Genomic DNA, 62,048 nt, shown 5'->3' on the forward strand with positions numbered 1-62,048 from the left:
GAACATTTCCATTTGTATAAATTATTATTATTCTTCATACCGATATGACGACGGTATACGGTAAAAGGGCACATAGAGCAAAATTGTGTTTTGAGAAAATCACATTTAAGTTTTTAGTTTGTATGGATGAATGTATTTTATGATTGAATTAAACATTCTGTTAATACCAAATCAAAATTCATTATATTGATCTCATGTTGATCAATAATGATACATGATTATATTTCTAATTTATTCCAATAAATAAGTTTGAAAAGTAGTTTGTATGTGCCCTATTTCCAAAGACAAATTTATTTTGTACAAATTCGGGTTTGATCAACTATAAAACACATGTTATTCAATGCTAAATGCTCTATTTATCTTAAATTTAAAGTTTTATACATATGAAAAAGTTTTCAATCATTTTATTAAAATATATAATATATATTTTCAACATTATGTTGAAAAAAATCAATAATGAAATATGCATAGATATTCCTAGCAGGTTGCATAGGTTTGAAATTCCCAATGAAGCTTTCAGAGCACAGCAAAGAACGATCTTGTTTTATCTTTATAATAGCATAATATCGGGTACCGAGCTTCGCTCTGAAGTACAAAATCATAAAAAAATATTACGGAAGAAGAAATTTTAGTAACATACATAACATTCATACAGAAATGTTCTCTATCTAATCACAGTAAATTGAGATTAATTCCCAGAGGATTAATTTCCCTCACAAAGGCCCAGTTGCACAAAAGCCGGTTAAATTTTAATCCTGATTAACTTCACGTGAAGCAAATCAGAGAAGACCATTTCAAAAAGATGGATCTACTGAAATTGATCAGGATTGAAAATAACACGGCTTTTTTGCAGTATCTGATTGAATTATTACAAAATTTCAACAGCTGAGTCATAATTTTGATACAGTCCCACACTCATGAACTCGCTCACTCACTTCCATCACCAACAGACGACGAAATAATTATTATCTGCTGTTTTTCCAAGGATGAATAATTATCCTTTTAATGACATTCAGCGAGTTTTCCCAGGGATGAGACATAGTGCAATCGAATCTTTATATTATAAACCTACTATGTTCTGAATTTCGTGAGAATCGTTAGAGCCGTTCTCGAGATCCGATGAAAATGAATACAAACATATAAACATCTAAACATTTAAACATCTAAACATATAAATAGAAATTGCTCGTTTAATAGTATAGGATTTCATGATATTGAACTTATTTGACTTTAATGAAGATTTTGACAGAAACATAGGGAGAAAATAGTCCCACTGACCACCAAATCCCTCCTTGACACAGCTGTTTATGAACAGTTGTTCCAAACTTAGACCAGTTATAGAATAGACACGGCCTATTGCATATTCATAGTGAAAGTCGATGAAGCCAACATCTACTGCCATATCTCCAAATCGTGACGTCAGCATCAGATAGAAAACTTTTCTGTAGAGTTTGTTTACATTGTTTTCCATAGCAGATTGTGTCTATTTCAGCGGAAGCGCAGCTGGAGTTTACTACCATTTTAATGAATAGTAATTTACATCCTTCTGAAATAAACACAATCTGAAAGTTTTCTATCCGATGATGACGTCACGATTTGGAGATATGGCAGTAGATGTTGGCTTCAGAGGACAGACTTCCCAGCGTGTCTATTCTATAACTGGTCTATGGTTCCAACATCAGTTTTCAAGATTTTTGTTTGAGATTTTCAGGTTATATGCAGAACAAGATGGCCGATCTAATAAAGCAATCTCCATAAAAAGGGCATATAGTTCTGTGTGCCCTTTTTTCGTATACCGCCTCAATTATTGTACATGTCATATCAGGAAAGGATTATTATTTAATTTGTTTTCCTGAACTGCTCCGATAGTTCTTTTCAAACTGAATGATGAAACAAATCATTGATTTTTTATTTTTCATTGAATCCAAGGAATTTAAGATATTTCGCTCCTCTATTGACTTGAGTACAGAGAATTATATCGGAAATAACTTATTACCATTTACAAACGACAAGACCATCCTCCCACTTTGCAATGGATTGAGAGCCATGGAAATCGAGAATCATACACTTCTCAATAACTTAAATTTGAGTGGCTTGAATTCTATTTCAAAATATTCAAAACCTTCAAGTTCAAATACATGAATTATCATGAAAAACGTATATTCCTAATATATCAAACTCAATAAGTAGTGAATTTATTGTTACACTCACAGAAACGTAAAACCTACTACCTGATCGAATTTCAAATAATTTATCATCTGGATAAACTCACTTGATAAACGATTTATGCAGTGTGATCTTGAGAGCTAGGACAGAGTATCCGTAAAAATGTCATCGATAATTTAGAAAACTGACAAGGAGAGAATGAAGCAGTTGGGGAAAGTCGCAAAATAAACTTTTCAGAAAGGGTGGTTGGTGAACCAGGAACAAACCGAGGCTGCGCTGTAATTTCACGGTCCCCGTATTCTAGTCAAATAGTATATATCAATTCAGAATATACATATAGAGTATAACTTACTATCATCAAGTTATATACGCCGGTACGCGAAAGTATGATAACTTATCGATCACACGTTAGGGGGCTCGACACTGTGGGGGAGAAGAAATAATTTGAGTAGGAAAAAGGTATTGGTAATTGGTATGGTGTGATGTTATGGCATGCAGGGGGCTTGGCTGATTGTTATAGTGTGAGGGGGAGAGACCAAGAAGGAAATAAGAATATGAAGAATAAAGTGGTAAACTGAAGTGGAAGAAAGAGGCAGAGGATGAAAGATAAACGTTAGACGAATTTTGATCTAACATTATGGTTCTAACATTCCCAAAATTAATTGTATATTCATCATATTTATGGAGGAATTTATACTCAGATGACAACACCTCTAACATCATCATTTATTTATTTTTTTGTTTATGTACAATGCAAATGACACTAATGTAATAACATTGAGATAAAATAATAAGGTAGTCCTTGTGCTATTTTCTTCCAAATACATAGATGAAAATGTCCTAGATAAGGTTAGAATTTCACGTGTACAATTTTTATAAAACTTTAGTGCAAAATAAACATGAAAAAAATAAATTTTGAATTTAGATGGCTTGAATTAATTTTAATTTCTATCTGGATATGAAAATACTGTATACATTTTCTGTATTTATTTTGAACGATAACATGACGGGATGCCATGAGTTGAAAAGAATAAGCGAAGAACAGAATATAGTAGAGGAAAAATTGGAATGATATAGAGATGAAATAGGTTTAGACCACGAAGAGGAGAAAGTGAATGAAAAGAGAATAATCAGTCCACGGGATCTGGTAAGGGGAAAAATGTAAGGATATAATATAGTAATGCAAAATGAGGAAGTGCAAGGAAGAATTCCATATGAAAGAGTGGATGAAACCAAAAGTGATTGGAGAAGCAGGGCGAAGAATGCGTGTGAGAAGGAGAGCGAGACAAGAGAGAGGAAATGAGAACGAGAGAGAAATTCCCTTAATGCAATCCACATATCAGACGGGCGCGGCACCCGAAGCTGAAAAGCATATAAGTAAGTACAAAAGTAGCAGTAACGAGCACCAGGTGTTTACCCCACTGCCTGTATAGTAATAAAGTATGTTACTTTACAACAACAGAGATAAATAAAGAGCCACGTATTCCCATATAATGCATTCTTAGGTAGAGCGGTTCACCCACCACCCAACCCACCAGAACTAACAATCATTGCGAGGATAAGGTTTTGCTGAGTAGGTCTACAGCATCTGATTTCGATTACCGATATCACTTTACCAATAAATCAATAGTATTCTCTAGGATTTCCATCAATTCTGACTCCAAATCTCAGTGGCTCGGAGCTCACCCAAAGCTATCTATCTATCATTCATCAAAATGCCAATGCCATTCATCAAATCAATCACGAACAGTTCTAAAGCTCTAACGAGCTCTACGTTTATGAGAAGTTCCGAATCAATTCTTATCTTCTTAATATGAGCTCCAAATCCATAAGAAGATCCGAAGTGATAAATGTATTTATTAGTATTTAAATGAGCTACCAGATTTCAATTATTTATATGGATTTAACCCTAGAGATGAGATTCTGTACAGTTATTTGCTATTCTCAAGTTATGGACAGAATATGCTGAAGCACAAGAAAAAGAAACAGTGTCCTTCACTGTTCAAGAAAGAATCATTGTTCACCGTGGCAGAAGCAAATGAGTCACACTTGAAACAAATTTGATTTTTCCAAGCTCCTTTATTTCACCCATTTTAGATACAGTAGAATACTCATTTGTATTCTATATAATAGCAAGTGAATTTTATAGAATAATGAAAAATAAAAAACCAACTAGGATATTTCCCAAATTTTTAAACTTTTAAAACATTTCAAAAGAGCCCTGAATCTCAAACCTGATTTAATTCTATGTATTTTATTCAGAGAATCTCAGCTCAATATTATTTAGTATTATTTTCTCGATATTATTGACAGAAAATTACTCTGTTATTAACATAAAAAAATACCTGAAAATGAGTGAGTTTTGGTTACTTTTATATATTTTTATAGTGCACAAGTTCAGACGTCAGTGCCAAGTTGTCATTGCACCTACTTTCATGCAGTTTGCGCCGAAATGGAAACAATAGACGTCAAATTTGTAAAATTCGCTCAACAAGCTAGTGCAACTCGTCGTTCTGTTGTGATATTGCAAATTGCCAGAATGGAAACTAGGCTTAATCAGTACACCTTGATTTGGAATGCTTCATTTAGTTTATCTTGAAATTGATTTTGATACAATGAGTATGGATATCTCGGGTTATTTTATGGTGTCTAGTTGACACTCATGATGAGTTGGAATAGAACTCCAGCAAAAGACCAAACACCGACGCCACATCAAAGTGAGAATGTAATACTTAATTATCATGCTAGTGCTTCTAGCTCACATTGTACTAGTCATACACACAGGTAGATAGATATTTTTCTACATGTTCAATCAGTGCATACGGTAGTTATACCAAGTCACATTAAGAGCTGATTCATTGGAAGAGATTCTATATAGTTTTTCTCCACCTATAACAATAAAACTATCCATGAAACTGGAGAGATACCTCACGGCATGAAGTGAAGACGTGTGGAATACCTGAAGACGTGCATGAATACCTCACGCCAAGAATCTTACAATTTGAATGAAAAATATGTTGCATAATGATATTGAACTATAGCTTGAGATCAAAGAAAATTGTGGTGAAATGTTATATGCAAATGGAAATGGAGGTAAGTCTGGAATGAAATGAGACTTTTTAGAACTGTTTTGCTGGGAAACGTTCTCAGTAGGCTTGTAGTACGAGGAAGCGCGTCGTTTTCATCACTTGAAAGCAGTGGCTCATGACGTTTATAGTTGAAACGTGGAAAGAATGCGTATACTCTGGAGAAATTTTCTTCTTACAATAAAGGAGCGAGGAAAGTGTTTCGTGCTGTGACTGCTGTAATCTTTTAGCTTTAAGCAGATTGTGAGTTACAGTCATCTCAAAAATAGTTTATCTTTTTAATAATAGTCTCTACCTTTGTCCAATGATGTATGATGTATATTGAGAAGGAGTGGCCGTAGTCGAGTGGATCAGATGCTGGCTTCATGATTCAGAGGCCCGGGTTCAAATCCCGGCCCGGGCAAGATATTTATCTCGGGCCACTCCCGTGTTTCGGATGGACACGTTAAGCTGTCGGTCCCGGCTGCCTAAAAAGCAGTCGTTAAGTCATGTCAGGGCCCTGAAATTGATCAGTTGCGACCTGAAAACTCTGACACCAGACCTGAGCCAGCCAGGTCACTCGATATTATTATTATTATCATACAACGCATTTAGTCTTCTATTCTATTGATTCGAAAGTCTATATTTTTTTTTCTTTTTGGGGTTTGAAGTTTGAGAATAGTATTAAAAAAGCTGAATTCAATAATACTAGTATTTCTGTGAGCAGTAGACCTCACACAGTTTTCTCATCCACAACTATCTGATTTCACCTGTTCTAGTTGATTCAGTTGAATCATAATTTACTCTTAAAAACTGTTGTTTCTCCAGATAAAAAACTCACTTATGATAATAAACTCAGTTCACGTTTGAATTTTTATACCATAATGATTATGATAATTTATCCAGTTCCGTGATAATCATTCCATCTGATAAAAATATTTCTCAACTATTTTAATTTTTTTTTTCAATCAAGAATATTATAATTTCTTCAGCATTACTTAGTTAATTTATTCATAATTTTTTTTTGAATTGAACATTAAATTTGTTTTTCAAATGTGAGAATATTGAAACTGATAGGCACGCATCATAAAAAATATTGAAACCCAACCTTATAGAAATAGACACGGCCAGACATCTGTGTAATGCATGCAATGAATAATCTACTGTCAGCTGATTGATTATAAATAATTCTATAGTCTGATTGATCCTATCTTCAAAGTAGATGATATAATATAGTGATATCAGGGTATGGAGGAATTCTTTTCCTTTTCATATTATCCTTAGAATGCAAAATTTCAAAAAATCTTGTGTATACATCGACGCGCAGTTGAAAAAGGAATACTCCTGCCAAATCTCGTCAGATTCTATCAACGCGTTTGGCCGTAATCGCGTTACATACAGACAGACAAAAGAAAATCCGAGTTAAAATATAGATCTCACTACGTTCGGTCAATAATTCTATTATGAATAGTATCGGGATTCCATACCTTACAATTCTGATCATTCCAATTATATATAAAATTGTACCAATTAAAGTTTATAAGAGAATGAAGGCCTCCAAAAAAGAGGAAATATGTGTCTTTGAAAACTTTGATTAGAAAACTAACACCTGATATTCTTGTACTTCAATCCATACAAGAATCATCATTCAACCATACATAGGAATTATTTTCATGTTTTACGTTGAAGATAGAAAATCTGGAGGAAAACTATGTTTTTACGTGAATTCCGAGGAGTAAACGCTTACATTTCGTAGCCTGAACATTAGAAGTGTCTGTTTATTCATCTACCATTACTATTGATGTGATTGCGTTCTTTTCGCATTGAACAAGTTCAATGTAGCTGTGTTTTTTTCTAAGATGACTTGAGATGATTTATGAGTTGAATTATCTCCGGCAATTTTCACATGAACAGTCCAAACCTCCTTTTATATATTGAATCTTATATAATATGCTCTATTGAATACCATCGAGGTAACATTTGGTCACCGACATCATTTCATTCTTCAACAATTCGAATCATTTTTCTCTATGAAAGCTTCTAAGAAGTTCAACAGGACATTCCAACTGTGTTCCGTGCCAAGTGCTATTAAATTCAAAAGGAGGCTAACAAACTGTGTGCGTGAGAGCGCCATCTTCATAATACTCCTGTTATCTTGAGAATGCAAGCTCGAACTCAGGTGTTGACTTATTATTTGATGATTTTTTCATTGCATCTTATTGCATCACACGGTAGCAGCATTGAGTATCCTATACTATCTGAGCAGTATAGATTTCAAACCTGACCACCATGCAATTAAATATCTACGAATTTTATAATCAACACAATCATAAACATGATAAAGATCATCAACGAGCTTCAAATTCAACGCAAGTGCATATACAGGATTTCTTTTTTCATGTTCTGAACTCCTAACCAAGAATATTCACACTATCACAAATTACAGAATTAATTTTACGTAGAGTTCAGCAGAAAATCTTCAAGTAGAATTCATAGAAAGAGATTGGTGCTTTCATCAGTATAAAAAAGCCATTAGAAGAAATCATTCATAAAAAGGAATCATTTATAAAAGAAACCATTTGAATTTCTGTCGTGAGCCACTACAGATCAGAGGTACCTCTGAATTTCTGTGGTGAGCCATGACTGAGTGATGAGCTATGTTTGAATGGTGGCCTTTCAGGCTTCAACTGCAATATTTCTTGTCTTGTCGTAGCAGAGCAGTCAGCTAACCGTCAGTTGGAGCTTGCAGCAGCAGCACTGGGCTTTTAAGCCGATTAGCTTGGACTCCTAAATCAGAGCTTCACGCCACAAATTCTATATCCGATGTTCTCCTTTCTCTCGACCGGTTATCGGCCTGTCAGAGCCAGTCATGTTTTCGTTGCACTGGAAGCGTCGCCCAGCACTAGCAACAGATTCATTCTGGTTCACTTATCAACAGAGTTTTCTGGAAACCACGTGGTAGTGCCTGATCGAAAATTCATGTGCAAGCTTGTGATATAGACTGTATTTAAACGTCACGGAACTATGCGGAAAAATACGGAATTATTACAATGTATGGAATTCAAATTAATCAATAAACTATTGTTGAGACATTCAATAGACTATTGAATATATTAATCACGATGAATACGTCTTATTGATAATTGCTGGATTATCAAAATCATATCTTTCTCTAATCTCCATACTCACCGGTAGAGTTCTTGCTTTTATAAATCTATCAAAATGTTCCAATTCTACTAAAGCCCATAGAGGTGATGCACGTCGCACGTCTTTTCTCAAGCAATGTTTCGCATAGAGACACTTCTAACAACTCTGAACTATGCAATAAAAGGCTTCAACTGGGAAGGTATTCATGCCTGATTATTCCATAGGTTAGCGTGCTATCCACTCTCTGTTACGATCAGCGACAGCCGCTCGGTTTTCACTTTGGTCAGGTGATCGCTTAAGATAATCAAGTAATTACTATCACTTCTGTTTATCAAGGCACCCCCAGGTGATCAGGACCACTTTAAAGTGTAAGTTCATTCATCATTATTGTAATGAATTATTATTTTCAGAACTATGTTTCTTACAAATGTATGCTCCGGATTACTCTATGCATGGGACTGTTAATAATTTTGATTTTCAGCTAAAAAATATATCTTATAAATTTAATGGGAAGGGTATGGAAATCGGAATTAGCTCTACTTTTAAAATACCGGAAAATCTATTTGTGGAAATTGATAATATTTAGGATGAAGACGGATAAAGATAATTAGGTTTGGGAAGCATGTGGTTTGAAGCTGGCAGTGACAATATTAATTTTTGTACTCACCGACGCTGATAACAATAGATTGCAAATACACACACACTTACACGGTTTTATCAGCCAACTGCATACATCTAGATATGTTTTCGACAAAACGTTCTTACGGAAGAACGTTTCTTCACGGCACGCAGCAACACGAGATACAGCAACTCCTGGGACTACACTTTTCAGTCACTGGCCGGTTTATTACTTGCACTGTCACGTTATTGGTTATTTTGCCAGTGAAGGAATGAGAAAAGAAGATGGGGGTGCCTAAGTTGTTTTGAACTATCTCTTCACTATCAGTAAGCTGGGATAGAGCTGCGTTATCTGCTGGTTGGCAGATAGCAGGGTTGAAAGTTGGTTTATAGCTTGAAATTCTTCCTTACTTCAAATATTTTCGATAATTTACTTCATTTTATGATTTTTTCAATATATTAGGTTCTAAGAAAATGGATCGTTACATTATTTACATGTCTCACACACACAATTCAATTTCAATTTTTTCAATTCAATTTATTAAAAACACACAAAACAAGACAAAACAAAATTACAAAGATTTACGAAACAAATAAAACACAGTAAAATGTTACAAATATAAAAAAACAATGGGCTTAGTGTTTGGGTGTGTAAAGCATGATTCTTAGCATGAATCTTATGTGGATATCATCCATATAAAAACGTCACGTTTCTGTATAAATAGAAGAGTATCACACATATTTATTCATTTCACATATTACAAGTTGGAATTCAACTATAGAGAGATACAACTGAATACATACAGTATAACAACCTTCATAAGATACTATTAAGGATCTGTCGTGCAAAATTGGAAATTCATATTTTATTTTCTTCTCAATAAATCCATCACAAGCAAGAAATGAGACGAAAGTTGAGGTTGGACTAGTTAAAACAGGCATGGAATTCTTGAGGTATCGAAGAGAATACGGAATAGGAATCGGAATAGTGCTGTTTGAGGCAAGAAGTCGAGACAGCAATCGCGGATGAAATGGATGAGAGTGCGCTTGTGAGAGAGTAGGATGAGAGGAGAAGGAAGAGCGTGAATGGGAGGAAGAGTAATTCGGCAACTTGCCGCAATTGTTTTTATCTGCTGGAAGTGTGGCGGAGAAGAGCATCGCCGCTCCACCCGCGTCCTGACGAATGTAGGAACGAAGAATTTCAGCACTCGTGGGCGCGTCTCAGACCAGGAGAAAGTAGAGTGACTGAATAAGATCCGGGGTGAAAATCAAATTACAACACACCCCTTCGGCCCCATTTCCAGCGCACCCCAACGGTTGCATAGTTAGATATATCTATCTACAGCTACACCTACACAGATATAATAGCAAAGTGGTGGTTTCTTGTGGTAGGAAAGACAACTGGTGACACCTCCGGTGACATTCAACGACAACATCGCAATCGCCAGGCAAAAACAACTACGTGTGCTTATAAAGTGTCAAGGCTGTCTCCCTCCTCACATTCTTCTTCATCACCTTTACTTCTTTCTCAATCACCCTCCCTTACAGTTCATTGCGCATCTCTTCCCTCTCCCAGTAATTAATGAACATTCCAAATTGAATATCCCAGTCTCCGCAAGCTATAAAAAGTGAATAATTAGGAAGAAAATCTAGTATGGTCTTATTGACCTATTCCCATTTTCCGTTACTTTATATATGAATGTGTTTTACAGAAACAGACACTTGAAGGCAGGATGCTGGGCACAAGGAAGAGATGTAGACCGAGGAGACGATGGCTGAAAGATGTTGAGAACGACCTGACGTGAATGTCAGTGAGAGGCTGAAGACGAAAAGCAGTGGTGCGAGATGGATAGAAGCAAATAGTTGAGAAAGCTGAGGTCCACCCAGGGCTGTAGCACTTAGAGAAGAAGAAGGAAGAGCGTGAAAAAGCTTGAATGTAAATGTTATATGAATGTAAATAATGAATGAAAGCCTATGTGAGTGTGAAGTTGTGCTATGAAAAGTATTTGATTCGATATTCAAACATAGCTTTCGACAGTTCAAAAGACAATTATCAAATTTGATAGGCCTACACACAAACAAGAAAGAGAAGTATCATTTTCAAATTCATCAGAATTTGAAATTGAATCTATTTAATACTATATTTAAAAAAAACAATCATTAATATGTGTAGTAGTTTATGATAATTCCACTCATAGAAATATCTCAGAGTGAATAAAGTAGAAATCAAATATGAAAGTAGTTTGAAACATTCTTGTTAAATTTTTAAAAACTTCCTTGTTTCGTGAAAAATGTTTTCAAAAATTATGTGACATTGAATACCGATTTTATAAATGATTTTTAACCCTAGCTGATTAGTTGACAATGCTGCTTGGTTCTCCAAACTCATTTATCAGTTGAGGTTCTAAGACAAGAATTGTTGGATGGTGAGTGGACAGTTTATGGTTTAAAAGGAGGTAGTTAAAACTGGAAGGGAAATTCAGATTAGACTTTGAAATGACAGCTTTTAGTGATATTATGATCTTATTGTGGTTGCGGTGAAACTTTTCCGATATGACAGAATGAGTGAACCTGTAATATGGAATCAAGAAACAAATTTCCACTGTGGTTAGCAATACCGCTGTGATTCTCTAATCACACAACCAACCTATCATTGAATTGATCCTCTTCCAGTTATAGAGATGAGTTTTTTTAAAGAATGTAACAAAGTAGAACCTATAGAGTAGGATTGAAAACATGAAGTGAATTCGATTTGAGCGATTTCCAAATCATGAGTGTGACGATTTCGTGGCCATACTCATTTTTAACAATAAAACATAATACAGTAATATCTTCATATTGAATAGAATATAGGTCTGTCTATTCACTTGAATTTGCTAGTATTGTGGAAATCAATAAATATAGGCACCACATCCATTTTGTGACAAGAATTTAAATAAAATCATTCTATGTTGAGGATGATTGGAATAAATCATAAGAAAGTGATTTCTTGCTGCAAGTGGTGACCATTTGAGCTCTAGACTTGTGTATTCGGGTGATGAGAACGATAAATAATGACAAGGGATGAGTAGTGCCACAGCTTAGATGGGTTCTGAGCCACCAAGAACATATTTCTATATTATAATATTTTTATTGTATTATTATTATTATTATTATATATTATATTATAATTAGCCAAGTCAGTCCTCAAGTGGTCGGTCACCCATCAAACAAGAGCAAGAATAGGAGTACACTCTATGATCATGATTCGGTATTTCAATAATATTGAAAAAGCTAGAAAGCATAAATATTGGAATCAAGAACAAAATCTAGAAGCTTTCTGTTCCGTTATCATTTTCCGAAAATATACTATACTAATTGTTAAATCAATTATCATAAACGGAATCGTTTTATATTGATTTAGTACACCGATATGAAATGATTGCAACTTGATGATGGAGTGCGTAAATCGGATGTAGAAGGGAAGCGGGGTGAATAGCGGAAATGAGAAAAACGAACACCGCTTAACTGAGAACTGTCCTATCGTAAAAGGCAAAAGAATATTCGTTCAGTTTATAGGTCATTAACAATTCAACACCTCGGCCTCTCCCCCCGCCACCACCCAACCCAGCAATACTTTTGCAGTTGCCAAGAAGCGTCTACTTTATTAAAACGTTTTCTGTATTTTATTACCCCGAACCGAACACACGACGATACTTTCTTTCCATTGCTCAGTTTCTCCTCCTCGCTTCTCGGAATTATTCTTCCCGCTTAATTCTGTTTTGACCTTAAGTGGGGCTTCTTTACACGCCGCTTCTCCTCTCCCCCGCAGACAGCGTCCATAAGCACGATGATTTCTCTCCTTATTTTTCACGGCCACCTTTAATTTTCGTCGGAAAATTTTACTGCTGCGAAAAATGCGCAATGAAAACTTTATTAATCCGGCAAGCGAATGAATTTATGCCTTAATTTCGGAAGTTGGACATGGCTCAGTTATATTCATAGCGATTAATGGAGTTTTTCAGCCATTCGCTTTTGTTTTACAGGGTATAACTTTGTGCCCATAAAACTAAGATAAAAAGGAATGATCACGACGTGCACGTCACAAGCTGCTAATGAATTGAAACGTCTCTAAGTATGTCCATCACTGTGACAAGATATTAAAAGGAGATTCACCCCTGAAAAATTCTGAAATTTTTCTGAATGATTCACCCCTGAAAGTTTTGGATGAATCAATTTCATTACTGAAAATACAGTGAATTTGCAGCTCGAAGTGAAAATGATGCATTATTCACGTGTTTAGTTGGAAGTGTAGTTGAACTTCTATAAAGTTTAAAACCTATGAGCAAGTGCACAATAGGATAATATTTTTTGAGCTTTGGTTATAAGTGATTTTTTTTAGTACAACAGACAATATTATTTTTGTAATAGGTTCAGAAAAACTTCTATCACTCCTGAGAAGCAAGTGGAAAACTCCATAAAAAAGGAAAGACTTTAGGATGAATCATTTGAATAACATAGAATAGAGAACATTGCCAGCTTTTTCTAATGTATGAGATTTGTATTATAACGAAAATTGATGAATAAGAATGAAAATAGTGAAATTTGAAAATAAGACAAAATAATTTGGTTAGTTTGGATGACATGCTAAATAGAGAAGTGAACAAATCCAGCATTTTTGCGTCAGTGGATAGTCTACCATTTAGAATTTGCTTTATTCGCCTCCTTAAAGGGGTTGTTTTGGTTTCATCAGCGGCGGGTGGCTTAGCCAGCGTCAAAGTGAATTTACCGGGGGTGCGGGGTCCAAGGGCGAGAATAAAAACTTCAAGTATTGCTTGATAGTAGGGTGGGAGAGAGGGGGAGAGGGACAGACTAGCAATTGTGTCGACTCTTCAGCATCCCTCATAATACAACCTTTCCCCCCTCATGGCATAACACATCCAGCGAATCAACCGGAGCCGCCATCACCTCTGCACTACCCCCCCTCTCCCTATTCACCCCCTCAGCTACGCAACGGTCAAACGTTCAGTTAATGGCAATACTGTGTTCTGGCTTGATTCAAATCCGCTCTTATGGCGCCTTCAAACGTCGCCCGCCATAATAAAATGAAATTATAACCGAAATATTTCCACGTCAATATTCCACGGCTAAGTGCTCGATATAAGCTCGGGAAATTCGCAACGTCACCACTAAATTATGATTGATCAGGTTCTTTGTGTTGGAAAATGATCAGCCTGAAATATTTGGCACTTTTCAATAAGCCTCTATCACCTTTAAAGTTGGATTACAAAGGAAGTTAGTTGTGAGTTCATAAATCAATTTCAATTTTGAACCTTTGTGAAGTTGTTATAGAGCTCAATTATATTCACACCTGAATATAAGGTCTGATATCATATTTATGTCTGAGAAAGATAGTTGTCATGTGAAGTCATTAAGTGAGTTGTTGTTGCCTAGGTCCATTTTTTGTCAAGCAGTAGTTGAACTCCCCTACTATGTACTACTCTTGTTGACCATATTGATTAGACGGCTTACATCTCCTCAGCTAAATACGTTTCACTGTTCTGTAGATTTTTCGTGGTTGCTGACAAACCAGTGAACCACCAGCAGTCAACCAACCAGTGAGCCACTAGCAGAAAACCATCTCCAACAACAACCTAAAATGACAGTCTGTTGAATATCTCTTGATGAGTGTGTACATATCTTCCCTGGCTACCTTGTCACAAAGCTCCAACTAGATTGGCCAACAGTTTTGACTTCATATTGGTAATTTCTCCTATAAGTATTTTTTTATATTCAACAAGGCTATTTCAATCGTTCTTGACTTGAAACAGAGATTACAGTGATTATTCACCTCAAATAAAATCATTGATAACCACTGGAGACGGTAGATCTACTCAGATCAACTTACTAGACTTACTAGACTCAAATTTTCAAATTTTCCAAATATAAATCAAATAGCCTGCTGCAAACTACACTGCAATCCTTTCAATTTTTCAATGATACTGACTTCAGAATAGTATAGAAGGTTTTTTACACAATGGGGGCCTCATACCAAACCATCAACTTCACTATAGAAGGCTTACTGACTAGACAGTATGCAGATTTTTCAGACATGAAGACTTGCGTTTTTACAAAAATAAAAATCAACCCTCTGCGTTACGAATTTATGTTCGATGCTATGTGTAACCTATCAGTCACTTTCCAGCTAACATAAAAGGGCACACGTGCTTATTATCAATGGAGGCATGTGAATGCAAGAGTGTGGTTAGAGGGAACAGGGTACTGTGAATAAACGGCAAGATTAGAGGAAAGCGAAGAGAGTCATCAGCGTGAGTGAGTGAGTGAGTGAGGAGAGCTGAGTGCTGAGGGTTGGTGCTTCGATAAAGAGAGCACACTAGCCGATAAGTTGCTTGCTGAGGGGTCGACGGGTAATAAATTTGTCAGCCGAGGGGATGAAAAGATAGCAGTCCGCCAGTTTCCTGACAATCAGTCGAGGATTTGTCACACTGTGCAAGTGTGTGCATCCGCCTAACCAGCAATGGAGATCGCGCATCTATGTGTTGAGTCGGTGATGACTCACAGTGTAAACCTCCACAATGTTCGAGTGGAGATAGCAAACTCAAGACAGTGGATAATGGAGAAAAAGTCACAATAGATAATATTCACTCATGAGCGAAGTGGATATTGAAAAAATGTCATCTTGAATTTCTCAAGTCCAGTATCATAAGGCACTGATTAAGGCAAAGAGAATCAAATGGACTGACTTCCTACTGCAAGATTTATAACAGTTACAGAGACCATAATTTTATATAGATCAGAAAAGTTGAAAAAATATAAGCTTTTAGCAACAGAAATAGGAGATGATGTGATGTTGACTGCCAGAAGCCAGTAGAGTAGAGAGAGGGTTTCTCAAGTGTGAAACTCTATTTTTATTTTTTATTCCAAATTATTAGAATAAACATTTTCTTGGACCGTAAATTGTGTAGGATCATTAATCTAACTATTGTGGTGTTTAATACCTCCTGTCGGTGACGGCACTTATCTGAGGGTTAACTACTTACTACTGTTTTGGGAAAGAAACCTGCCTGGTGTGTGGTTCTTGCTGATTGAGCCACTTGACTACCCGGCTTCTTTGCTCCTGTTTCAGGAAATACCCTTGTCTTAAACCAGACACGAAATTTGGAAAAATGTCTAGAGTATACTAGATCATTTTCCTGACAAATTAATCAAAGGATTAATTGTATTATATTTCCTCAAGATCAAGTAACTCGATGATGGGTTACTATTGACCTCTGAAATGAGTATGATATTAGCAAATAAGCTATAAGCAAGTTCGGACACAGGGTCACTAAGGAACAACATGTGATGACAAGTTGCATTTATTTAAATTTACTAAATCATATATGAATATCATTTGTTCAATAATAAAAATAAGTGAATTTGATAATGTAGGGTTAAGTCCACAAACAATATAATTTGCATTTTAAAAAGTTCTTTCAAGTTTATAAATTTGTTAAGGATGAGCATGTAGTGCTTTCACCCAAGGATGCCCGACTCAAGTTTGGACAGTGTAACGTCAGAATTTTTACAAACGATATACCAGTTTGTCTTTTGAAAATTGAGTCGAAAAGATTTTGAAATGATATTATTATAAATCACTCACATATATGGGCCCTTAGTATACGCGCATTCACTCATGTAGGTTTATCAAATGCATGGCTGGCATCTTTCGTCAGGCTGCATGGCATCATAGGCTTCATTATATATTGGCTCGCGATTTTAATAATTAATAACTTCCCTTTTAACTGAGACTTGGTAACCAAATTTAATTCTAACGTTACGGGAACTCTACATAAAAAGTTGGTATACGGGCGAAAGTTTTACGTGACGACTTTGAGTGGTAGAATAATTTTAATGTGGAATATTCATTCCTATAGTAGGAAGAAGGATGAAATAATAGTAACATTTATTTATACAAAGAATTATATTTAAAACATTAATTTATACAAAGAATCTCGCACTGAATTTCATATTAACAAAATTTTATTTTTACCTTCACACAATCATCCTTAACAAAATCACTCTGTCTCTCTCGCTCTTAGGCGGGCTAACTGTGCTCGATTCAATTTTTTACATAGCAAGTCGCGCTCATTTTTTCAAGTTAAACAAATTATTATTGGCTGAGAAACGATTTATACTACTTTTGTGATTGAAAACTACCACAACATTGTGATTACTACAACATAACCAATTCACTTATACCTATTATACTTACACTTATACCTATTCACTTATTCTTATTCACATAACCTATTCACAAAGTAGTGGCGCAGTCGCAGGAGATTGCTCCGTTTCACTCTCTCTCCAGGTGAATGCCTTCGGGTGTCTGCAGCTGCCGTGCGTTGCTCGCCACTGCTCCTATTCGTGCTCTTTCCAGACGACCGTGAACCGAAACGAACGCTCTCACTCGCTCTCATTGTGAGCGCATAACGTGGGAACGTAACGCAGTTTCTTGAAGTGTCACCCGGCAAACCAATTTATAAGACGTTGTCACGTCAAAATTGAATTAGCACATTACATAAATTTAACAATGAAACATTTAAAATGGAAAAAATAACAAATAGGTGTTACAAAAATGACTCTCCATTAGCGTGCTCAGTTAATCTCTCTCTCCTTCTTCTCAGAAATTGAGAAGCAAGGCCGGGAAAGAGAAGGTCACATGACCAGTTAATGACCAATCTCTGGTCAGAAAAAACCAATCTACCAATAGGATGGCTACAATAAAGAAATGTGCTGAGGTGTGCCATATAGAATAAATAAATAATTTTACAAATAAAAACGAGAAAACAAGCAAAACAAATATAGGGGAACAATAAGCAGATTTTTCAGCAGGTCAGAGTGTACAATAAACAATATAATAAAATTGAAAATCGAAGCAAGCAGTCAACAATCAGAAACAGACACGCCGGTTATCAGCTGACTGATAAGGTAGACGGCTCAGTTCGCATAGATTAAACTAACCCTTATTGTAAACATACATTCATTATGCTGTTATAGGTTATTCAAAAACCATTTACAACTGTTTGTGAATCTGGATCTTAATAAATGAATAAATCATAGATTTTGTTGTTATTCCAACAGCCCATAAAGGTGGGTAGTCGTAATTTTTAGCTTATTATTATAGAAAGTTGCTTATCAAAGCTGTTTGGCGAATCTCACCGTGACACTATACACTCTGAACCATGTTTTTTCATCTGAATTTGGGAGTAAAATCATAGTATTAATTTAACTGTACTGTGAACCATGTTTTTCCATCTGAATTCGGGAGGTAAATTATAGTTGTAAAAGTAACACCTATGCCTATGTTACTTCTTCAATCATCATGAACATGAACACCATGAACGGATAAATACCGGTAACTACAAATTATTTTCACTTTTGAAGACTGTTGGAAATGCAATATAAAGTCGTTCGACTAGGATGACAATCACAGCAAATATGCTTGCAAGGTTCACCAATTATTACATTCAATAAAAATAAAAATCAAGTGTATGTGGACTTGCATTGAAAATGAGTACAAAAACAATAAAGGGTTATTTATCTCCAATGGATATTTCACTAAAGAAATGAAAATTTTCATTTCATTATTGAATTATTCCAATTGAACTATTATAAGGATGATTTACTATTTATGATTTTGATGTTTCATACGAATACTCACAGAATTACCGTACATAAATAATCATAATTTAGTATTTCCAATGACACACTACTATTCATAGATTAACAAATAATTGTAGGCTACAAACTAGAATCGAGATTTTTATCTACGATAGAATGGACTTTTTCAAAGAAAACTGTTAATATATTAGATGAGAAAGAGTTTGAAAAATCACCAGATATTTACTTGGGAAGTATTCGTGAGTAAAGCTTGCTGTGAGTTGTTTTAATGCTGGATCGGGATGAAATTGAACGTGGGCGAGTCAGAAGCAGGAGGTAGAGAAATACAATGGAAGGAAGTAGTGATGGGGTGAGGGGAGGGGTGAGGTTGTGGAGCGGGTGAAGACAGTAGCCAAGAATAATGCTGCAGAGCAACTGATAAACGAAGGGTAGCTGGATCGGCCCGGTGTTACTAGCCTATATTGCACGGTGTGTTTATATCGGCGGTAAATACAGTTCCAGCGTTGAGAGCAGTAAAAGGCGCTGTTCAGCGAAATCTTCGATATTAAATTTAGGCGCCGCTTTATTGGTAGCAACTTCCCCACACAAAGCCAGGGCAGGCTGCTGGTCATAACTTTACAGCTATGAACTTTATAGAAAGAGTAAACTGCGAAAGACGCTGATTTATGAGAAAAATCTTGGTCCAGGTGAAAAAAGACTGGCAAGAAATGGAGGCAAACAACTGTATGTTCTTTTCTGAGCTCCAGATTACATCAGGAGTACCATTAACAAACAGAACAAGGAATACAAACTTTATGATACCTAGAAACTATCATTGACACAACGCTGAAGCATTGCCAGAACTTAGTATTGTATTTCGATTTGTCTTATCTTTGATTCCATATGAATTAATTTTTCCATTAAGATTATTACTCTAATTCCTTGTTACTAGCTTATAATCGTACTATCCAACAAACTTTTGGTCATATAATACTGTCTTTAATCAGTTATCATCCCTCTGTTTTGGGGAAATTTCATCCTTAGTGATGAATTCTACTATAAATTAGAGTATATTTCTGATTTGATAAGTGCTAGCCTATTTGTATTTCCCCCTCTATTTCTCTGTTATATTTTATTTAGTTTCCTCTCTGGTACTTCCATCATCCGGACGTTATTATTCACTTGCATGATACATTATTATTTCCGCTTTTATAGATAACTCCATCATTATTATAATTCAATTATGCTAATAATGTTAATACATGTTATTTCAATCTTCATTATGATATTGTATAATATTTATGATGATGAGCAGTTAACAGTATCATATATAGCCTAGCAAGCTGCCGCAAGACAAATATCCCAGATTAAATTGTATTACATTTATTGTCAATGTAAGGATGCCATGTTAATTTCCTGTTCAATACAACTTCTAAGAACGCTACTATCTCTTCTTGGTCCAATTCATTTTCCTCTACAAACATGTTTATTGCTCTATCCTCTAATTAATTGTATATTAATTGCTTTTGAATTGTAGCAATTTTACTATTTATTTTTAATTGTCTCTGATTCACTGCTATTTATGGTTATATATGAGGCAATTATCTCAAACTAAGGAGATCCACATTTTTTAATACTGATTAATAATTTATCTTGATATTAATTCCCAAAACTACGTTCAATGCATCAACTACTATACTCCAGAGGGTACTTAGAGAATCATTATCTCTATTCTTACTAATAATTATTACATCTCTATTCTTACTTATAATTATTACATCTCTTACCAAAATTATTTCCATAATTAATAATTTTCGAAATGCTGAATTTCAAATAAATTGGATGATTAACATACGTTATAGATGTGGATGTAATCTATAGGTAAAGATAGTAATCTCTTCTATATAATGATATCTTCTACTGTTGCCACAGCTTGAACAATAGAAGCTAATGTGTGAAGAATTATTGATAGAACAGAGGGGTGGGTAGTCTGTTCATATGCTTATATAGGGGCTGTGTTTCATTTAACGTTATCTTAGACATTCATCACTAAACTATTACAGTTCTCAATTTACTACTTTTATCGTTATTGCAACTCCCAATAGTTGATTATACTTCTAATTCTATATAATATTTTTCACACTTCACCGTTCAATACTATTTAAAACTCATCTAAAATAATCTAGCACTTTCTCCATCGTCTCCTCTACTTCTTATTTTTTCTTTCTCGTTTCTCTTCTTGATCTTATATTTATAATGATTACTTGAATATTGTTGTTTGCGATGATGATTATTATTCTTTTTTATTCTTCTTCTCCTTCTTCTTCTTCTTCTTCTTCTTCTTCTTCTTCTTCTTCTTCTTCCTCTTCTTCTTCTTCTTCTTCCTCTTCTTCTTCTTCTTCTTCTTCTTCTTCTTCTTCTTCTTCTTGTTCTTCTTCTTGTTCTTCTTCTTCTTCTTCTTCTTCTTGTTCTTCTTCTTGTTCTTCTTTTTCTTCTTCTTCCTTCTTCTCTTCTTCTTCTTCTCTTCTTCTTCTTCTTCTTCCTCTTCTTCTTCTTCTTCTTCTTCTTCTTCTTCTTCTTCTTCTTCTTCTTCTTCTTCTTCTTCTTCTTCTTCTCTTTCTTTTTCTTTTCTTCTTTTTCTTCTCTTCTTGATTAATTCAAGATCACAATGCGATGTTCTATTTCTTATTCTATAGTTCAGTTTCATAAGTTCTTCGCAATTTGTGCACATTCTTCTTCTCTTCTTTTCTTCCCTATTATTATCATTATTTTCCCTGTGATTTTTCCACTTGCTATCCAGCATGTTCAAATGTTTATTTCTCTTTCTATATCTATTTATCTTTCTACCTTTTCTTTTTCTATCTGATTACCTTCTACTAATATCCATATATTATATTATAATATCCATATATTATATTATAATATCCATATATTTATCCACATAATATTCGATTCTTTCCCACATTAAATCATACTATTCCTCTTCAATTTTATGCGAATATTATTCATTATCAGTTGTATTATGTATCTTTCCTCTATTGATAACTTTCTTCAAAGATTTTCGTTTTTCTGCTGGCTTCTTCTTCTCTTTTTCAGTTTTTACTGGATCCCATTTCGCTCTATCTCCACCATGAACACGATCTTCCACTACTGGATTTCATCTCTCTCTATCTCCACTTGGACTCGATTTTCCACCACTGGATTCCATCTCTCTCTGTCTCCACTTGGACTCGATCTTCCACTACTGGATTCCTTCTCGCTCTACCTCCACTTGGACCCGATTCTTCCACTACTGGATACCTACTCGCTCTATCTCCACTTGGACCAGATCTCCCACTACCAGTTCTTCCTCAATCTTCATCTTATTCACCATTAGGATTATTCATCACCAAAACTCCACACATCTACATCTTATTGTGTTTAGTGAATTTTTGAACTAGTGCTTTAAATAGTGAAGGGAGCCGAACTGTCAAGGCATACTGAATGCACTCGAATCAAGAGACTTTTTCATTTAGGTTAAGTTTTATCAGTTTCATCCCCATTTCCCCCGTCATGTGTCGTTCTGAGGTCGGTTCACGATTGGTCTGCTGCTTCCATGATGCCTCTCACTGACACGTCAGCTCGCTCGCCCTCAAGTAGGTATGATTATTTCAATAATAGTAATAATGACGCAGGTATGTTTCTAGCAAATAAGCTCCACTCTTTCAAAAAACTTTTCAAGGCTGCTCACCTTAACGTACAATCCCTCAGTTGCCACATTGATGAACTCAGAGCAATCTTCCGTTTTCAGGACTTCAATATAATCGGAATTTCCGAATCATTTTTGAAGCCTAGTATTTCATCAAATTTTGTTGCATTGCCTGGATATAATCTTTTCGGAATGATAGATTAAATAAAGCTTGTGGGGGTGTAGCAATTTATGTGAAAGATGGTATCAAAACAAAAGTTTTAATCACATCTAAACAAGAGTATTGTTCCAGACCAGAGTTTATGCTACTTGAATTATCCTTATCTAGTAATGATAAATTACTCGTTGGTATCTGTTATCGCCCACCAAAAATAGGTCATTTCACAGATTTCGAAAGTGCCTTGCTTTCTCTTATGCCTTGTTATAACCGTATACTAGTTATGGGGATATGAACACCGACTTGAACATGACGAATCGTAACTTTGACTACTTTCAACTGACTACAATTTTCCAATGCCTAAACATGACTATTTTACCCCTCGATCCAACTCATCATACTAATGAATCAGACACACTCATTGACCTTCTCATTGTTAGTGATCCAATGAGGTTGTTCAAGCAGGCAAATCTCAGTCCCAGCTATTTCTAGACATGATTTGATCTACTGTGTACTTTCCCATAAGATACCCAAGCCAGAACAGAAAATTATCACTTATAGAGACTTCAAAAACTTTGATGAAGCCGCCTTCCTGACTGATGTGGCTCAGACTCCATGGCATCAAATTGAAGCATTACCCTCAGTTGATGACATGGTCAAGACTTTCGAGAATTGGACTTTGACTTTGTATGACAAACATGCACCTTATGTGACAAGGAGGATTAATAGAAAACGACGAGTACCGTGGATGACTGAAGACATACTTAAGATGATGGGACGTAGAGACAAAGCACATAGAAAATTTAAAAAGACATTTGACTTGGACAGTTTGATAGAGTATAGGAGCCTTAGAAATAGGGTTAAACAGGAATTACGGAACTCAAGATTAGGTACTTGAATTCGTTTATGACAAACAATAGACAAGACTCTAAATCACTTTGCAGGGAATAAAAGAATTCGGGCTTGGCAAACAGAAATCGAATCCACAATTGACTTACCATTGAATAATATAAATGACCATTTCGTTTCACACTCTAACCAACGCGACGAAGTTGTCATTGCTAATCATATAGATGATCTTGAAGAGCAGGTTACAAACTTGGATTTACCAATCACTGATCAATTTCATTTCCATCCAATCTCAGAAGAAGACACTTTCAGAGCAATTCAACGTATTCATAGTAATGCTACGGGTGTAGACAAAATTCCTATTAATTTATCAAGAAGATGTTATTTGCTGTTTTACCAACCATTACATACATTTTCAACAAGTCACTTGAAGAAGGCATTTTCCCTGAAAACTGGAAGTTTGCTCTGGTTCGCCCTCTAAATAAAGTTCCATCACCCAATAAAGTTGAGGATTTTAGACCAATCAGTATTTTACCTGCAATGTCCAAAGTGCTAGAAAGACTCATTCATGCTCAAGTTGTAAAATTTCTAGACAACAATAGTAAGCTTCATAACTTTCAATCAGGCTTTAGAAAATTCCATTCAACTGAGACAGCTCTGCTTCGTGTCACTGATGATATAAGGTTAGCTATGGACCAAAGAAAATGCACCATCCTCACCCTATTTGATTTTTCTAAAGCATTCGATACTGTTGATCATACAGTCCTTCTGAATAAGTTGGCTATTCTTGGTTTCAGTCACAACTCGTTAGTTTGGTTTAAATCCTATCTATTAGGTAGGAAACAATGTGTATCTGTCGGTGACAAAAAGTCAACTTGGAAAAACGTTATGCATGGAGTACCACAAGGTTCAATTTTAGGCCCTCTCCTCTTCACTTTGTATGCTAATGACCTTTCTTCCATTATCAAATTCTCCAGTTTCCATACTTATGCAGACGACCTTCAAATCTATTTAAGCTGTCCCATAACAAAAATTAATGAAACAGTTGGAATAATGAATCAGGATATCAATTCGATAGTGGAATGGACAAAGAAAAATGGCCTTAAGCTTAATCCCATCAAAACACAACCCATTATAATTGGATATTCTCGTCTTATAAACAATATTGACCTTGAATCGATTCACAAAATTAGTGTAGACGGTAATGACATTCCTTACTGTAGCTCAGTTAAAAATTTAGGCATTATTATGAATAATACTCTTGACTGGTCAGAACAAGTGAACAAAACTTGTAAAAAGGTATTCTCAGCCATGCATGCATTGAAGAAAATGCACGATATCCTCCCTAGAAACATTAAATTATTATTGGTTCAATCTCTCATCTTCCCACATTTAATGTATTGTAATTCTGTTCTTATGATATGCAAGTCACTCTGAATGATAAACTACAGCGTTGCCAAAATTATTGTCTACGTTTCGTCTACTCTCTCCAACGCCATGATCATATCACCCCAGCCCACATTGCTAGTTCAACATTGAAGCTTCCGATCAGAGGCTTTTTCGAATAGTCAAGCTTGTTAGAGATATCTTGAAATACGGTAATCCGAACTATTTTAAAGATGATTTCAAATTTGTCTCTGAAGGTAGGAGGATAGATGCTTCACATACTAGAACCGGAGAAAGTACTTTAAGGATACCCAATCATCGAACTACTATTTTCACAAAATCCTTCTTAGTCAGTGCCTGTCGTGCATGGAATACACTTCCTGTTTCTATCAGGTCTATCGAGAGCCGAGCGAGCTTCAACCTGACTTTAAAAAACATATTTTGGAACAAATGACTGAAACTGTCCGGCCCTAGAACGATCACATGACAACCATCCCTCACCCATTCCACCAATAAAACCTTTAAACCATGTTATAGAACGAATTGTATATATATATATATTATATAAACTCATGTTATTTCAATTATCCACTGCATACTGCTGTATATTACTGAAATTTGATAACCCTGATCTACTTTCAGCCTACTTCATTTTATTAATCAATTATTTGATCTTATCTACCTATATAATTATTTTACTTTATCAATTTTCTGTTTTTTTTCTCTTCAATATTCATATTGATTAAAACTTTTACAATATTTCCATTAATAAATAAATCCTTAGTTTAAATAACGAAATTAACGTTTTGGTAGAGAGTTAGTGGGGAGGATATTTTTAATATTCTTCCCAAAGAATGGACATTGATATGTCCAAAGCTCCGCCAATTTATGTAGATGCATAACAATATGATTATTATCTATAGTTATTATATTACAAATTGCTTTTTCATATCATATACAGTTCAATAGTTATTTTCTTAGTCTATATTATGTAAATTCATCTATAACTTTGCTGTATTGTAAGCTATTGTATATAAGTGTATAAGCCAGTATATATTGTAATCTACATAAATAAAGTACTCAATCAATCAATCAATCAATCAATTCACGAATTGAACAACTGACTGGACTCCAGTAAAAGCATTTATCTCTAAACCATCTAATAAAGAATTGTTAAAGATTAGCGAAGTGTCATCAGCAAACAGCAAAGCTCTATGTTAACTAATCGGTAATAAATTGGTTCATATATATATATATATATATATATATATATATATATATATATATATATATATAATATATATATATAATAATCAGTAAGGGAGGGATCTAAAATTGAACCTTTTGAGGTTTAATTTTTACTATTTCATTCCATTAGTTAAACTCACTGGTGTCTACCTAAAAGAAATGAGTGAAACCATTCTAGTTATACCCCACTTATACCTACAGTTTTTAAATTTTTACTGTTTCATTGTTACACAATTGAAAGCAATCTAAACCTTTCTTCTCAAGCATCATCCATGTATCAATAAAAGTGACACAACTTTTTTAAAAACTCATGAGGACTGGGATAAATGATATACGGTGAAACTGAGAAGTTAAATGAATGAACAAAACTTATTTTTGACAGTGAAATATTTCAATTTTAGATCTTCTGTTCCGTTTTACACTAAATTCTCAAACCTACAAGACAATATAATACATATAATACATGAATATTTGCAACATGGCCACTACAACAGTGGGTAATGTGGTGGCCTAATATATACATTACTTATATGACAAATGAAAAAACTTATTTAAACTTATGATATGAATGTAATAAATGTTTTATTAATCATTTATCCCCTCAATGGTTTGTACTGTATCTACATGTTACAAGAAGAGTAACAACTTGATCCATTATGAGCTTACATGTGTTCATGAATTGATATACTCTTCTTGTAACATGTAGATACAGTACAAACCATTGAGGGGATAAATGATGAATAAAACATTTATTACATTCATATCATAAGTTTAAATAAGTTTTTTCATTTGTCAAAATTTAGTGTGATTGCATTTTGAATATATATTATATATATATATAAATTTGTTTGTGGATGAGTATGTGAAGGACTCATTTTTGTGCTCCTTGGTTAAATTTCATCAAGACAAAATTTTACAAACTTTAAATAGCTATTGTTGAGATTTCCTTACGGTATCTCTTAGCGCTTGGAAAGAAGTATTCAAACCGAATTAGTATTTCAATAAAGCATTATATAGTAGATCGCTAAAAAAGTAATACAACAGGAAGCTTCTTCTTGTATGTACTAATGTATTGTTAGAACACGATTTGCAATTTATCATCAAAATCCGATTTCAATTTTTCTTGAAAATGATAGTTCTCCAGTTATACAGCTAGACAGAAACTGGAGCAGTAAGCATCAGCAGCGCACGCTCTAACAATTGTCACTGTGCGGAAAATCAACTGTTGCAGACACCATGCCACGAGTTGGATATTTATCACTTTTTCGCAGACACATTATTTGTTCTGACACACCTCCCACCAATGAAATGTCGGTCATCACTGTCCCAAAATTCACGTGTTACTGAATACCACAATCAATTAGCTTCAAATCAAATGGAAACAATAACGATATTATTGGAGACATAATTTATTATCCATATAATAGTCATTAGCATGAGTAGAATATTATTAATTTCTAAAGAAATTCATGAGACTAGATCAGCCATAAATGAATCTAGTTTGCAGAATCTTCTCCCACTTTGTTATCAATCATTCAAACAGTTTTTGTTGAGTCAGTACATTACAGTTGACTATAGAAACGATCACTAAGACAGTAACTGGTATCAGTAACTAATCAGCTCCATTAAGCTTAAAATACAAACTGAGATGAGAAACGTTACAGTTGTGTTGTGTTAGAAGAATATACAAATAGAAGCTCATGTTGTCTCTTATACCATTTTTTCATTTCCAACAGGATCCAAGTTATTTTTGCTTTAGCCTATGTATTGCCTTATCTGCTAAGTTTGATGTGTTTTTGTTGAAATAAAAACATATTTCGGAAAAATGTTGCTCACTAGGCATCGTTAGTTAAACCATATGTTTCTTTCTGCCATTCCAAATCTCCATTAAAGTTTACAGTAGATTGCTCTGTAAGTTTACCACTTGCTCTGCTTGACTTGCGTGGTGAGAAAGATGAATTTTGCAATGAAGTCTCATTGAACAACAATACTTAATTCAGTTAAAATAAATAACAAATTTAATAAGATCAAAGTTAAAAAAATGAAAACTCTGGAACAGTTTTTGTCTCAAAACAAGTAACTAGAGAAGACAAGATGTAAGAATAATAATGCATTCAAGATTGAATAAAAATTCTATTCAAAGTGTGGTTGACTCACGAATATTCAAACTTGATTTAAACCATCCATTTTTTTCACCAAGTCGTTATCTTCCTGTTCATTAACAAAGTTAGCTATACATTGATCTATTTCATCACAGTTGTCATTGGTGTCGGCTATACCGTTTACAGGGATCATCATCTCTTCAGGACTTTCAGAGTTGAAATATTTTTCTTCTTCATCCATTTCGGTTGTCTCCATATCGTCATAATCGGAATTATCATCCACTTCCCTGTAACAACACACGAGAATAATCATAGAAAAAGGGTTCACAACTCAATGTTACAAGTCGTGTAGGAGTGACTTACTCGAATTTGTGAAGCGTAACTTAGATAAACTGTTTTTGTTAGTACACGTGTGATTGCACAGCTACATCGCCTACATTCTCGTCTCACTTCAGGCACTTGTCTCACTGAACTCAGCAGTTCACCGACAAACTAACGATCTAAACAGATAACAAAACTAAGATCAAAATATTCGTTTCGAGTATGAGTGAGATATATTGATGGTTTTCACAGTGGAGTAACACTTTTGTACATAGTGATTCAAAATGAACGTCCCAATTCCAAACAACAATATTCATTTTATAAAGCAATGCACTCAAACAAATTCCACATACATCACTCACAGAAGCAGATTCAAGTTGATGAGTATGTATTATAAGTGTTTTATGTGCCACAGGCAAAAGATGAAAAAAGGAGGATCCATACACGATGGTTTATGAAAATTCACTTGAGCGAATCTTGTTCATGCTCCACTGTTTCATGGGGGGCAGGAGTTTCGGTTACTAATATACGAGCATTATTTCAATTGACTTTGTATTCGCCAAAAGTGAACGTTTTTGTGCATTTTCACAGACCATTATTGTATTAGCCGTATATTTTAGTAGATGTCGTCCGAGCCTCAAATGGAGGGCACTTAGAGCACCATCATTAACTTGAAACTTCTGTGAGTAATTTGATGCGAGATTGGTTTGTGACATTATTTTTGAAAATTAATATTATTGTTTAGAATTTGGAAATTAATTTTGAATCACTCTTTATGGAACGCCCTGTGTTGTAGAACCACGTTTTTGGAACTTTCAGTTTAATGTATTCTATGATGAATACAGTGAGTATTAGTATGCGAATGATAGATGATTCAGTTATTTATTTATTTATTCATTTACAATGGAGACAACGGGTTTCCCCAAACATGTCTCCTTTACAAGAAAATGCAAAATCTTAAAATATAATATATAGAAAACTTATAAAAAATCATAAAAAGAAATAAGGTACAAATGGTAATATTTATCCTATTACATATGGTAATAAGGTACAAAATGATAATATGGAAAAATACAATAATTTAAAAAAAAATAAATAATATGAAAAGATGAGATGAATACAAAGCATCAAAATTCTACTCATAAAAGGTCCAAAAATGGAAAATATAAGATTCTAATAACACAAGTATTAAAAGAATGAAATAACCAAAAATATAACTTATTAATGAGTTCCAAGTCCCAAAACATATGCACACCCACACATACATGAAAAAATGATCGATGTAGACCAGATCACAATATCAATGCTCAGACCAGACCATTGTATAGAGCTTTTCGGAATCTAGCGCGAGAGAACCAGAAGAGATCTAGGTGCACGGACAAACTATTGTAGCTTCTCTGAATTCTGTTGAGAGGAGAATTGTAATTTCTAAGTGTTCTGGAACGAGGAACCAGAAAAGAAAATTCAGATCGACGAGCCACAGGTGAGATATAAATAGCTTGCATGTCAGAAAATGTTTGTGTTATGAGAATAGGTTCGGCTGCAATTCCAAGCTTTTTCTCGTGACTATCTATATAAATAAGAATCGAGCCACAAATGTTGACATTCAATAACTTTTTTATGTGTGCATCGAATTTGATTTTTTTTAGTTTTGTTCGTTATGTTCAGGACCAGGTTTATGGCCTATTTAATTTATAATCCGACTTCAGGACTCTTTCCTACGGTCCTTCAAAGTTTGCATGTAATCCTTATGGGAGAAGATTTGTGAGCTGGCCACACACAGAAATAAAAAAATCAGCTGTTATAATCATTACGTCATCCAACAGCCGTCGGTAATCTTTTTTTTTCAATTTTCTTTCTACTGATTCACAAAATCTTAATTCTTAATAATGCCGCGGTTCGAACGACGTCCAAACTTGGGTCGTAGAGCTCGAAATGCTGTTAATTTAGAATATGCACGGGAAAATCAGCAGCAAGGAGATATACCATTCAATTCCCAGCAAGCTGCATTCAACCAACGTTAGTAGACAGAAGGTTGATCACTCACAGGTGTAAGATTCGAAGTGGAGGGGGGAACGCCAGCGTGACGTCACGTGTAGTAAAAATGTGATGGAGTAACCACACTGAGCATACAGTTTATTCACTGTATCTTCTAATAAATCGTCGTTTATTGCCCTCAAGATTGACCTAGAACTTGAAAATTCTCCATACTTATAGCGAATGAATCGCCGCTTCTAATGATGTTGTTAAATATTCCAAGTTCATTCAACTTGTATGAATAAAATGAAGTTGAAAGCTTTTCAAGAATCTAAAAACGTGACAAGAAAAAGTTAATAAGCTGGAAAAGCGTTAGTAGACAACGTTATACTACTATAATTTCAGATTAACGCATGAAAAATATTGAAAAATTAATGCATTGCAATAAACCGATAAACCGATCCCGATAAATTTCGTTCATATAAAGGCACTGAACACATGATTCCTGTGTCAATTTATCATAATGGTCATCATTAAATTGAATTATATTACTCTTATTATTTAAAATTTCTAATTAAGTAAAAGATTTAGATATAGTAATTTATGTTATCGTAAAAAATACGATTTATTGATACACCCATCCTTTATCTTATCCAAAAATAATAATCTACCAAGTATTGTAAATTTAAAAAGAGACAATGTATTCATAATAATATTTAGAGATAATAATCTTTATTTTCAGAATAATTTTTTTGATTAATGTTTTTACCAACCCACTTACATACAAAACAAAATAGATTGTGAATTAGAATTCACGTATTTGGCCTAAATTGTGAATAAAATTAATCGACAGGATATTGTTCCATGAAACATTACTTTGGGATTTTAGAATCATTGAATTCTGGAAAACCTCTCATTCAATAATAAATGCATATGTTTTTTGTTGATTGGAAGTCCCATCTATACTCTAGACCAGGGATCACTCCTCATCCAATAAGTAAATGGATTCATTTGCTTGGAGTATATTATTACCACATACAGAGTTATTACAATTGCATGACCTAATAAAAAATCAGATAGTATTTCAGGACGTCTCGAAATCCTTATTTAAATTGAAATAAAATAAATTTTTAATACAGCTGGGAGTGGACAATGAAGAAAACATCATCACAACAAATTATAATACCTACCTTGATAGATAAATTCGCAGGTGGTGACAACCTGTCTATTGTTCTTGAAATCTGTATGCACCATTACACTAATTAACCTTTTTTGAGCTATCCAATAATTCACTGTATGTAATAATATTATATTAGATAAGATTCTAAATGCATCTTTTGGTTTCTATCAAAATTTGTTTTTCCTTTCTCTCTATCAAACTTGTAATATGCAACTCTGATTTGCGCACAGGCATTTTTTGCCCATGCAGACCATTTTCTAAAGATTTATTTGGCTTAGTATATTCATGAGGTTGTTTTTATTCTTTGTTGTTGTTTTATATTGAAAATGAGTACATGAGATTATTACTTTGTAAAGTGCAATTTTTTTGAAATAAATATCTTTTGTCTGTCTGTCTGTCAATAATAAATCCTACAGAGTTTTTAGAAAATCAAAAGTATATAATATTATAAAAGTAATAATATTATAATTTTATGTGCCAATTTGAGGTTTTAAAGAGGTATAAAATATTTATACTTTCTTTCTTGTCAAAAGCATTAGAAAATACATCAATAATCACGTTTATTTTTTAAATGATTCCATACAACAATATAATGATAGAATATCAATAATTCATAACTGTCCAAGCAAAGTGGGATCTAAGATTTAAGTCGATGGTTTTGCATTTGTGTTATAGTCGATGGTTTTATATTTATGTTTACTCCGCAATTTCGGCCAAACACAGCAACAGATTTGCATGAAATTTTACAGATATGTTCCTTGGGCGTCGATGTATGTGTGAGGTTTTCGAAATTTTGCATTATAAGGATAATATGAAAGGAAAAGTAATTTCTTCTATAAACCAATATTACTATATACAGTACATTTATCTACTTCTGAATAATATATTGATTGGTCGATAGAAACGGAATTTTGATAGAAACGATAGAAAACTACATTTATGCGAAACAAATTAGGGAAAAGCTGATTTTTTGCAAGGTGTTAGTTTACATAGTATATAGCCTGGGGCCGCAGAGTACCCACCGTCACCCCGCTTGCTTATGCTTCATGAACTTTGGAAATGTTTCCCTCAAATTTCCTCGGAATATTTTCTCAATCTTTACTTTACCGGATATTTCACATACCTATGTTCGATAATGCTTGGGTTTTCTTCAAATTAATGGATCTTACTTTGAAAGTAATCACGATAAAATTTTTGAATAAAGCCAGTCTGTAGGAAAATTTCTTCTCTTGAAGTTTCAATAAATTTAATAAAGAATTTACTCATCAACGAAAAGTTAGTTACACGTAGTTGAAAATAAAATAAATTCTGATTTTCCTATTTTTCATGATTAATCTGTTAATTATCTGCCGTCTGATGAAAATAAGGTTAACCTTGAGCTAAAACCTGAATTTATATAAATGAAGATATAAACCTATTGGTGAAACTATTTTCAAATTTTCTACTCTCCAGCTGAACATGGAATTATGGCATGCAATCAATGTACAGTACTATGAATTAAATGAAGAAGATATATTTGACAAATTCGATTTCTAATTCAAATCTGAATCGTTATATTTTATGTGTGAAGTTTTAAAAAGTCATCAATTGTTCAACGTACCTCACCCCATAGCGACGTCTTATCAATTTTCAAATCCTGATCATAATCATTGAACTGGTTTGAGTCCATGTCTTCATCTTGACTCTCAGCGTCAGAGTCTCCTTCTTCTTCTTCTTCTTCTTCCGATTCCTCTCTTTGATTGTCTTCATCTTCTTCTGTTGCTTCTTCAGCTTTCTCATTTGTTCTCTGTCATACTGCTCCAATAGCAGGTTTACAAATCTGAAATATTCACAACTTATGAGAATCAAAAAGTCTTGAAGACAAAACCTTTTGTTCATGCACAGATTTTATCGTAATTTACTGCCCATTCTATAACTCAAGAAAACTGTCTGTAAGATTTTGCTAACGAAGGTAGCGTGAACTTTACTTTATTACATTTATTTTATTACAAATTTATAATACTAGGGACTCTGTAATTATAGGGATTTTAACACGAGCTAGACAAATATAATGACACTCACCATAATCTAAATTGATTAATCCAATTTTGATTTGATCTTGTCACTACACTAGAGTGTTCTCACTCATATTTTCAAATACAAATTTAACAATTAAAATATTTCAATTTATCCCGCTATGGAAACCAATACACTAGGCCTAGAACAAATTTATTTCTATTACTTTCAATAAATGAAAACTTATTTTAGATAGCTTGACTTAAATAGCTAGATAGGCCTATTACTATTAACCCTTTGCGCTCTTGAAATCAGCAATGCTGTAAATGGCACTTCTTATAACAGCTCTGAATATAAATGACAAGTACCTGCTCGTCAGCTCTCATATTCAGCATTGCTGGCTCACCCTTTTTCCTCCTACTGCCCTGTGCAACATTTTCTTAGTTGACTACACAGCTCTGACAATCGGATAGTAGTAATTCTCAAAATCTATGAACGCCTGTATTTGATTAGTATCCAGATATTAGCATTTCATGTTTATTCTACGAAGCTCAATTCCACTTTATCGTATTGTTCATATAACCTATTTATTTCATTGTTCATTAATTTCTTCTATTTCAGTATGATAGCTGAAATTCAAGCAGATAGTGCACTATAATAATAGTCTCTAGAATGTGTTACGACGCAACTCCAAACAGCTGTTTTGTTTACTCAATGAAGACATATTTCATCTTTTACTTATATTTTTGCTAAATCCTATTATATTAAGGCCATTCCACACAGCACGTGGCGTGCGTGGCTGGACGCACGCCACGCCGGCCACGCTAGCCACATGCCAATTCACACCGCCACGACTGTTGCGATGCTATACCGGCCACGTTTCCCGTCAGTATGCAGGAAGATGTCAACTCCGACGGTCCCGTGGTGTGAATCTGGATTTTCTTGGGGCTCACCTTGGTTTGATGACTCCAGCAGCAGCAGTAGTAGTGATAATGAGCTGGTTTTATTGTATTCGGTGACAGCACGGGACCAGTGGGTACATCCAATCAATAAAAAAAGGAAGACCTATGGCGAATTCCATTATTTAATGCGCGACCTTGAGGCTGACAATGATAGTATACATTCTATACGATAGTATACGTCTAGTATACGTTCTGCGCATGCTCGGACCAAAACGTGGCCGGACACGTTTGAAAAGATCGCTCAGAAAGAACGGTAGCCACGCGTGGCTAGTGTTCGCTCTCTGAGCGATCTTTTCAAACGTGTCCGGCCACGTTTTGGTCCGAGCATGCGCAGAACGTATACTAGACGTATATAAATGTAAAGGAAATAAAAACTCAGTACCCTTTTTTTGAAATATTTTATCACAACATGTTTCGGACATTTATGCCATTTTCAAGTGATATCGGAAAAGAGATAAAAATATGGCATATCAACTAGACGTATACTATCGTATAGAATGTATACTATCATTGTCAGCCTCAAGGTCGCGCATTAAATGATGGAATTCGCCATAGGTGTTCCTTTTTTTATTGATTGGATGTACTCACTGGTCCCGTGCTGTCACCGAATACAATAAAACCAGCTCAGTATCACTACTACTGCTGCTGCTCGAGTCATCAAACCAAGGTAAGCCACAAGAAAATCCAGATTCACACCACGGGACCGTCGGAGTTGACATCTTTCTGCATACTGACGGGAAACGTGGCCGGTATAGCATCGCAACAGTTGTGGCGGTGTGAATTGGCATGTGGCTAGCGTGGCCAGCGTGGCGTGCGTCCAGCCACGCACGCCACGTGCTGTGTGGAATGGCCTTTAAGCGAGCAATTTTTGTATTTTTATATCTGGTTATTCATGTTCAATGGATCTCGAAAACGGCTCTTTCACAAAATTTGGAACATAGTAGGTTTATGATATAAAATATCGATTGTACTATGTATCATCCCTGGGAAAACTCGCTGAAGGACATTAAAAGGATAATTCATCCTTGGAAGAACAGAATGTCTGTATAATTTCGTCATCTGTCGATAACAGAAGATGCGTGTGCCTGTGTGGGAGATCAGCTGTGTAATCATTCAATCAGCTTACCGTATCTCGCGAGAGATATTATCTAGAAATTTTATCAAAATGATCGATTTGTTGACATGACATGGTTTATCACTCAAAATTAAAGTATATCATAATATTCAAAGTTAATCATTATTTTACAGTTTTAAGTGATTAGTGAGTGTTATTTTGTTATTCAATGTGGTTTGTAAACAATCTAAATTATAACTTTTCTGTTTTAAAATATTTTGACTCAAAATTGGACCTGAATCCAAGTGTATAAAACATAACCTGCTTTTTGGACCATTCATAGTGTATAAATCAAAATTCGGGGAAGAAACAGTTTTGGGCTTTGCCTGTTTGTCCTTCCCCAATCATTTTAATTAAATAATTGTGTTCTGTTTATCAATAAATAAATAACGAGCTAAGCTCGGTGCCCCGATATTATAAATAAAATGAATATTTAAAAAATAAGGGGTTTTCATCAATGTCAAGCAATAGTTATTACAAGCTGACAAAAACCTTTTTTCAAACACATTCACGACATTTTGCAATGAAAAAGTGATTGTTTTGTTTCAAGTAGTTGTTTTGATTAACGACCGTACTGGGAATCATCCAGCAATCACATCCCGATTTTACTCAAAATAAAAGAGGGCTGAATAGCAATATCCAACTATGCTGGATACAATAGCGTTTAAGCTTTTTGGCGTGAGCCAGCTATAGAGGATTTAAAGGCTGAAGCTAGAAAACTCTATTTCGTTAACCATAGTTGTAGAGGAGAATTGTGATAGCCAGTAATGCTGAATGCAAGAGTGAAAAACAAGTCATACAAGAGCGCAATGGGTTAATTAGTTATAATTCAATCATGGAGGGTTGTCAATGACATATTTCATAAAGTTTGTTTCATTTTCAAATAGATGTATCATCCGTTTCTTCCAATTGTCATACTATGAAGATGAGTGAATAGAAAGATACCTATACATGAATGTCTTACGTTATGTTTGTTGTATCAATTCCAGTTCTCTCTCTTTCTTCGTCTTCAGTTAAGAACTGGCCGACAAGATGATCATACAGCAGAGGATTTCTCTTTTTCATTTCATATTCAGAAAAGTATGATCCTTTATTGACTAGCTGTTTCAAGGCTTCAAATCTTCTGTTCTTCACCTTCACCTGAAATCGAAAAATAAAATCGGATATATATACAGTGTCCATACCTACCTAACATTCATACCTACAACACTCGACATGCGGCAGACCTGGATGTACCTCGTAGCAGTCTTACAGCAACTCAAAAAAGTTTTGAAATATCAGCCCTGTGACTCCCTGTATAATCAACTCCCTTAATATATAAAAATTGCGAAACCAGAAAGTTCAAGCAAATATTGAAGGAACGCCTTATACAACGGCCATCACACTCATTGGCAGAACTAGTAGATGAGCCCTTATACTCAAACACGAACAGCCGGCATTCCAGAGTTTGAGGGGTGACCCCCTGAACTCCCTGACACAGTTTATCCGGTTCTCCCGGTCAAGGACGAAGAATTCAAGTATCAAGTATCGAACAGAAAACAGGCAGTCTGTGTGAGGCATACTAGTATGGATGGGTTGACTAAACAATATATTTCTAAAACCTTGGATGTTTCAAGTGCAGGAGTCCCTCAAGGTTCGAATTTGGGGCCAGTGTTATTTCTTCTCTATGTAAATGACCTACCAGAATCAATTACGGAAGGAAGGATATGGATGTTTGCTGATGATGTAAGCCACCTGATCCAGGATCAAACTGGACAATGTGTGTGGACAATGACATCTTGATGAAGGTTTACTACGGATGCTTCAGCAGTATTATGAGCTATGGCATAACAGTGTGGGGTGGAAGCACACTGGCCAAAAGAATTTTTCTATTACAAGAGCGTATTGTACGAACAATTAGTAGAGCACCATACCTAGCACATTGTAAACCGCTGTTCCAACAATTAAATATGTTGACTTTGCCAGCAACGTTCATTCTGGAATCGGCCATAATGGTGAAGAGGAAGCCTGCATTTTTTGTGAGGAATGAGGAAATCCATCAGCATAACACTCGCCAAACACGGATGATCCACGTGGAGCAGGTGACATCAACCCTAGCCAGGAATGGACCTAAGTTCCTCAGCTCAAAAATATACAACAAAGTTCCGGCTAGCATTAGAAGCATAGAGAGAGATAGAGAGAGAGAGAGAGAGAGAGAGAGAGAGAGAGGGGGGGGGACAGATTGAAAAAAGCATTCAAGAGCTATCTGTTAGACAATCCATACTACTCGGTAGAAGAGTATCTACAGAGTGACGACCACAACGCAGCAGCGTTTCCAGTGGGATAGCTACAAGTATCAAGTAAGTTAGTAAGAAATGCGCCCTGTGTGGGCTGTAGCTTCATCCTGCTAAGCCACATTTCTCCCAAGTCATGTTCCTCAGCAACTTCTTCCAATTTGGGGCGCAGAAACGATTGTAGCATTGTCACATAACGCTGGAAGGTGACATTGACGGTGATGTTGCCATTCTCAATGAACTATGACCAGCATGCTCACCCGATTTAAGCATATGCGATTTTTTCTATGAGATTAACTCAAAAATTAAGTTTTCAAAGATCGCCCAAACACCTTGGAACGAATCAGAGAAGAGATCCAGGCCTCACCTATCGCAGTGGGCCAAAATGTGTTTTAAAACTTCAAAAATACGCTACATTAGTATATGACTGCTTATGGCCGCCTGATATAATTTCCAAAAACTAACAATAAAAACTATATTTCGAACTTAATTGAACCAATCAAAGATTTTTTTTCTAAGTTGAACGGTTCATTACTTATAACCCTGCCAAACTCGTTAATCGGCTCTGCCAACCCTGTATCAGCTCAGCTCATGATTTCTGAAGATTGTCTTTAGAAAATTCCATGGGTTCCCAAAATTTGATTCAGTTTACTTCTACTGATTTCTATGAGTTGCTTTTTGATTTTATGAAGTGTTGATATATGATGTATTACAATAATTATGTTATAAGATGTATTTTATCAGTATAGCTTTGAGATTTCAGTGTTCACGACCCATATTGTTTGTTCTTTACAAAAATCGCAAAACATTAAAGATTATATAGAGAGAAATGTTTAGAGAACAATTGTTGGCCCCGTAGCTCTGTTTAGGGTAGTAACTAGTAAGGAGGTTAACTAAAAATGTCAAAACTCCCCACATGGTGGCTGACCATGGTAGGCCAACAGACAAAACTTGTGCGAGATGTACAAACTTTATATTACTTGTATGGTTAGTTATGTCGATGGAACACATAGTTTCCTGGATATGAGTGTGTGAGCAAAAAACTGAAAAATGCAACTCTTAAACCACCCTCTACCCTTTAGCACGAGGGAAAGGATTGCTTTCAAACATGAGGACTTTTGATATGCTCATTTCCTAATTGGTCTCAACATAGAGGCAAAGACAAAAATTGTGTTCAAAACACTCCCTCCAAAAAACTAACAAACGTATGGAAATGTGTGAAATTATAGGCTACATCAAATTAAAGAGAAATAAATTGAATCTATACTTATAAAATTCTTATCTCACTGATCACGATTTCTGGAAAACTACTGGATGGATTGCAACAAAACTTAGAATATAGCTTCCTTATACGTCCTAGGTGCTCACTAAGAAATCTTTTGGCGATATTTCAACTCTAAGGGTGGTTTTTAAGGGTTTAAAGTTCGTATTTTAGCATGTATATTCTTCTTCTCCCAATCTCTTAATTATAATTGAAATATCCATATCATATGTTACTATAGAACTATAATCTAGAGAGAGTACCTATTCGGAACAGTTGATAACTGGCGACCAATTAATTATTTTGTCAGGTTGGCATTAAGTTGAGATTATTTCATTAGGTTGGCACCAAGTTGAAGATTAAAATGCATTTATCGCGGAAAAATTGATTGGACACTGCTACTTCAATCAGAGCTATTCCTGAGAATATTATATTATTATTTATTTTCCAATCACTTGATAATGGCATTATTTAAAGCCGAGACATGTTATGTTGAATAATTTTAAAAAGGGTAATCAGATTTATAAATATTAGAATATAAATATAAGAATAAATATTTTTATTTCTATTCCTGAAAGTATAGATAATTTTTATGTTTCATAAAACAAACTTTTATGACGGGAGTTCTATCAATTGATCCTATTCTATCAAGACTAATTTTGTTTGTATATTTGACAGATCGCGTGAACAGCTTAAACAGTTTCCATAACATTTTAATTATCCAGTATGATGAATGGTTGGTATTTTTAAAACTTCAGAAGTGTCCGTTGTGGAATCTGTGTGCAAAGAATGAGGATATTCGACCAGAATATAACTTGACGAAAGAAAGGGGTTATTTAACGGCCAAATAGCTGTTGTTGCTTTTCCTAATGTAAACATATCTTCCATGGAAGTAAGGCGCTTTTCCCATGAATCAATTATTCCCAAATATTAGTTGTGTTACCAAAGAAAATAGAAGATAGCTTTCGATAAAAATATTGGAGAATTTGCATAACAGTTCGTTGATATTCACTTGAAACTGTCAGTATACCTCATTAATAGCATCAATGCTCCCTATTCAAATAATGCTGACACATTGATGAGAATCTTACTATAATTTGTTTACATAAGATCAGTTGGAGATAAGATGATAGCTACTGTTTCGATTTCAAAATTATGATTGCCATTTTTGCTTTTTATGCCAGCTGTTATTAGTTTCGATTTCAATTATGTTTGACATTTTTGCTTTTTATACCCGTTATTATTATTGTGAAATAAGCTCTCATTAAATGAAATCATAATCATTGAAGTCAATTATACTAAGCGAACAATTTCTGTTTAAATATGTGTGTTTGCGGATATGTAGTATGTATGTCTGACGGATCTCGAAAACGCCTCTAACATTTTTTTATTAAATCAGCCTACGTTTGCGATAAAAAAAATATTTTGGAACAGGTCTCAACTCTGGGAAAAATCGCTGAAGCTCTTTCAGAAATGATTATTTGTCCCTCAAGTAGCAGCTGATCGAAAAAAGTTTCCATACTCTGTTGAAAACGTGAGAAAGAAAGTGTGAGCAAGTGAAAAAGATAGCTGATGATTATAGCTTATAAAAGCTGTAGTTGAGTTACCAAATTTAGCGATCTTATCTAAAACATTGAAGTATTCATGGAACATCTGGAAGAATAGGTACAGAAAGTGACCGGATGATAGCAAAATAAATTTAGAATCGATCTCTCCAAACATATCGTAGTTGAATTGATGTGTATTGTGAGGTGATAGAAATGCGACTAATTTCTTCAGCTTCTGTTGTATTGGTTCCTCTGTTGCTCTATGTTTCTACGCAGCCATGGCCTTGAGAGAGCCAGTTGTCCTGTCTGTTAATTCCTAACCCAGACTAAATACCACAAGAACCAATCAGAGAAGCCTTCTATGAAAAAAACCCCTGCTCTGATTAGTTCTGATGGAATTTAATCATGATTGAAATTGAACAGGCTTTTGAGCTACTGGACCTGATATTTTCATGTTTCAAAATCAGCTAAAAACTATATCGAAAAAAACATAATATTCCATCAGCTGGTCCTATTTCCTTCCATCCTATACTATTAAATGAGCAATTTCTGTTTATATGTTTAGATGTTCAGATGTTTGGATGATTAGATATTTATATGTTTGTATTTCACCGGATCTCGAAAACGGCTCTAACGATTCTTACGAAATTCAGAGCATAGTAGGATTATAATATAAAAATTCGATTGCACTAGGTCTCATCCCTGAGAAAATTCGCTGAAGGACATTGAAAGGATAATTATTATTCATCCTTGGAAAAACAGCTGATAATGATTATTTCATCGTCTGTTGATGATGGAAGTGAGTGAGCGAGTTCATGTGTGTCAAAATTATGTGTGTGGGACTGTGTCAAAATTATGACTCAGCTATTGAACTTTTGTAATCATTCAATCAGGTACTTAGTGCCGATTGCAAAAAAAGCCGGATTATTTTCAATCCTGATAAATTCCAGTAGATCCATCTTTTTGAAATGGTCTTCTCTGATTTGGTTCATGTGAAATTAATCGGAATTAAAATTCAACCGGCTTTTGTGCAACCGGGCCTTTGTGAGGGAAATTTTTGCATTCCTCTGGGAATTAATCTCAATTAACTGTGATTAGATAGATCATTTCTGTATGAACTATGAATGATATTATAATTTCTTCTTTCTTAATAAATTTTCTATGCTTTTGTACTCCAGAGCGAAGCTCAGTCCCTGATATTGATGTCATTACGTGACACAAGACAGACCTATTCATATTTATATCAATGAATCACAAGTAAATACTAAAGTTCTCAATTTAGATAGAAATTAAATTAAGTTATATGATTTACATTCAAATTTTCATCCCTAAGCTTTTGGTCTCAAGCTAAGATTAAAGAAAGAAATTGTATAATGGTATAGTCAATAATCAAAGTGATTGAATTAACTCTATTCAAATATTAATATTAAAATGTTCATTTAAAAATTCCCACTTCAATATTTATGGTAGAAAAGTTTAGGACATGAGAAATCAGCCACATTAAATTTTAGACTAATTATTTTGAATGGACTCTTATATATAAATGGACTTCCATGGAAGAGAGAATCAGTGGATTGGCTGCTTTTACACTTTTGAATAAGTGAAACAAAGAGTAAAGCTGTGTCCACACCAAAGTTATTAACAAAATGTGAACATTTGATGAACATATGTGTTAGTCAAGTTCCGTTCAATCTAATAGAATCCATAAGGATTGAGCTATCAACATTTTGCCAATAACTACTCTGCGTTTAGAGAAAGATTTATTTTCAGATGTAGTGGATCTATGTATTTGTGCCTTTGGTGTAAACCAGCTTAAGCGATAGGCTATGCCAAAAATTCCAGAATAAGCAAGAGATCCATTGAGTCAACCAATCTCAAATAGACTTGATTTGGAATTCCATTTTCAATTGCATCAAGCAAAAGCAAAAATAACATGATCACTGCTAATTTGATAACTGTCAACAAGAAATATTAATTGCCAATGGATAAAGTCGAGGTCGACTCTTAAGTCGCTCCGCTCAATATTCCACAAAATTCGCTGCAATTAGTCTACTATTCTACAGAGCACATCAATTAATAATTCAAATGATTAGACTCAATAATTTTCATGCCAAGCTGTGGCCTAATTTCTTTATTTATTACCGATAGAGGGCAGATCATAAGATGCTCCTAGCAAATAGTAGGACCGTGATACAAAAATTTGAGCTGAGTCTCATCTCTGAGATAACTTGAGAGGAAAAATTGATCATCCAAGTGGCAGCTTATTGAAACAGAAATTTTCATCGTTTGTTGAGAACTAAAGAGAGGAAGAGAGATTAACAGCTGTGGTTATAACATTTAGCAATATAATTTGAAAACATTGCATGATTCAATAAAAATATTCCCTGATGTCAAGATGAGTGCATAAGAGCAACTGGGTGACACCATAAGGCATCGCTAACTTTTGATTGCTTTTTAAAATACACAGTTGAATGAATATTTCAACAGAGTTGAATGTGTTGTTCAAACTGAGGTGATAGCAGCGCAACTAATCATCACACTTACTGACAACGATTTTTGGGTAACTAAGTATTATAGAAATGTATTTGAATGAAACTTGAAACGGTCCTATATACAATAACATTTTCATCGAGGGAGACCACCTTTTCAGATACGAAATTCTATGACAGTGACGAGCCTATATTAATTTATTATTCAAGTTATATTCAGCAAGCAGTTTTTGTTTGTATGATGGATCTCAAAAACTATTATAACGGCTTTGTAATTATAACCTATTCAGGTTATAAATATTTTACTAAAATAATCTGATCATTAAATTCCCGTAGCGAAGCACGGGTACCCTGCTAGTGCTTTATAAGCTCATAATCAGCATGCATAATTTTTTATTAGTTTTAAAAAGTTATAATTTGAACATTCATTGTCTTTTTTTAAATTAACACCACTCCACATATAGCATTGTGGTAGCTGGTGATTTTTATGTGAATTTTATTGGTGATGACTCAAAGGCAAGATATATTATCGAGCTTCTGAAATGTTTTGGCCTGTACATCACTTGCACCGAGCCCATCAGAGGAGTCTCCTGCCTGGACAATGTTGCTGTGAGCTTTCAACTAGATGTTTGCAGCACAAAAGTCATTGAACTTCATGGTGATGACCACTCTGCACTGGCATCAAATCTTACACTGTGTGGCCCATCCATGGTGAGTGATAAAACACCTACTTGGCATGAAAACTATATTTTCTGACCAAGGCCTGTACATTAAAATACATTGATTCTTTTTAAAAACGATATGGCCAGCACCCCCTGGGATGTAGTGCTCCAGAACCCTGGTGACTATGGACTATTTGGGACTTTCTTCAATCATTTTTCAACCTCTTTTTTCCTGAGAAACAAAAACCAAATCGCTCTCAGCAGCTGCAGCAGAAACAGGGACGAATGAGAAGTTATCAAGAGTGGTATACTGATGATCTTGCCAGGCTGAAAGGACTTATGCTTGCTCTGAAGGATAGGTGTGAACATAACAATGATGACGACAGGGAGAGATACCGACGTGCCTAATCTATTTATAAAAAGCACATCGAGCAGGCTAAGAAGCTGGCAACTGCTGCAAAGATTGGAAATGCACCAAATCGCTGTAAGGTGGCATGGGATGTGATAAACTCACATCGGTCCTTGCCAAGGAGACAGCTTGATTTCGTGAGCCCTGTTGCATTCAACATCTTTTTTGTTGAGTCAGTTGACAGCATTTTGAATATTCTGCCCACAGTTGCTGGTGATCCAGATGAGCTGCTAGCTGCATGAGTTCCACCAGTGAATGCTCGTCTGTGTTTCTTCCACCCCATCACTCCGCCTGCCCTGAAGAAGATTATTCATTCATTCAAGCCATCCCAAAGCCCTGATGTGTATGACATTCATGCTTAGGGAGGTGGTGGATGTTATTAGGGACCCCCTTGCTACAGTAGTTAATGACTGCCTGAGATCTGCCATTTTTCCTGACTTCCTGAAAACCTCAAGAACTATTCCTGTGTATAAGAAGGGTGACCACCAGAGCCTAAACAGCTTCAGGCCAATATCTATGACTCCAATCTTTGGAAAGGTGGTTGAAGCGGTCATAAAACCCCAACTTGAGGAGTTTTTTGAGAGAAACAACCTTTTCTCAAGTATGCAGTTTGGTTTTCGTAGGGGGAGGTTGACTTTTGATGCAGTGAATCGAGTGGCTGAGAAAATTGGATCAGTGTTTGAGGATGGTGAGTCCCTGGCACTTACATTGTGTGATTTGAGCAGAGCGTTTGATTGTGTGGACCAATACTAATCAAGAAGCTTTGCTATTATGGGGTTATAGACTCTGCTCTTCACATCTTTGAGTCATACCTGACTGGGAGGACGCAGGTGGTGTCATTGGGTGGAGCTGTCCACTCCCTGTCAGGTTTGGGGTACCTCAGGGTTCAATTCTAGGACCAATCCTGTTCATCATGATGATCAATGACCTGGATGACAATGGTGCAACTCTCCTGTTTGCTGATGATGCATCATTGCTGTCGTCTGGCATTAACCTTCAGCAGGTGTTGGAGAGGTCAGCAGAGCATTTGCGGTCTTCAACCTCATGGTTCCTGGTAAACTGTTTCCAGCTACATGAGAGCAAGACACAAAACATCATCTGAAGTTTATCGCATAATCTGCCTCATGATCAGAAACCTGTGAAGCTGCTGGATTCAAAGCTCAGCTGGGCCAGCCACATCCAGCAGGTGACCAAGAGACTGTCCCGAATCTGTTTCCTTTTGCTCAAGCTGAGGGGACATGTGATGGAGGCATATCTGGTCATTGTATATCATACACTTTTCCACTGCCATATCTCCTACGGTCTGCTCATGTGGGGTCACTCAGCCAAGGTTGTGGAAATACTGAAGCTGCAAAAACGGGCTGCCAGGATCATTACTGGAAGCGAACATCTTGCTCATTGCAAGCCCATTTTTGCTAGGCTGGGTATTCCAACTGTAATCAGCCACTTCCTCCTTCTCTGCCTCATGTACATGAAGAAGAATCAACAAAATTTGTTGACTCGGACTAATGTGCATCACCACAACACTAGGCATCGAGAGCTGTTTGACGTCTCCAGAGATCGTGGGTATGCTATAGGAGTTCAGCGCTATGCTACTTCAACAGGCTGCCTGCAGGGGTGAAGCAGTTGGACCTCAGCGTGTTCGAGAGAGTTGTGACTGGTTTTATTATGATGTCCAGGAATGTGAATGATCACCTGTCTCTAATATTATCAGGCTAAAGTGCCATTATGTTGAAGTGCAAGTCCTCATATGATATATTTTTTTCGATCTGAACTTAATCACTGCCATCTTGATCAATTTAGTGTTTTTTGTTTTTTATTCATGACATGACGCCATCGGTCCTGCAAATTGTGGGTAATGGATGAATAAGAAGGTATAAAAGTAGGCCTAAGTATGTTTATTGGATAAAATTACCTTTAATAAATTTAATGCAAACTGGATAGAAGGCTTAGAACTTGGATAGTAGGCTAGGCTAAGGATGAATTAGGTATACTAGATAGTAGATAGGTTTTTTAATAAAATGTTGGATTTCTCTCAATACCTACCCTGTTTTGAGCATTCATTGTCTATAGCTATACACTATGCGTTTCACGCGATTGGTTTTGAAAATTCCTAGCTAATCTTGGACAATAGGACAACATCAATATACTGTAATGTATAATTTTTTTTATTTATTAAATGTGTTTGCTCTTCTAAAATAAAGTAATAACAAGATAACCTGAAGCCAATATTGTAAATAAGTAGGTAAATACTGAATATAATTACTTCAAACAATGATAATGTATACTGTTAAAAAAAATTAATACCTTGTTGAGTGATTTTTGACCACAAAGTTTTTGCAGGTAAAAATCCACCTCATAACGTTCTTCGTCCGAACATTCATCGAAATAAGGCAGATGTTTTTTTAGAATATGTTCACCAAATCTTGATAGAAAAATAGCTTTACTCCGATTTAAAATTCCTTCTGCAATTGATCTTTTTTCACCATCTTCAAGTTCTGGTTCACCTCTTTGTTGACTCTTGAAATGAGCTTCTTTGCTCTTACTTAAATAATCAAGCATTTCATCACGTAATTTTCTTGTATTAACCTCCATATCACTGTTAAAGTTTTGATGTATTCAATTCCAAAAATAACGTTATTATATTATTAACTCCATCCACTTCCAAGCTAGAAGTTTATTGCATTTTGTAAAAATTGTAAAACTAAATATCACCACACACAATGATAATAATTTTATTGTATTGGAGTTTTTCCTAAATCGAAGACGTCACTAACAATAATATATTACTATAAAAGTATAACAATAAAAAAATTAATGAAGATATTCATGAAATGAACCACATGTTTGTGAACATGTTCATGAAATGAACCACATGTTTGTGAACATGTTCATGAAATGAACCACATGTTTATGTTTTGTTCTAAAGATGACGAATAAATCTAAAGTATTAAATGTGAAAGGGTTAAAGGTTAGGTTTTATTTAGGTTATATTTAATAATGTGTTATTAGGATAGGTTAGGTTTTTGCTTTGAAATTGCAATATGCTAGAAGGGGCTAGGGTGCAGTTGGAGTTATGTTTTTTGATGATTCAAATGTAAAAGGATAGGTTAGGGGGTTAGGATTTTGCTTTGAAATCTAAATTATTAAATGTGAAGGGGTTAGGGGTTAGTGGTTAGGTTTTTTTTGGATTATATTTAATAATGTTACATAAGGTTGGGTTAGGTTTTTGCTTTTAAATTGCAATATGCTAGAAAGGGCTAGGGTCCAGGTAGAATAATGCTTTTTGATATTTCAAAGGTGGAAAGATAGGTTAGGATTTTGCTTTGAAATTGCAATATGCTTGAAGGGAATAGAGGTTTTTCAAATAGTTATGTTTATTGATGTTTTAAATGTAAAGGGGAGGTTGAGGGTTCGGTTTTTGTTTTGAAATGACATATGCTGACTTAGTTATAGTGTTTTTTAACATCAGTTAAATAACAACTGTTATAGTTTATTAATTATATTTTTCAAAAGTACTCTTCTTTCGAATAAAATAATAATCAATTTGATTATTATATTGAATTTAATGATAAATCATCATTGGATAATAATATCTTCATCAAATAGAATGACGATTAGCTCCAGTTACAGTGCTCGGTAACCATCATCACAAAGAACGTTACATTCAAAGATCTGACTGAATGGAACGGGAAAAACCCGTTGCTAACGCATGCGCGATACGGTGCTGTCTGAGACAAGGAGTGGTTTGTATAATGATGAATCGGATTCGGCTAAAAATCAAAATAAGGCTACTATTCCGGCGCTTCACTCTTGCCAGGCGAGGCTCGTTGTAGAACCGCACCTTTTAACTGCGCAAGCATAGTATCAGTTTCAGTCTTAGACCAGTTATAGAATAGACACACTGAGAAGTCTATTATAGTGAGGTCCACGTTATAATGGCAGTGTAGGAAGATAGGAGAAAAGGGTTGCCAGATCTCAGCCTTGCCACCCAAACAGCTGATACTTGTATATCTAATGAATTTAACTGTTCATTATTGTTGCAAATAGTTATTCATATTTTATTGTCAAGAAAATATATTTTTTTAAAGATGTAATAATAAATTTTCATGATTGAGATAAAATATTTTGTCAATTAGTTGAATTTCTACATTGTTGATAAACGATGTGGCAACATCGCAATGCGTGGAAGAGATAGTGGCATCTGCTTTGTTGAATGATAGACAAGGATAGCAACACCATTGCAAATCAAACACTGCTATTATAATGTGGACCTCACTATAGCCTGCCATATCACCATATCGTGACGTCAGCATCGGATAGAAAACTTTTAGGCCAAAGTGCCAAATTACGTCCAGTGCCAAAATACCTGTCATCAAATTTTGGTTGGGATCGATTTAGTATGTTATTTGAGAACAAAAATTAAATGGCGGTCACTATTGTTTTTAAAATAAACTAAGTTCAAAGTAGCATAATTTCATATGCATTTAACCTATAGGTAGCAGCCATAAGTAGCTAAGGATAGGAAAAGCTTTAGGTTAGAAAAGTTTTGGTTAGGAAAGCTTAGGTTAGGGAAATCTTTGGGTTAGGAAAACTTAGATTAGGAATATCATAATTTGATGATTTCGATAATCAAAACGACTGCTTTCTTAGAGGTTAAATGCATGTAAAATTGTGCTACTTTAAACTTAGTTTATTTTACCAACAATGGTGACCGCCATTCAATTTCTGTGATTTTGTGCTCAAAATAACATCGATCCCAACCAAAAATTTGATGACAGGTATTTTGGCACTGGACGTACACTTACTCCAACTTTTCTGCTGAGACCGAGATTGATTTGTGTGAATGAATAAATGAGCAGGTACAGTCGTCAGCCATTGTGAATTTATTATACTTTTGAAAAACAACTGAATTCGAACATGGAAGTAATAATTCACTTGTAGCCTATATAATATGCGATCTAGCAGAATAGTCCAGAAACATGATTTGGAATCATTTGAAAAGAAAACAATGTGGGTAGGATGGAAGATAAATATTTTCATATGTTGCCCAGTGATTAAAATTCCATAATAAGTTACATTTATGAGAAAATGTAAAGCTAATCAGAAGGACTAGGCCACAGAGGAAAGAAACACAGAGGAAAGAAACACTACCAGAAATCTGATGGGTCGAGATAGTTCTAGACGAGTATCAGAGATAGCGCCAGCATCGGAACCTTAGTTCTAGACGGTGCAATCAGTAGCGCTAGTGAGGGAAACTTAGTTACTGATGAAAGCGCCTGGAGCGCTATAGTGATGTCCACGTTATAACGGCAATGTTTCATTATTAATAGTATTGTTATCCTTGTCTATCATTCAACAAAGCAGATAGCTTTTTCCCGCTTTGTTCTGTTGCCAGATCGTCTTAAAACAATGTATAATTAATAGTAAACAATATATTTCATCTTAATAATTAAGATTATAATAAGGTTTTCATTAAGATTGGATTATTGTTGAGATGAAATATTATTTAGATAACTTATAATATATTATATAACTTATATAACTTATAATATATTAGATTATTGTAATAGGTGTGAATGATAGATAAGAAGTAACTCAATTTGTATATTGAATCAACATCAATATTATGTTACTAGGTAACCAGGGATACTACAATAAGATGATAATAAATCTCAATAATTTAGTTAATTGATGCAATATTAACTCTTTTTTGTAGTTTAAAATAAACAATTGTATTTTATCAAGCCAGAAATTATATTTCTCAATAATTTTATAATGAATATCCATAATTATTATGAAAATAATATAATTTACTATCATTAAAATATAACTTATATATATTATATAGGGTATATATATATTATTATTATATTTTATTAAGCAAGAAATTATATTTTTCAGTTATTTCATAATGAATTTCCATAATTATTAAAATTCATCATATAATTTTTGAAAATTATAATTTCTTGCTTAATGAAATATAATTTATTTTTTTAAATGAGAATAAAGAGTTAATATTGTATCAATAAAGTGGTATCAGCTACTGCCATTGAAATCATTGACAAGACAGAGGCAACCTTGTTCTCCTATCACTGCCATTATAATGTGAACCTCACTATGGTGTCAAGAACTTAGTTACCGATGGAAGCAGCTAGAGTGCTAGCTTCAACTTATACAAACCAAAGACTATAAATACAGGTCATGACACAATCCTGCGATGCATTGCAAAATCGCCATTTTATGGGGTTCAAGTTCACCAATTTTCAAATTCAACGGCTGTTATCATTAAGACCACCATAAATACCCCATAAGATGGCCGCTCCATAAGGAACATGAGTGTATTTATAGACCCTGATCCAAACATGGCCATCTTTAGTGTAACTTGTGTATGGTCATGATCTAAAGCATTAAAAACTAAAGAATATTAAAGGTGAAGCACAAATAAAAAGATGTAGCACAAAATTAATAATAAAAGTTTCATTCGGAATAATACAGTTTTATTCAATTACATACTCAATTTTCAGGTCAAATATTTTTTATTCAAACTGAGTTTTATACTTTTGAAATTTCAAAATTTCATCATGTGTCTGATTATCATGTATAGTGATATTAAAGATATTCATAAACATTAATTTGATAGGCTTTTCAAGTGATTGAATAATTATACAATAGTAATAAATTGTTGTTTTATTGCTACTAACTGTTCAAATAAATTTATAATAATTATTATCTTATCTTGAATATTATCTTATATAAAAAATAGATTTTAAATTTTAAATGAAAAGAGATTATCAATTAATTTTTTTTTTCATTAACAATTTTCAATAATCCATGGATCTAGTCATGAAATATAATTGTCCACGAATAAATTGATCATTTCTTACTTTTGCATGGATATCAATTTTTCTGTTATATCGTAATGTAGAATTAGAAACACATATCAAAAAGTATCAAATTGTAAATTTTTCTAGAGCTTGGAGCTTTTGGAATGTGATGAATGCAAATTTTTTATGTACAGTAGGCCTATGGAGCAGCTGATAAAATCTCATCAAGATGAAACTCCACTTTTCCATATTGGTCTGGTCAATACAGACATGAAAAAAGGGGATGTGCTTCCAATGTAAATATTTTGTAGTTTTAATTTCTATTATCTTATTAGGAATAATTTTTTAAGTTAATAACCAAATTTTATTCAAATCTGCGCATCTTTTGAAATACTTCAATTGGAACTTCAAAATATAGTCAAGGATGTGCAGAATTTTCTCTTTTTCTCACTCTAGTCGACAATACTTCCGATTCCAATATCATTAGAAAGTTACAATTGATTGAAGAAATGACGATTTTATTATTTTCATTATTTTCCTACTTTACTGTTAGTTTAGAGCTTTTTAGAGCTGGTCCGATGCATCATAGAAACATTGGTGACGCCAATGTTATGTTGAAACGAGGAGAAGCTGGACTAGATGAGTGAATGGTTGTGGATGGGCCCGGATCACTGTCACAGCCACAATAGACTTGCGGAAAGGCACCTGAAAAATTAACAACATTGTCGTAATTGTGATATTACGGTAATTTCATTCAATCATTGAGAGAGTGTATAAGATCGAAAGAGCGAGTAGAATACTGTCAGTCAAGATGAGGGAGTTATTCTTTACTGAATTATTCAATTACTTTCAGCAATAATTGTAAGCACATTACAATTATCATTATAGTCATACAACCAGGGAGTAAATTAATTACTCCATTAACCATTAATTAATTGTTGCAATTCAACTAAAAATCTTTATCCAGTCAATAATATTATTATTATTGGATTTTCCCCGACTTCCTTTCCGATCGGCGATTGTTCAATCAAGCCGTGAATGTGTGTATATTAATAATTTATGAATGGAGTAGTTATATCAACTGAGGCCATTTTCAAGACTGTGTAAAACAAGATTCGGCAAAGTATTCTTAATATGTTACTTTTAGGATACTTTTGTTTTAAACGAATTTCAAAAAAGTAAGTCTCTGTTAATGCATCCTATAAAAGGAGCTTAGTTTTGTACCTTGTACCTCAATCAGTCATCTTCTATCTTTTTTTTGCAATTGAGAGTTTATGACCTTAAAAAAATAAACAAAATTTATTTTAAGAATAAAGAACGTTTGTATCTGAAAAAGCGTTGATAATCGTTGATAAAAATGACCGCATGGTTGCTAATTTTCCTTTACTGCCTCCTTCTATATAGTACTTTGAGTAGCTGTGATTCAAGTTGCTTCGGTATATTTGTTACAAGAATGATTATTAGTAATAATGAATTCCATCTCAAATATATTTTATTCGCCTAGAGACAGTTCTTTGTCATGAAGAAAAAACCTAATATGAATGTATGAATGAATATTATACCACCATTTTGTTGTTATATCTATTGAAATTATTTTGTTGGATGAAGCTTATTATTTGTTTTTTATCACATAGTAGATAACATTTTTTAGCAAGATTCTTATCAATAAATTCGATAAAAAATATTTTGAGTAAGAGAGAAAATGGTCAAATTTGCAAACTAAAATACCTATTCTTAACACTAGAACTTTGATGTTGCCTATCTTTTACAAATTGATGCCACCCAATTCATGAGGGAGTTGAAAAAATGGTTAGCAACCTAGCTAGAAATACAAAAGCCTCTTCTGAAATCCAAGGTCCTAAAGGAAATGTGCACGCTCATCTATTGTTTTTAATAGTTTTATTTATAGTAGGGGGACAATTTCAGCCTACACAAGTCTACCTTTTTTGAGAGAGAAGTTCCAGATAAAAATGAGAAGGGAGGAAAGGCGACTACAGGTTTATTATGATAAAAGAGTCGAATTTTCAAAAACGTCTGCCTCCCTTTTGCTATCTGTCCCAAGGTTTGGTCACGTTGGGCACTTGTATCTACTCCTACATTTATGCAACTTTCCACTTTCACAATTAAACAGGTGAACATAAGTCGGCATGTTTCATGTGAACAATACAAAATTCCTTTGAAAAATCGGGGCTCAACCAACTGACCCAACTCCCATTTGACCCAACCTACCACTAGACCCAATTTTTTAAAATAGAGAGAAACCGCGAAACCATTTGACCCAATAGACATCTGACCCAATATACCATTTGTCCCAACTCTATGAATATCAAAAAACCAACTGACCCAATTGACATCTGACCCAACCTACCACTTGACCCAACTACTGTGCTGCACTCTGGCAAAACGTCTGCAATGTTCCAGGCTTGGTTACTCTCTACCTACGGTCTACTCTTCAGGTAAAAGTCTAGAAGGCCTTGAAACCAAGCACAACTGTTTTGACAGTTCTTGCTATCTTTGAGGTTAGATTTGTGTTATTTTGTGATTTTGAGGTTAGATCTGTATTATTAAATTTGGATGAGGTTATTAGATTTGGTAAAACCACCATAAAAGCATCTTATCAATCAGTAAATGATTGATGATTATTCAATTTGATATAGGTAACTTTTCACAACTAGATTTTACCTTACTCCAAGTATTGTAGTCTATTGTTGCTATCATAGTTTTTATTAAGTCAGAAAAAAGCTGTTGACAGGTATCCTACAGCCTACGATATAAGTTCTGTAAGACAATGGAATTGAGTTACTGTATTAGAAATAGAAATTGGAAATGAATATTTATGGACATTCCTTATAACCTAGGTTGAAACCTACAACATAAATAATTGTAGAGAATGACTTTGATGGAATCTGCCTTAAAAAATTTCCTCACAAGTTTCTTCCCTCAGTAAATTTGGATAAGTGTTTCTAGAATATATCGATTCAGAGTAGCCTACCTACATAGTTTTATGAATATTTCAGAAGCTATGTTTCTGGTTGTACTATTTATTTACTGAGAAATAAACAATTTGCACAACGAAATTTGTAAAAAAAATCAAATAATCTCCATGATATAGTACCCTACAATTCTCGGTTACCGGTACTTATGAGACTGCATTTCTCAGTTGAGTTATTTATTGAAGTTGTCGAAGGAGTACCACTCATCAAGAAGGCATTGATGTTTTGCGCACCATAAACTATGCCACGAGAGCGCAGCACAGTAGTTGGGTCTAGTGGTAGGTTGGGTCAGATGTCAATTGGGTCAGATGGTTTTGTGATGTTTATAATATTGGGGCAAATGGTATATTGGGTCAGATGTCTATTGGGTCAAGTGGTTTCGCGGCTTTTCTCGATTTAAAAAAATTGGGTCAAGTGGTAGGTTGGGTCAAATGGGAATTGGGTCAGTTGGTATGCACCCGAAAAATCATTGTTGAATATTGATGATACCGATATAATAATTGATATAATTATTATATCTTTCATAATTATATTATAATTATTATAGTTCCACATAATTTATTTGAGCCATATTGGTTTAATTTAAATTGAGGTGATTAATTATCGAAACATTTTGTAAATTGTAACAGCTTGAAGAGTGGTAACAGCTGTGCCTAGTGGAAAGTTGTGTATATATTTTTGGCTTAAAAATTTTCTGAAATAGCTTGATTTATTCAAAGTGCGGTGATATTTAGTGCAATATTCGACTATAATTTGGTATTTAATCATTCCAAATTCAAAAATTTTAGCTCATATATATTTTTGGACAGAACTTTGAACTTTAACGTTTAAGTAAGAACATAACCTATTATTTTGGACATTTTATTATTTATCAAAATTTGGGAACAGAGTAGTTTTGGGCTATGCCTGTTGTTGAATGGATAGGAATTTTCCATCTTTTTGGCGCATGTACACAGCAGCAGACAGATGGACAAAATATGAAGCAGCATGCCGATATGAGTAAACATGATATGGAAACAGACAGACGCCTGTTTGCGTTGTATCATTCAAACACCTGGAGAGGGATTTTTTACACCGTATGTCTGCTGCTGTGTGCGTAAAGAAAACTAGGAGAGCAGAGAGGCTCTTTGACAAACTCTATCTCCATAGTAATTAGGCCTATATATTACAAGAAATGTCTAACTTGGAAGTAGACTTGGACTTTCACAATTAGAATGTAATTCTATATCTAAAGTTAATCGTGATGAATAATAGGTTTTTATTATTAAGGCTACAGTACCATGTTGATAATCGTTTTCAGAAATGATCATCGTATGCGTGTGAATGTCTTGTATTCATGTTTTCTTTCTCCCTTACCAATTCAGCTGAAGATAGTAATTCCATATAATTATAGTATGTACCGTATATAAACTTAAACTGTATAACACTTTACTCCATTGAAACATATACTAATATGTATTACTGTATACTGTATTATATTGCCATTGACTCAGCAAACAAAACAAGGAAACAATATGACACAATACTTTACATCCAAACAAAACCTAACTCGCACTCTCTCAGACACTCGCTTTCTCTCTCTTCCCACCCCTGAGTTTGGAGAAGCTGTGATAGAGAAACGTATTTGGCGAGTGATAGTTTTAAGCTTTCTCCCCTAACTCTCCTACTCTTTTTCACTACCTACATCCCAGAATAAGAAGAAGAAAGCGAAAAAAATAAGAAAAAGAGGACGAAAAAGAAGAAGAAGGAGAAAAAGCAGATGAGGAAGAAGACGAAGAAGAAAAAGAAGATGGAGAAGAAGGAAAATGTGAAAAAAGAAATAGAAGTATAAAGAGAAGAAGAAGGAGAAGCAGAAGAAAGAGAAGCAGCATAAGAAGAAAAAAAAAGAAGAAGAAAAATGAGAAGAAGAAGAAGAAGAAGAAAAAATGAGAAGAAGAAGAGAAGAAGAAGAAGAAGAAGAAGAAGAAGAAGAGAAGAAGAAGAAGAAGAAGGTGGAGAAGAAGAAGAAGAAGAAGAAGAAGGAGAAGAAGAAAAAGAATGAGAAGAAGAAGAAGAAGAAGAAAAATGAGAAGAAGAGAAATACATACAGTGAACCGCGATATAATATACCCCATTCCCAGTTATAGTACACTCCCTGTTAAAGTAGACTACATTTTTTACTGCAGTCCCTTGAAACATCCATATTCAGCTGAATGTTAGATTAGACTCCTACAAAGTAAATTATTTTTGCTTAGAGTATTATTGTTTTACATACCTCTCATGAGACGTCCACTGGGTAAATTATCCTGCTGTTGGAAATGCTGCTCGCATATATCCTTTTTACCAAGTGATTTTGGTGATAATTCTATCAGTTCTAGATTCCCTGAGAAATTGAAAACATATTTGGGATAAAAATTGTATTTTATTTAATGAGAAATCACTTAGAACTTTGATTAGCTACTTCAAACCAATGTCAACATGATGCTATTACTTTTATCTAAACACATGATCGACTTCTATTTTCTTTTCTGAATAGAAAGTTTTATCAATTATTACAATCAATTGGAACAATCAATTGAGTTTCTTAATGTTTAAGGAATATTACTATTCTAGGGCCAGGTTGCACAAACACATTATGCAATTTGACCGTGATTAGGTGCCGATTAATGACGTCTCCTGCTTCTCTAGATGGCTCCAGTATATAGCATTCAACTGTCATTTTATCTTATTTCATGCAACAGGGATAAGTAAATCTTTCAAGTACAATACCGCATTTCAACATGTTTGTGCCAACGATGCTTTTATTAAAAATCTATAAGGAAAACGTCTGAAAAAATTAGAAACTTGTGAAATGTATGTTATCTCCTTATCCGAAAGTTGAAAATTTTCTTTCAACTTTGAAAAATGAAGTACTATTCATGAATATTGTTCAATATCTAGGCTATATTCTACATTGAATTAATTAATAAATAATGAATAAAAATGAAACTCACCTGAGTTGTTCACCCAGATCTTTGCTGTGTCAGTATCCCGGGGAAAGGAGAACATTTTCAATCCTTTAACTTTTGCACGACTGTTGGAACATTTCCTAAATGCGCATCTATTTCCCGACATGATTTTCTATTTTATTTTAATTAAACTAGTTACTATAATAATTATTCAAAGTAGTAGTATGTTCAAATTCTGGGAAGCCCACATAATTAAAGTTAATAAATCTTTGAAAATCAATGACTAAGCTATAATAACTAGAATAACTTTCAATTAAATTTAAAATATAATTTATTTGATTTAAATTCAAAAATTTTCATAATCTTATTCAGAATTTAAGTATTTTCATAAGAAAATTCTCATTAAAAATAACTACAGTACTTTTAAAATATTTATAATAAATATTTTTATTTATAAATTATTCAGTATTTAAAAATAACTACTCAACAACTTTTAGAGAGTGCCGGAAAATTCAACCCCTAAAGCCGAGAAGGGAGACTGAAGGATGCCGGGAGCAGAGGCCTGCTGTTGCTGCTGAACTACGAATGCGCGCTAATATAGTGATTGAACACTGCACCAGTGGACAGAATCGAGTTGGAAAATTAAAAACATTCCACTTGTGACTTGGCAACAGGGCAGATTGGCAACAGTGCACGTCTTGGCAAGCATCCAAGCATGCGATGATTGTACACGAAAGACCACTAACGCGCCTGAGTATGTGTTAGTGCTAAGGTGGTGGGAGTGTGTCAACTGCCTGCGCCTGTATCATAATATTATGTGATCAAAATCTGAACACAAGCGCGCTCTATCGAGAATCTTGAGAACTAGCCGTCATAATTCTGTTTATGCTTATTCCGTGACTAGGCCTACCTAGTGCAATTTTTTTGTATCCCTTATCCTTGATATCCTCACTTCAGCTCAAAACCACTAGATCGCGCCAACCACTCACGCTCACTACCCAAGCACAGAACTCTAGCCTAGGTGGCTAAGAGTCCCGTTACTGCTAGCGCGCATCTCCAGCGTGCAACACCCTCACTGGTGGCTAACTCTCGCTCACTGGAAGGTAGAGATGTGTCGTTCGGTCATGACCTGTTCGAATTGAACGGGTCATTAAGGTGAACGAGTGATCCGGATCACATTTATTCAAAAAACCCGTTCATTTGACCCGTTCATCAACTGGGGTAAACCCCCGTTTTTACCGTAAAAACCCTGTTTTTACTGTTTTTTTGGTTGTTTATAGGGAATCTATAGAAAATGAACCGTTCAATTGAACGGGTCTTTTTGAACGGGTCGCGGCAGTGAACGTGAACGACTGACCTGAATCAGAAAGGTGATCCTAACTTCTCATCTCTACTGGAAGGAACTATCCTACTATATAAGCGGGTTCCTCCAACACAGAATAGGTACAGAATGGAAACTGTCAATCGATTGCCTATCCAACCAATGCTTTTTACATAGACACGTCACGTGACCTTGGAAAGTTCCAATCCTGGTCTTCTGATTGGCTCGTGGCAGTGAACGAGATAAATTAATCTGGATCAGTAAAGTGATCTGAGCCTCCCATTAATACTATTACAATGCGGCGCTTCTTAACAAGATGGCAGATTTTTGTGCCAGGGTACTAGCCGAGTTTCCATAATGTATGTATACTGTGCCTCCAGAGTAAGACAAATCAGTTCTTCCCCTGCTGGCAAACCAGTTGGACCTTAGAGCAGATACCTCTGCCCTAACAGTACCCTCTGGTACCCTTCACAGTGTTTGCTCCCTCTTACTTTGTGATGAGCTGGTGAAAATTGAGGACCGAGCCAAGTAGTTGAACCATATTTGTGTTTTTTCCTCTTATTTCCCAAACCTGTGATATGCCAGGGAGGAACTGGAGCTCACACTCCAGTCAGCGACGCCAAACTCAGAGGCTCTGGCAACAGGGAAGGAAGCTGAAAGAACGCCTCTGACGGCTTGGTGAGTTTGTACCTGGTGAGGCACTCCCGGTAAATCACAGAAGGGTACCTAACCTAGGGACCCATTGGCCTAAAGACAGTGTGGTAGAACCTGAGGGAGACTACTGTGGTTTGCTGGTGAGTGATGTAGCTAGTGGGCTCTCCCCAGCTGATGGCAATATTCTGATGGCCTACAACCCCACCTACCCGGGGTTGAATTAGGAAGCTTGGCTGGACCTGCTAGCACTGGAGGAAGAGGCTAACTCAGCCTATTGGAAGGCCGACATTGAGCGCATCCACAGAGGCGCCCAAATCAGCCCAATCCAGAGTCCCAAAAAGAGGATGACGCGGCCAGTTCCCTGGAGAGGCTGCCACTGGACCTGTCGCCCCCGAGGGTCCAACTCCAGATCAAAGGACAGCTGAGAGTCAGAACCTCTACCTCCTCACCTGAGCTACCCCACCACCGGCACCCTTTGGCTTGGGCCACATAAACAATCATCACCCTTCCAGCAGGCGCTCCTCCTGCTACTAGCTCCAGGCCAATATGCATTGTCCCCAAGGATAACAATCATCCTTTCAGGAGTTTTAAAAATGACAAAATGTGAAGTGACAATAATAAAAATGTATTTGTACATTTTACAAATAGATTGATTGATTAGTAATAGCCTATCACCAAATTAAAACATTTTTCACACATAGGACATTGCACTGCAGCCTTATTTTACAATAAGGAAACTCTGTTTCTTCAGTAATCGATTTTTTCATTCCAACATAAGTGAATAGAACATAGAACAATAAATTGCATCACAGCCATCAAATTGAAGAAACATAGAAACTGTCAATGTATAGTTTTACAAATTTGATACATTAAACTTGAAAATCCAGCAATGTTTCCAGGGTCCAATGAATCAATGAAAATAATTTCCGACTTAAATAATTTAAGATTTGTTATGTTACAAGTTTTTATTTTGATATTAAGTTAAGTCAAAGAGGTTATGTTGTGTTTTCGTACATTGGCGAATCAGTTGCAGTTTCATTGAATGCCAGCAAAAAGTAGAAGATTACTTCTACTTACTCTCTTACTTCTTCACTGTGATGCCAGTGACAGCTCAGTAACAGTTATCACAGTGAACTGCTCTAACAGTTAAGTTACCAGCGCTTGTGCATACTCCTCTATGCTATATAGAGGTGCATTCCTACAACGAGACGCGCGTGCTGGGGCCCGTTTCACAAATGTACAAGTAGGTTATAAGTCTTGTTGCCAACCATGGTTTTAACGGTGTACACACGTACGTTTGCCTCGGGTGAGCATATGTGTATTGGCTTGCATTCGCACGTGTGGACACTGTTCGCTGAGGCATGTGGGCGAACCGGAACCCTGTCAGTATTTTGGTGTGCTCAAAGGCGCCTCGGGCGAGCATTGAATGTACGTGTGGACGCGATTTTGCCATACGGGTGAGGCAAAACGTTAACATTGAAGGCGTCATAACCTAATCCCAATGAATTAGGTTAATGAATGACAAATCAAATTGTGATCCAATAACTAATTGTAAATTGTAGGATTTTTCTAATTTTGTAGGATATGTGGATTGTCAAATATTTAAATAGAAACATGCATGGAGTATATAATTTGTATCATGGTTAACAAATTTAGAACTGTATAATTCAAGTGAAAATAGCTTCTCTACAGGGTTCCTACAAAAAAGTATAGCTCACATATTTTACTGTGGCTATCAAATCATCTTGTGTTTTTTTTATTATATCAATCAGAGTTGGTAATTGAAATTGTAATTTTCAATATGATATTATACGTTTTAAATAGCTAGGCTATCTATAGTGAGATATATTCAAACTTTGACAAGTATTCCTTGGTAAATCTTGAAGCTAATCTTTTGGAGAATCTTGTTTTGTCATGTGTATGGGCAGAGTTAGTTTAAAATGGACAGCAATTTGATTCAATTTATGGCTAATTTCGTTAAAGAAGACTGTCAATTTTGTGGGACAGTGTTAAGTGCTTTGATTAGGTCATCAAAACTTCTGGAATTATTGTAGAAATTTTCTTTTTTGACATTCAGAATAGATATTGGAAACCAACAAATGAATCGCCTAATGCCAATAATCTCAAAGTTAGGGCCAATCATTCTTGTAAAGTTATTGCTTTCCTCATAATCATATCATTTGTTTGAATAACTAGTTAAATTAGATTCAGTATATTCACAAAATAATGTTTTGACATCCCAATAAAGTTTGAATTGTCAATCTTATGTCATGTAGCAATTCATTTCCTTACTTCAACTTACTATCGTTCAACACACCAACATCGTTTGTTAAGTTTTATTTCTGATTTTATTATACAAGTCATTAAAATAAATACACAGCTGCATTTTGTAATAAAATTATCTCCAATGATGGAATGACGCCATTGTTGTCATGATATGGAAATTTACATCATGTCTTCCTGTCATCTGCAAATCAGATAGCTTTTTGAATGCCAAGGCATATGTGGAATGCGTCCACAAGGACGTACAGTGAATGCCGAGGCATGTGTACATACGATTGTTTGCGCGAATCTGTACGGACGTGTGTACAAGGCTTTTGGAGAACAGCTGGGGTCCGTTTCACAAAGGTACAAGTAGGTTAAAAGTCTTGTTGCCATCCATGGTTTTGGAGAACAGCTGGGGCCCATTTCACAAAGGTACAAGTAGGTTACAAGTCTTGTTGTAATCCATGGTTTTGGAGAACAGCTGATTACTAGCGTTTCACAAAAGCAGAATTGTAAACTTGTAGTTGCAATGAATTTCTACAAGTTGTGGGGGGTTATACCAGTCTCCTCGATGACGGCACTTATCTGAGGGTTAATTCCTGTTTGGGAAGTACCCTTGTCACACGAAATAGGGAAAAATGTCTAGAGTATACTAGATTATTTTCCTCACAATTAATCAAAGGATTAATTGTACTATTTTTTCTCAAGATCAAGTAACTCGATGATGGGTTACTATTAGCCTCTGAAATGAATATGATATTAGCAAATAAATAAGCTATAAGCAAGGTCGAACACAGGGTCACTAA

The 62,048-nt window shown here is 34.9% G+C and overlaps 2 protein-coding genes across 2 annotated transcripts; both read right to left on the reverse strand.

Annotated features, from left to right (window-relative positions):
* Nucleotides 1-27,879: 27,879 nt before the first annotated feature.
* Nucleotides 27,880-47,099, reverse strand: LOC111056004 (coiled-coil domain-containing protein 97). The gene is given in 6 exon segments (XM_039429408.1): nucleotides 27,880-28,352; nucleotides 31,414-31,424; nucleotides 33,144-33,304; nucleotides 33,307-33,362; nucleotides 36,579-36,754; nucleotides 46,563-47,099. Coding segments are annotated over 6 exon segments (918 nt in total). The 5' UTR covers nucleotides 46,851-47,099; the 3' UTR covers nucleotides 27,880-28,126.
* Nucleotides 47,100-51,462: 4,363 nt separating this feature from the next.
* LOC120351260 lies at nucleotides 51,463-57,214 on the reverse strand. The gene is made up of 3 exons (XM_039427833.1): nucleotides 57,048-57,214; nucleotides 56,330-56,437; nucleotides 51,463-51,787 (listed from the first exon to the last, which is right to left on the reverse strand). Exons 1-3 carry the CDS (start codon nucleotides 57,166-57,168, stop codon nucleotides 51,666-51,668), a joined length of 351 nt encoding a protein of 116 aa, XP_039283767.1. The 5' UTR covers nucleotides 57,169-57,214; the 3' UTR covers nucleotides 51,463-51,665.
* Nucleotides 57,215-62,048: the final 4,834 nt, after the last annotated feature.

Source organism: Nilaparvata lugens, chromosome 5 (assembly GCF_014356525.2).
Source record: "Nilaparvata lugens isolate BPH chromosome 5, ASM1435652v1, whole genome shotgun sequence".
Taxonomy (NCBI): domain Eukaryota; kingdom Metazoa; phylum Arthropoda; class Insecta; order Hemiptera; family Delphacidae; genus Nilaparvata; species Nilaparvata lugens.

Excerpts from the sequence above, each read along its gene's own strand:
- LOC120351260 (XM_039427833.1), bottom strand. The coding sequence starts at position 57,168 with ATGTCGGGAAATAGATGCGCATTTAGGAAATGTTCCAACAGTCGTGCA. Across the intron at positions 56,438-57,047 it reads GATCTGGGTGAACAACTCAG|GGAATCTAGAACTGATAGAA; the intron begins GTGAGTTTCATT and ends TCAATTTCTCAG. Across the intron at positions 51,788-56,329 it reads CAGTGGACGTCTCATGAGAG|GTGCCTTTCCGCAAGTCTAT; the intron begins GTATGTAAAACA and ends TTAATTTTTCAG.